The following is a 72,089-nucleotide window of genomic DNA, read 5'->3' as shown; positions in this document are numbered from 1 at the left end:
TAATGCCACTTGTGATTGGCTGTCTCAGGTCTGTTTCCACATGTCTACTTAAGCACATTAAAACTTTGAACATTTACCACAATATTGGTTTCTAAATTGCAAAAGAGTGTAAGCTCCTGTCACATTTTAAGAAGATCTGTGACTGAACATCTCTGTATCTATGGTATAGATCCAGCACAGTTTAATTTTCATGTTTTTATACTTTTACATGATGTATATGCTATGTAATAAGACATGAACAAAATGGCATATTGCAGTTTTCTAATTAAAGTACTTTTAATTTATTACTTCCTTTTGACTTCATGTCTTCTAGCAGACCTATACTTCTTCTAAATTAACTTCTAAGGCTCCTTTTGTGGTTGGGAGAGCTTTCTAAGGTGGTGTTTAGGTGAGTGTTCTATTACTATTTTGGCAAAAAAACATAGGTGATTTCTATTATGAACCACTACCGTGGTTTATGACACAGATAAAAGTGCATCTGCAGATACTAGAAATACTAGTGGACATAAAATCCCTAATTCAGTCTATACCATGACTGAATTAGGGAATAAATGTCCACTAGTATAGTTATTTGCAGGTGTAGGTGATCTTCCTTGTTTTGCTACCTTTTTATTAATAATCATTATCAAAACTTAAAATTCCTATTTTTCCTTTTACTTGTTTATATAACAGTAGTTAATTGCAAATGTCTAATATTCAGTGACATAATTACCTCCAATAAGCAAGCATGAAAATTTCCAAGTTAGGACTGATATGTTAACTTGATTACTTTTTTTTGAAAATTAGTTTTACAGAGCATTTTGCTAGGTGGTATATACTTGGCTAAAAACCACAGTTTGGAACGTGTTGACTGCAATCTCAGTTTACGTACCTACCATCAAGAAGAATCCCATTGACTACCTTTGGAATCACTTTAAAACTAATTATTTCTGATTCAGATAATGCTTGCACATACACACAATTATATGTTCCTCTAGCCATTTTAATATGTCCTTCAAATTTTGAAATATTACATGCTGTCTTAACAGTCATTTCTGTAACTAAGTAACATGCTCTAACCAGAGACTATGTAAAGGGTATTTTGGATGGAGAATTTTGGAAAGGATGTCTACTACGTACACTGTTATTCATGCCAAAGCATGCTAAAATGTATTATGTTACCCACTTTGTGAAAAGGTACCTTTTTCACACATTGTAATGCAGTAGCTTGCTATTATGATTAACTACTTTACTCAGGCCGCTGGCACAGGTTGCCAGTGGACTCTCAGAATACTATTACTTCTAACCTTGATTTATACTTGTATCATTATAAATTTGCAATTCTGTATGAATTTAATAATAAAACTCTTACTATATATATACATACATAAATATACGTACAGTAATACTACAGTTGTTACTATAATACAGGCATGGAATTACTATTGTACTGTAGGATATTGAAGGTCCAAGAGCAGTGGATAGTGACCAGCCTATTATTCCAGCATAATGTAGAGCACAATAGGCACCAGAAAGCGTCAACTAGCATAATAGGCTAAATAATATCAATTTCCAGCAAACTTTGTCTGTAGACCAGACACAGATGCATTTATTGCTCAATATACTCTGATACAATAGTCATTCATTCTAATAAAGCAATCTAGCACCTTCCTTAGTTAGGCTTATTAAATTTGTGTGCATAAACAAATTCGCAACCTACTAGCAACTGTAATTACCATTATTGAGTTATATAGCTTAAAAGTGTAGTATAATGACAATGTTACTAAGTTACTGTATACATCAGCGCAATGAAATAAAGTGAGCATATATAATATTGGGGAAAATTGAGCAGTGCAGCATAGAATAATAAAATGAACATAATAGGCTGGTCTCTAGTAGTGGATTAGAGCAATCTCTTGTAGAAATATTGATAGTCTTGCATGGTATTAGTATCCACAAATAGTTCCAATAAAATTGTGGAGCTAATTCTAAATCAGGTATGCATGTATGATTCAATTAGTCAAATAATTTTAATTATTTGTGACCAGGCCTGTGAAAATAGGGCATGTGGGGTACAAACTGCACCCCATCACACAATGGGTAATATCCCAGTAGTGAAATATATAGGATATATCTGCATTCTATAACTTGCGTTATACAGCCAATTAAATAAGTAATACGTGCTGAAAATTCCATGACCATAGTTTAATGGTATCAAAAGTTAGGGGCATTAAAAAGTTGAAAAATTAGACAAATTTTATGTGCTCACATGCCCTATTTTCGCAGGCCCGGTCACAATTATGAATGTTATTGGAAGACCAGTAGGTAACATCCCATACACAGCAAGGAACTAGTAAGGTCATAAAGTAATTTTCTGAAAAAATTAAATGCTTTTCGTGAACTAGTGTTGTACTGATTCCCACTTTTGGGGAAAAGCGATATCTGATATATTTTTATCCTGTTTTACTGATAGTTAACCAATACCTGATTGTAGGTCTCTACAAGTTATACTTGTGCATACTCCACTAAAAGTAGAGCTAGTAAAGCCAATGTTGTGAGATTTTACCTCAAAGTTCCTAGCCAGACAAGTGGACTAGGGCCTGAACCATCACTTTTTATTATTGTGGTTACCACAAAACATAAACAATTACCCAAGGATATACCAGAGCCTTAGACACCAGCCCTCCAGTGGTATTGCAGCTGCTGAAGCTGAATAAACTAATAATCTGCTGGCCACATCCCATTAGGACCAATTTTTAATTATGCCGATTACCAATCCGATTATCGGCACAACTCTAATGTGAATGTTTTGATTATTAGCTTATTCAAATAGTGTTTTCTATAGTTTTGATTATACAGTACAGTTTTGAATGTTATATAAGGGAAATCACTTATGCACTATAGCCACTAGCAATCCATGCTGCATGATGTTTCATAATATAGCAATCCAATGATTAATTTTGTTAGGCATGTGATACTCATAGGCAGGCATAAGTAAAGATCTGAGCAACATCCTTTAAGGGGTGCATCATACATTCAAGTTTTATCATGCTGCTACCATCCTCAGTGTGTGTTTCATAGGCTTGAGCCAATTGTGCTTTGAAAATAGTCTATATTATGCTTTTGAGCAATGCTCAAAAATCCAGCTTATGATGCTCAAAATTATGCTTTCAAAATCAAGATTATGTTCCTGCTTTATTAGAGTATGTCAGCCTTTCCTGAATGTATTAATGTAAGTATGGCAATAAAAAGATGGCAAGAAACAAGTATGGCAAGAAACAATAAAAATAATATAAGTATGGCATAAGTAAGTATGGCAAGAAACAATAAGTATGGCAAGAGTATGGCAAGAAACAATAAAAATAATATCATTGAACAGTTTACTGATAAGAAATGTAGTAATAAAGTGTAGTGTGTTCATGTTTTGTTGTATTTTTGGCACATGCATTGTGCGTATAATTATAAACCTTGGAAATTGTCCTATTATGCTGGCATACTGTTTGATGCCTTTGCTAGCCTATTATGCTCGAAATTATGCCACCATATAATTGGTGCAAACCTAATGTTTCATACTGATTTGGGCATATAACCAAGACATGCTTGTGAGCCACAGAGACATCAACTGCATGTCACTAGAAGTGTCTGGGCAGGTTGCATCCACTACATGATCTACAGCAGGTACATGCACTATATACATAATGGTACCACATGACCAGGTTCTGCCAATGATATTACACTGATAGTTTTACTGATAGGCTGTATATGCCTGAAATAGGAATCAAATGTGTTTTAGTATAGCAGCAGGTGTATACTAGTACACATTTAATGTGGTAATGTGTCTTATGGAAGTAAATATGTCTTGTTTTATTGCTTCTTTGTTTCTATGATCTCTGCTCAAACGTTGAAAAATGTTAATGTTTCATTCCATTTGCTATTAGTATCCATGAATCAATAGTGCCTTATAATTATGCATTTCACACACACACACACACACACATACACAGACATACACATACACACGCACACACACATGTACTGAGTCATCAATCTTGTCAATGAGGTGTGCATTATTTTTAAGTACTATAATACCAGCATCATGTAACTCAAATGTGGATGCACTGTATAGCATGAGGTAGTGGGTAGGAAGAGAACCAGGAATAATTAGGCATAAGACTTTGGGTGACCTGAAGTCATATAATTTGTAAAGTAGTGGTTTCCTGGCTGACAGTTATCTGGACAGAGTTGGTGATCCGACACCCATGCTCTGGGATGGGACAGTGAAACCAATGTTGCTGACGGAATTGAATTTGCATTGAATAGCTCTATTACGGCCTACTTTATTCCACGGACTGGACTGGACCTCAGACTGGACTCGCGGACTGGACTGGTGGACTGAGCTGGAAACAGCTTTAAACAATAATCCAGGCATTATCCATCTCTTGCAACACTGGAGACACTACTATCGAGCTATAACTGCTGGTACTGCTCTTCCTTACAAGTCAGATGACACTAGCACATGCACTAATCAATTAGAATACACTTACGATACACGTGCACTCGCAGTGATTGTATTGTATTGTATTGTATTGTATTGTATTGTATTGTATTGTATTGTATTGTATTAATGCTTTACAGTGACCAGCACTGAAGGTCTGCAGCAACATGTGCTGCAGCCTTAGGATTACCTAACCTAATTTCAAGGACTTAGACTTAGTGACTTATAGCTGAAAAGGTGTAACAGAAAAGGGGCCAAAGTAAGGAAAAAAATCCCTCCAACCCCAGGAATCGAACTGCAGGTCACCCAATGTCTAGTTGGGGCCACACTCAGTCTCCTCCAGGAGGGATGGATTTTCTTCCTTAATCCTAAAGTATTTATTGTATTAATGCTTTACAGTGACCGGCACTGAAGGTCTGCAGCAACATGTGCTGCAGCCTTAGGATTACCTAACCTAATTTCAAGGACTTAGACTTAGTGACTTATAGCTGAAAAGGTGTAACAGAAAATGGGCCAAAGTAAGTAAAAAAAATCCCTCCAACCCCAGGAATCGAACTGCAGGTCACCCAATGTCTAGTCGGGGCCACACTCAGTCTCCTCCAGGAGGGATGGATTTTCTTCCTTAATCCTAAAGTATTTATTGTATTAATGCTTTACAGTGACCAGCACTGAAGGTCTAAAGCGCGACAGAGACTATTGTTGTAGCGTACATGTTTTCCGTTGTTGCTTCAGTACTTAACACTAGCGTTGGGGTTGTAGTGATGAGCCAAATTATTTGCATAGCCCCATCACGGGTCTGTCATGCTACAACCGTTCTCCCCAAAATCGGTCCCCCCGGACCAGTTGCAGCAACCATACTTGGTCCCCCCGGACTACTTGCAGCACTGTAACTTGTCCCCCCCGGACAACTTACGCCGCCACAGTTGGTCCCCCTCTGCCATAAGTGGTCCCCCCACTAACTTTATCATAGACTAGATCACAGGTCTTTGAGAAGGCCTAGGGCTAGATACAAAGCGCTCCACTGTGCCGACCTGGTTTCTTTTATGACCGGGCCTTCCACTGTGGCTTACTATGCGTGTACGCCTCGGTGTACGTGTTATACAAGATCGAGATACTCTAATAAAGCAGTCGGTCAATACTCTAATAGAACAGTCAGCTAACATCTGCAGTTACATTGGTACATTTAGCCTGCTAAGGATATCTTGCAAATGAAATGCATGCGATCTTGTGTATCATACCATTCTTTAGGTCTATAATAATATATTTATAATGTACACTGCTTTTTATCTATCCCGATCTTCCATTGCCAAAGGCCATGGTGCAACAACTACTTTTATATACTGCAGCAAACAAATGTGTATCAGCTTCACAGAGAATATTTAGGGCCCAGAAATGCAGAGAGGGGCTTTCTCCAGATCTGAATTGATTCAAACTGTATTTATTAGTATATGCATAGATATGTTTATATTTCACACTTTGCCATGCCCACAACAGTATTTATTTAACATTTCTCTGTGGTTGCATGTAACCAAGGACACAATCACGTTTTTATTACATGCATAATATATGTACATTCTCTCATTGCTTCAGTGATGGTATCAATCCAATAATGATTATAGCTAAACTGTTCATGATTGGCACTTTAATGTCTCTATACAACTCTTGATCAGTGTAGTCCACATACAAGTAGTATGATTTAAACCACTCTACATCAACGTTTTTAGTCTTGCAAAAAGCTTTAGCTTCTGGGAGGCACAGATCCCCACTCCATAATTATACTGGTGCACTCCCTTTGTCAAACCCTGCACTATTAATATAGGGGCGGTCATAACACACCAGCACAGGTGTGATATTGCTGTCCAAACTGGCACATCTTTACAAGCGTAGTATGCACACCACATCAGTCACACTATTAGAGTGTGACCATAAGTTTACAACTGACAAAAAGCACTTAATGCATTTAGGAGTGGGAGACATGTCATGACAAGCTATTATCAAAGTCAACTACTAATCTCAGTATTATTTGTGAAATGCTGCATCATCTACAGTTTCGCAATTGGTGTTACAATCCTGGAATGTCAACAATCTACAAACAGTACACAACACTATGTGTCAGTCAGCAACTTACCTACTTTAACATCTCTACTTAAACATTGTTTTCAAAATGTATTTAAAACCTATATCACCAAGCATGGAGTTTCATTGTGGGTTTTAATTTCACTCAACCAAGGCTTACATGTTCTACAGTACGATATGTACTGGCCCCACTGATCATTAGTACATACTATTGTTATCCCTTTACTGTTGTTTACATTCTGATGTCTGATGACATAATTGAATTAGCAATGAGCTAATGGAAATTAATTTTGTTGATACAAACATATATACCAGCTTTGTGCATTGATCTGAACTGCCTGTGTGTAATGGCTTAGCATAAAATGATTTTATTGTCATAATTATATTTTAAACACATAAATTCTGAATCAATGAAATTGATACTTTGTGATCCTTCTTACAATCCCTCAATGATAAAGGATGCCACAAAATACCTCTTTTAAATACTAGAATCATCTATAATGGCAGAGAATAGCTTTTCATGTATAAATATTGGTGTCATACACACCAATGTACAGTCACACTTCTTGTCTTATGTGTAGGCACCGGCCGATTATGCTAGCATAATTTAAAGCATAATAGGTGACCAAAAGCATCAAGCATAATGCCAGCATAATAGGGACGATGTTTGAAAATTTAATTAAAATGCGCATTACGCGCGCCTGAAAGAAAGCAAATATTCACTGCCAATAGTATTATTAGTGCATTACATATTTAAAAACACGCAATATAACTTATTAAACCCTTTCTTTGTTGGTTATTCACACTTTGCAGAAATAAGATCGAGATACTCTAATAGAGCAGTCACTTACTCTAATACAGCAGTCAGAAAAGGCTGATACACTCTAATAAAACAGTCAGTTCTAGGGTGTGCTACTGCACCCCTAGGGTGTGCTGCTGTTTAAGTGTGCTGTGACCACCTGAGTTTTAACAGTGTGGATCAGGCGCTGTAAACATTAGGTGTAAAAACACTATAGCTAGCTAGTATACATATACAATTAAACTTGCAATGTAGCTTTATGCCGACAAGATAAATTACACATAATAACAAAACTTTGGCTCATACCACTATTAGTACCTAACTATTAGTGTTCACAGTATTGAAGTTGATTGGTACAATCCACTGGCAAAGCAAGAGGCTACTGGAGGTTTATAGGCTGTGATAACTGAGCATAATGTACCCACATCCACACATTACAGCTACAGTGCTATCTAAATGATGATGAAAAGTATAATGGCTTAATACATGAAATGTCAATGTAGTTATAAGAAGTTCTTGGAAAGGTTATCCTATGCCATTGACATGAAGCATGATTAAATTAGGAGCCGGATTTCCCTACAAGTACAGTAACACCTTCACTGATCTCTTGCACAACACTATGCAGTCCACAATGAGTTGATATCATAGTCATATATATAGTCACCAGGAAGGTCAATGCCATCTGAATCAATATGTAGCAGTTGTAAACTGCACTGTTAAAATGAAGAGTAACCACAACTCTCAAGGAGTTCCCAGTGTAGGGAGGATTTAACACCCCTAGAGAGTAACCATTACTCTAAAGGAGTAACTGGGGAGTAACACATGCTCTGAAGGTGGTGTCGCTTACTCTTCAGAGTAATGGTTATTCTCTTCAGAGTGTTGGTTAGTCTCCATGAGGTGTTAAATCCTCCCTACATTGGGAACTCTCAGAGTGGTGGTTACTCTTTATTTTTAACAGTGTGGAACTGCAGATTAACAATAGTAATTTCACCTGCTATAACTAAAGTACTTGAGCTCTTTACAGCTACTGACCATATCCTGCACAGGCAAGGAGTGTAATGCAAAAGAAGAGGATGTCATATATCAAGTACTACAGGATTCAAGAAATATAAAGCATGAAAGTATGTAGCACTGACTAATCATCACAATAGTTTGAAACTAAAATAAAATAAATTCCAGTACCACTTTTTTGTCCCAAAAATATCTTGTACTACTCAATCAGCTTGTCTTTATCAGTGACCTCAACTAGCTCCACATGCACACACAAGTCTACTGACAACTGCTAAGTAACATTACTGAGTATACAGTATCTGCTGTAATTGTACCTGATATTCTACATAAGTATAAGTCCTAAAATGTTAATCCTTAATTGTTGGTTGTCGCAATCAGTTGTTCCAAGTAACTGAAAAGCACATCAAAATCAAAGAATTAAAGTGAATAACAGATTCTAAATTGGAGAATCTACATAACTGAACAAAAGATTTCTAATTTTCAACCATATATTCAGTTGGTGAGTTAAGATTCATTCCAGCTATTAAAATGCAACTAAGCAGTATTGTCCATGCAGCTATTAAAATTACTGCACCATTTTGCACTGGATCGAAGGTGTTACATGGTTGTATAAGAAAGGTTTCACCATATTCACAACAATACTTTACAAAACACTGACACAAAATTCATTGTGAAGATTGTATTGGCCACTCAAGGTTGCAGAACTCTAAATTAAGTGTAAGTATATTAAGTAAGTTAGTTATTGATCTCATTAATAGATCAAGACAGTTTTGAAATCTTATATGCTCTTTAATTTAACAATTTTATCAGGCATGCAGGCTGTTCCATAATCTAGTGGTGGCCGGAAAGTAATTATGAACATTTATTCTTGAAAATGATATCTGGTATCTCGAGCATGCTGGTAGGTGGAGGTGGTAAATTGAGCATTACAAGTTACACCGAAGTTCCCATAAGCTTCATTTGTAGCCTCTTCCAGAGATGCATCTTGCATGTGGATGACTACGTGACACTAAGTCATGTCATCGCTCTTTGAATCGCAGTCCAACAATATCAAATATAGATCTGACCTACTCCGGGGCTCGCTTGGAGTCTAGTGGCCTTGTTTGATTGCTGGTCTTTCCAGCTGTCCAGTACTTTAACACCTAGTGCTGGGGGTAGTGGCAAGGGCAGTCAATCTATCCCGGCCGGGAAAAAGTAGCTAGTGACTGCTCTACTCATTTTAAGTATTTGATTGACTGCTATGTTTTGTTTGTATTTTTTTTTAAATGAAAGGGACACCTGCCCACAACGCGTTGCACGAGGAACGACGTGCAAAACAATGCAATGTTCAGAATTATATGTTTACTAATAGGTGGCATGCATTACTCAAATTTCGCTTCAGGACTCGTATTTCGTGGAGGGCAGTGAGTTTTGATCAAGACGTTGAACTGGGAAGTTGATGGTGGAGATTTCATTGGGGGGACCAGTTGCAGCAGGGCGGACCATCTGCAGCAACTTTACATGGTCCAGCCAGACTACTTGAGGTGCGGTAGTTGGTCCGGCCAGACCACTTGCGGCGGGGGACCATCTGCCGCGTGACAGGTCCCATCACCTTGCCTGGTGTTGCCACCTAGCTACCTACTAAGAATAATTACTGGCTCACCTCTACAGCTGTAACACTAGTGCTAAAACAACATATACGCTACAAGAATAGCCTTTATCACGCTGTATCACTGCTAGTACGGCATGTATCGTAAGTGTATTCTAATTAATTACCGCGTGCGCTAGTGTCTTGATTTGTAAGGAAGAGCCAGTAGCAGCAGTTGTAGCTTGATAGTGGTGTCTCCGGTGTGCAAGAGATGGATAATTCTTGGATTATTGTTTAAAAGCTGTTTCCAGCTCAGTCCACGAGTTCAGTCCAGTCCAGTCCAGTCCAGTCCAGTCCAGTCCAGTCCGTGGAATAAAATAGACCGAAAAGCTCAGAGATATAGATACAGTATGCTGGTGCAAGATTCATAATATGGTTTTGTAGGATGAGATACAAAAGGACAGTTTGTCATAGTATCCAGGTAGGATAAGCTAGTTCAGAAATCACATAAAATGCTTAGCTATAAGCACAGTTTATCCAAATGTAGCTGTAGTTATAACAGCTAGCTGCTATATATACAGTGTAAATGTATTGCTTACTTCTCAACAGTTTTGCAATAACAGGGAAATCATGCTGATAATGGAAATAAGAGCCTCTGGCTATAATTTGACAGTTGATTGCATGCTGTGGTTTCATCTTGGTATTAATTAAGAATCTCCAGATTGCTCAACTTGACAGCTCTCTGTACATATAGCCTTATTATGTAGTATGAGAAAAATGGCTAGATAAAGCCCATTCAGAATTTGATTTTAGTGATGTGTACTGACACTGTTAGTACAGTAGTGGCCATATCATGTTATAAAATATTTTGTGCTTTGAATGAAGACAGTTCAGTGCTATTTGTAGGGTTAGCTTTCTTATGCTATTGATGATATGAACAGTTACGTGATTTCAGTGCTAGCCCTATAGTTTTCTTGCCTTAAATCAATATCTCCATATATGTACAGCAGTATTAGGAAGGTTGTATACTGCTTCAAAGGTAAAGTACCTGGCATACCAGTGGTTGCCAATGTCTATTATTCATAGTCCACAAAATGGCACAACAATGATTCCAGGAAAATGAATAATACAATAGGCTTTTTCTTGGAACTATCCTTCAGACTATATTTGTACAGGTTGATAATGGTTGGAGCAGATGTAATAGTTGTGAATGCATTTATGACCTAAATACAACTTGTGTGTAACAAGAATAATGGTTGGTGTGTACTTTTTATACATACAATATGATTGCCTATGTGGCAATGTCACATATGTACAGAATGTGTAGCTTTTCATAGTGAAATACTGACTGATCTTCATTGAACAGAAGAATTTGGTTACACATTATATAAGTGTTGCAGTTTTGTCTCAGTCATAATCAATTTTGAGTCTGTTTTTCAGAGCTGTTGTCTCAGATCAAACTTTGACATTTTTTGTAGTTTAAACTTTGCACTGTATACAGTATTGCACAGGTTTTTCAAAACCATTTAAAGCCATATACTATAATTATACCTAACATTATTTAGTGTAGGAAAATATATTTTCTGTTCATTTATGTGTGATTCAGAATGATCATGAGTACTGGCACCATAATGAGTTCCAAGGATTGATCATTTGGCAGTGAACAAATTTATCCTGGTGTTGTTCAGCTTGGTTTGTCTCTTGTACAGTTTGATGTTCATGATAATGGACTCCACCTTGCTGTATACTATATACGCACCACCTTAGCGTGGGAATTCAAAGGCGCCACTCATGGTTTAACTCACATATTCACTGGGAAATATCTAGATATTACCTGGGTAATATCATGGGAACACGGTTTGCTCATGGCTTTGATTCCCAACCAGCTCAAAGATACAAAATGCTTTGACTCGTTTTATTGAGGGACACAGAGCATTTCATTGTGGGTTTCAGTTTACACAATAGGCAAGTCTCAGTGTAGTTGCCAAGTTCATTATTTGACAGTAACTAAACTACTGTAACATTCTAAGATAAATGATCTGTAAACCGATTACTTGACGATGTGAGGATGCATATTTCTACCCACTGTGTGGGGGAGTGTCAGCCATTGAGCAGACCATGAAACAAGAAGAATATGACAATTAGGTGAGTAGCTTATAGTCCTAAGTACTTAACTGAATGTATTAACTTAGTTACTTACTGCCACAATAGTGAAGTAGTATTCAAAAACTTTACGCGCTAAAATCAATCCCACAATTGAAAGTTCCTGGCATGTGTTGAAACAAAATGACGCTGGAATAACAGTCTGAGAGCTATTTTTCCATGCAACTGATACACAATCGATCGTCAGATGCTAGTGGGATTTTGTTGATAATATACATCCTTACCCCTTGGGTCTACCACCCTCGGGGTTCAGGTGTATAAATCAGCAAAATCCCTTGCAGCCATGGTATAACTATAAATGTACCATGAAACCACCTAACTTCAAAGCCAAATTCCAGGGTACATATCTTATAAACCCTGGCTGGCCGTGGTACATTTAAGTTAAACCATGGCTGGCTATGGTACATTTAAAATAAACCATTGCTGGCCATGATACATTTAAATGTACCATGGCCTTGATATATCTGATGAGGTAACGTTGTTTGTTTATATAAGAATACTGGCAGTATTCGATTGTGGGAGTTTATTATTACTCATGTGATGAAAACCATGAACCCGATTTTGCATTCTACAGCACTCATACGAAGGCGTTTCGACACCCTTACCACCCTATGAGTTGACAAATAGAAGTTTAAGGTGAGAACTAGTGTCATGGTTAATTTACAATCGCGTGTCCGCGTGTTTGATTATGTACCATGCCCACTTTTCGTATATCACGAGGTAACCACTCTACAGCGAAGCTTACCCCTCTGGATGTTTAAAAAACATTGTAAACAGTGGTTAAACGATGTAGCAACTTTGAAACAATTGTTAAATCGCAAAGTTGAGTGCTTCCGTGATATTCATAGGATTTTCCCATTTATGTTAACAAATGTAACTGCAACATTACTTGCCGCTGACCCATAATCAAATTTTACAAGACTCTCTATATAATAAATCCAGCGGGTTGCCTCGTATTGGCTTGGGTGATTAGTCACCCACCACAGTAGGTTATTAGCCTACATGGTACATATCAGTTGTATCACGTGCCCTCGTGTTTTGCCTGATATGTACACCCATGCTCTCGGGCCTAACGGCCCTCGAGTTTGGGTGTACATATCAGGCAAATCACTCGGGTACATGATACAACTATTACTTATATCATCAAAATATTGTAATTATACATATTATTTCGTTATTTATATAGATTAGCTGTTTGGTGTGCATCAACAGGCAAATATCTCAATGACTCAACCTCAAAGTTAACAGGTGAAATCCAAACAAGTGAAAATGTTTGCTATGCCATTTTATGTACATGTTAAGTTGAGCCTTCAAAAACAACTCAAGGATGGAATTTGACACATTTTGTAGTACTGTTTGATCTGCTAATAATATTTTTCATTGTGATGTCTGCATTTTAAACTATTACTAATCAAAGTTTTCGCCATTCATTTTTATATAGAAAAGCAATGGAGCCAAACCACACATGTCTGCTCTTCACACCTTCAATCATCTAGTTGGCTGCAATATTGAGGAAAACTTCTACATTTTAAAGCTGATTTTTCAGGGCTTACCTCAATGTGTACATACTAAGACAACATCGCTAAAAAATGCTGTTTGTACACCTTAATACTTAGCCTATATTTGACTGGTTTATTTGGGCATTGTGATATTGTATGAATCAACGGGTTCTCTAATTCTTTAGTTTAAAGATGGATGGCTCCACCACTGAGTTGCTGTGATCATTAATTAAACCAATATATTTAGAATTGTGATTGGCTCTAATGTGTACAGTAGATCAAGGGTGGTACACTTGATTCCTGAACACCCATTTTACTGACAAGGTTATCTGCAAAGGAAGTCAATAGTATTACTGGTGACCTATACACAAGAAAAATAGTAACAGTCTACCACAATAACAGGTAGTTATCCATATTCATGACCCAACAGTGGTTAACTGTAGGGGAAAGAATCCAAAAAAATGATTCTTGGAAAAGCAATTAAAGCATATATACTATAATGTACAGGTATTTAAGTGTTACAGTTTGCTATAAGGTGCTGGCCTACTATCCTAGCTGGCCAAGAGTTTACTAATGAAATAATTCTGGGACATAGAGGCTATAGTTTTTACCTGACAAATCTCCAACATTTAGGAAATTGATCAATAACATAGTTGCAAATGGGAAAATAAATCACACATGATTACTGGATACTAGTCTTAAATGTACACAGAATAATGGAGGCTGGGAAAGCATAGATGATAGTCAATTATGAATATGTAATACAATTACCTCCAATAAAGCAAGCATAAAATTCTAACTCAGGAGATTACTTTGTTTGTAAATTGATATTACAGAACATTTTGATAGGTGGTATACTAAGCTACTTCAAAAATTAATAATATTATTTCAGGCATGAAAATTACCACTGTAACAGGTTTAACAGATAGAATATTGAAGGTCCAGGAGTAGTGGATCAGATCAACCTATTTTCTCCTAGAGTTGACAGCTTAATGCTTGCATGGTGTTAGTAGCTATCTACTGATAGTTCCAATAAAATGGTAGAGCCAATCCTACTTTAGGTTTGTAAATAGATACTGTAAGAAGTGATTGGACAGATCAGTTCTGGCAGACTAGCAGGATAACTAAACAATAATTCAGTTAAATATCTATTGAGTAGGTGACATCCTACACACTGCTGGCAACTCATACAATAATCATCTGACAGAAAGTAAATGGTTTATGTGAAGCTTAGATTAGTAGTAACTGCAATACTATGTAAGGCATTTTAGTCAGGCACTATAGCCACACATCAATTGTTTCATGCATGTTTTACTATTCTCTCTCATATACACAAATGATTTGTTTGGCATATACATAGCAGGCAGCATAAGTTTAGTTGGTAAAGATTTGAGCAACATCCTTAACAGGCAATATCAATATCCTTAAAGGGATGCATTTCAAATAAACTGCTATCATCCTAAGTGAGTGTTGCATATGTATGTAGGCACAGCACCAACATCAAGTAGGCATGCTTGATGAGCCACAGAGACTGCATGTCACAAGAAGAGTTTGGAGTTGGTTGCATCCATTGCACAACACTTTAAGGCAGGAACATGCTTACACTATATACACAATGGTATCCTTGTATGACCAGGCTCTGCCAGCAATAATACACATGCACGGTGGTTTATTTATATTAATGCAAATACAACAATATTTCACTAGCTAGATCTGGAAATTACTGATGTAGTTCACAACAACAGACAGATGCAAACAGCATCGTGGGGCGAGCCTGAACATATTTAATGGGAGTATGCATAGCAGCAATAGGTAGTTGATGATGAGTGTATATTCAAGTGAACATGGTAGCACGATGTGATGAAACAGAGATAGCTCAAATGAGACCTTGCTACTGTTTGTAAGTGGTATAATATATACATGCTATATTAACTGCATTATAGCTATTGCAATTCTCTAGGTAGCCAGCTACTGATTGTCATGCAGTGTTCAACTGGATGGTGAACTCAGCAGATTTTTTTTAGCTATAAATAAGAGGAACTATAAATCCCTTTAATGTTATAGACATGATTGTACAGTGGTCAATTTATACGAAATGATCATCTACACCATCTACAGAAAGGTATAATAGTACCTTGGATATTAGCTATTAGTATAGCCAGGTGTAGTGTGAAGTACCGAGTTAGCCATAGGCTATCAAAACACACAAATAGCTAGTAACTAATAGCTATAATAGATACTTGGAATAATAATTATTAGTGTGCATGGGAATGCGCATGCGCTAGTTTGCAATAATCAAAAATCTTTCGCACATTTTGAACGTTGTTTCCTAACAATAACAGTATCCAAATTTGATGGTAGACGTGGTAATTGCATAACAAACGAGGGAACATCCTGGGGCAAATTTATGACATGGCCACTATACCCATACTGTCCATGCGGCAAACGATAAATGGACATCAGTGGTATCACTGGGGAAATTAGCATTTGTTCAACTTCTGACAATCCCTGCATAAACAGATAAAGGTTAAAAGGCCATTGATTAACAAGGTACGTTATTACTTACAGTAAGTTCCGGTGGAACTGATCCAGGGTCCAAATTATTAGCGGCAGCAAACAGCTTTGGTATATGGTTATCTTTGTGACAACGCGTACATGTGCCTGCGTCATTTACTGAAACGGTTGGGAACTTTTCATAACAGGTTGAACATCTGACTGGATCCAATGAAGCTAATTCAGCATGAAATTCCACAATCTTAGAAATAACAGCAGGGTCATTGTATGCTGGCAATTCGGCATCTTGTGATCCGTTGATGTTTACATCAGGATTTGTGTCTGTACCGAGATTCGAAGCACTATCAAAACAAATAAAATCAATGTTAGCATGGTACATATACAAATCTGATAACACAATGTAAAGCATAAGCAAGCAAACAAAATTATTATGTAGATAAATCAATGTTATTGTTGTGTGACTGATTCATTATTTTACATACTAATTCTGCCTTCTCTGCTGCAAGATTGTGTCCCTTTGCCGAGCATATCTTGTTATGGAGTATTCTCTGTTTCTCCTTCGTCTTTCTTCAGCTTCTTCTGGTGTTTCTTGGTCCCTTCTCAATCTGTACAGCTGTCTCCTTCTTCTAAGCCGTTCTTCTGCATTCATTTAGCCAACCTTAGGTGATTTTCATATTCACGCACTGATACACGTGTTTCATACGCTGTAATCTACGTCGTATATTTCTCCGTGATATGGTCGATGAGACGAACATATATGGAAGTGCTGTAATCTACGTCGTATATTTCTCCGTGGCATGGTCGATGAGACGAACATATATGGAAGTGCTGTAATCTACGTCGTATATTTCTCCGTGACATGGTCGATGAGACGAACATATATTATATGGAAGTGCTGTAATCTACATCGTATATTTCTCCGTGGCATGGTCGATGAGACGAACATATATGGAAGTGCTGTGATTTACGCCGTTTATTTCACGGTAAGTCCGTTTATTTCAGGGTCTCTTTCCGATTTCTTCTGTAGTTTTTTGGGCATGGTCGCTGAGACGAAAGTTACGTGGGCGACTCGTTAGTGCGGGGCTCGCTCAGGCTCGCCCCAACTACAAAGGTATAAGCATCATGAGATGTTTATTACCAATAGCCACATACTTCTGTGTGATGCTATGTAGGGAATTATGTGGACAAAGTGTTTATATATATAGTACTTGTACGATCTTCATGTCGACGTCTTTTCCATGGTGATGAACATCCTTTTTCACAACCCTCTCTGTTCTTGCAAGTATAAATCTAGTCACAAATGATGTTTTAGTTCCAGCAGTTTTGTTGTGGAATATATCCAACCCAACCCGGCTATTTTAATTCACATGGTCATTTGATATCAATTGGCTATTCTTAAGATCTCCTAAAAGACAGCATCAATTTATCTCCTCACAGATGCATTATAGAGTAATATTTACATACTTTAGTAGCATTTCAACTTAGCCCGAAAGGTGTATGCTGTAATTAAGGAGAGCTCAACTGTTCATGATCTGCATACCTGGATTGACAGTTACATATAAAGCTAGCTAGATTGGCAGTAGCTTTTATAGCAGTAAGCTGCACAATAGTGTAGGCTTTGAGCTAGCATGCTATATCATGTGATCTACAGGCTTGGGGTCAAATACATGAGTATTTGTATTTAGCTGTATTTAAATACTGTTTTTGAGTACTTGTATTTGCATTTGTAATTTGAAGTTTTGAATCGACATGTATTTGTATTTGTACTTAAAATACTTTGTGTAAAAATTAAAATACTTTGCTGGGGAAGATAATCTGTATGACCTAATCTGTAAAATTTATTTGATTGGAAGATGATCTCTTTGACTTATTGACACCTTAATCTGTAAAAATATATCAAATACTAATTATTTTCTTTCAATTTCTGAATGGGAAGAGTTATAAAGAACTTACTTTTCTTTGAAGTTGAATAGTATATAAGTACAAGCATTTAAACCCTGTAGCATAGTTCCGTAATGTCATCTAAAAAGAGTAAGAAGTCTATTCCATTATTGTTTTCTGGCATTATGATCTTTCACTTGTTTTTACCATACACTTGAAATTTTATTAGAACAATATTAAAACAGAGGTGTCTACTATTGGGTGGTTGTGTAACGTGTAGTTCAGATCAAAAGATCAAAGTACAGAAGTATTTTAAAAGTATTAAATGATTTTAAAAGTATTTGAAATACACCCTGGATATAAGCATTTGTGTTTGTATTTTATACCTTCAGAGTATTTGTATTTAAATATTTTCCAAAGTATTTGACCCCAAGCCTGGCTGTATCCTAGGAAAATCAGTTTAACTGCCTATCTAAGAGTATCGAGACATGCCAGTTTTAAGTATTCAGTGTGTTGTAGATTGCCAATGGTTGTAATACAGTATGTGCATTTAGACTACAACAAGTTTGATACTGAAATTTGATTGGCTGAAAACGTGGTCTCTAAATCTCATAGAGCCACGCTCATGTCCAATAGAGACCACGCTCTGAGGCGATATGAAACATGATAATTTCGCGCCTGTAACATTGGCAACGCATTGGCATTTAAAAACGGGTTTTTTTTATTTTCAAACGATCTGAGGTCCGGAAATGACGTAAAGCATACGACTGTAAGGCACTGCGCGTTTCTTACTACTTGCGCTCATTTGTTCTTTTTACAGTGTGGTTGTGTTATTGGCTATCTATGGCCCTGGCATCGAAAATCTATATAGTGGATCTGATGTTTTCACTTTGTGACAAGATGATCTGTTCACGTGAGTTTTATAGTTTAATAACATACCAGATCCAATCCCAATACAACCACTTGAGTTGGGGCTTGTGACATTGAAAATTACATTTCCCATTTACTGAGGCAGTAAAGCCAGTAATAATGGTGGTGTAAATCCATAAATCTCCACACATCCCAACAAATTGTACCATATATCAATGCATGTACTGATTGGGTTGTGATCAAAGTTGCTAAGTGGTGTGTTCAATTAATACAAAAGCAGTAGCACCCAAAAGGTAAAGGCAATTCTCTGGTAAAGACAAGTCCCGAGACTCGATCCCCACAGCTACCTCAAGGAAAGTTAGCAACAAGAGTTAATATATTATGTTCTCAGTAGGATACCCTACTCTTATATACCCTATAGAAAGTGTATTCATATACATGTATGACATAATGACAAGGTGTTGTGGTTTGTGGTGTACAAGAAGCTATAAAAATACTGGATTCTAAATATTGTCAGTGGTAATAACGTGCATATTCCCATTCGTGAATATGGCCTAGTGAAAATGCCTCTAAGCCATGATGGCATGTATTAGTTCATTGTGACAGTGATGCTTGAGTAGTTCAGTTTCTAGCTACATTGTTAGGTATGCTTACAATTGATGTTATGTTCGGGTGTTGTATGCATCACATTATGCCTTTCTATGGTTACGTATATACAGTAGTAGGGTATATGGGAGTCGGACATGAATGCCTGTTAGTGACACACTGTCTCCCATACTCAGCCAATATTGCACATAATTTTTTCTCCCATAGTCCAGTGATTTTAGCCTACCATTGATTAGCACTCTTGGCAATAAGGGTAAAACTAATACTCTAGGAAGCATTATGTGCAATGTTGGCTGAGTATAATATAAATCACTTGGGATAAATTGCATTGCAGTATATGCTTTATGTTAAAGTTTAGCATTTGAAAAATGGTTTGACGTAAAACTAAAGTAGCAGCAGAAGGTTTGAAATACTTATCAATAGCCAGGCACAGAAACATGTGATATAGCCTTGCAATCCATGCACCCAAGTGCGCAGGGTACTATAACTGGAGAATTTACAGGCACGGAAATATGTATTATAGACACTAGAGTTGAATCAGTACTTGTATGTGACAAAACCAGTCTTATAGCCTTCATGTTTTGACAAATGGTAACTTGTCCTGTGAAGTACTTTAAACCTGGGTCAGTTTATAGCCCTTGCATAATCTTTGGGCAGCTGGCCCATGCAACAAGAGTTACTAACAAGAAACGAGGACTCGGGTAAATGTGAATAGGCTGTAGCTATAAAAAGTAGTACATTTAAAGATTATTAATTTGAAAATGAAGTAGGGATCCAAGCGATAAAAAGTTGTGAAAAGGAGATGAATGATGGTATTGCAACAAAGCTCTGTGGGAAAATACCTACTTTGGCATTGAAGAAAATAATTGCTATATCATGGGATTTTCTCACAGAGCTATGTTGTAATACCATCATTGATCTCGTTTCACTACTTTTTATCGCTTGGATCCCTATATTAATTTTTGAGGTTTGGGTTTTTCTGGCCAACAATATCACCCAAAAACCAGCTTCACAATGCCATGCTAGTACGTAGGCAGTATTGATTAGCTATAACCAAGCCCAAAAGTGCCTTCAGTACTACCCTAAATGTCTCCAATACATTGTTATGAGATTTTAAAAAAAAAATCAATGGAATTTTGTACTGCCTGCCTGCTGCCTTCAGGCAAGCATAACTTGATAACAGCTAAGGCTATGAGCTTGATTTTCTCACTTTTCGGCATTGTTTCATCCTAAGACGTGCCTTTTGGCATACCACAGTACATACAATGCACGCATCATGGACTTACGTTTGTCCTCCTTTGTGTCCCATTTCTTTTTGCTGATGATAGTCCAAGGTGTCAATTCGCGATAGCATGGTGCATGGTTTCCCTACAGTACATTTGTAAGCAGGAATCATTAATATTTTCCATGGTGACTGGATTGATTGCAGAGGCACTTCTATATCAGATATCTCAATTCAGGTCTTCTTTCACTATTTACTGAAGCGAATAATTATACACAGAAATGTTTTGTTACACCCAACACATACACCACATAATATATATATATATATATACACCATAGGGTCATGTTTATCAAAATTTTGCAGCATAATTATTGTATTACATTAGTCACATATAGTGAATGGATACATGAATACGTAGGAGGTGGAATTTAAAAATGATGTCATGGATATGAAATTATTGTCTGTGAAGTTTTAAATCTACCTATTCTATCAGTTCTTAAATAGGTAATAGTCTAATGGCAGACTTTTTCATTATTCATTGAGAATATATACAAAAGTTTTAACAGGCTATGATTACAGTACACCGCATCATTTCATCTCAACATCAGTGGCTTTACTGAATATCTTAATTGCTGCAATGTCTTGACTTTGGAATGTTGAATTGGATGCCTTTAAATTTATGTGATGGAAATTTTCCACTTTAACAAGAAGTGCTAAGTTGCTTAGATGCATTCAATGCTTGCATTTAACGGAACAAAATCTATAGCTTGTGGTATCAACATCAAAGCAGTTGTATTTCTTTTTTCGCTGGCTGACTAAGGTAGTTGGAAATTGTGATAGTGAACATGTAATACCACATACTTCACTGCACGAAAAGTAAGATGTCCTGCTTGTGTCAGCATGCAGGAAATTTTTTTAATGATTTCCTTTAGAATTTCCTATTTGAGTTATCATGCAGGAAATGTTTTTGAACATTTTCTGTACAATTTCCTGTTAGTGTCACATTGCAGTAAATCGTTTTAACATTTACAAGAAATGTAGATAAAATCAGTATTAAGATTTTCACCACATTCATGACTAGTGAAAATGCAGCTGTAAACTGATCAAATGGATACTGCAGGTTTCTTGTGTTTAGTTCAGTGTAATACTGAGCCAAAACTTGATTCTCAACACAACATAGGCTTTCAACATCATATAACAGAGTGTCTCTACAACAATGTGTAACACTGTAACCCATATTATGCTGCTGCAATAACATTTTAGTGGTATATGAATTGTTATACTAAGGAGGCTCTATTTTACTTTTAAAATTAACTTTACGTGATGCCAGAATTGTATCTAAATCAACTACACCATATTTCTCAGTGACTTACCGTGCTACAGAAAAAAGAAGCTATATGGCATACAGTGATGATACTCAACCTTTTAGGGCTTTCAACATGACAATGTAAACAGTCAACACACGGAGCTAGATAGTTATGTACTGTATGCAAAGGTAAATATTACATGAATTTATGGCCTTAATTGTGTGTTACACTTTGTGTCTTTGTACAATATGGATGTTAGAGACAGCTGGGGAGTATGGTGTTGTGACAAGTGTTTATTTTAGTAAATATCTAGCGATGGCTTTACTTACTGTTTCAGTGGTTCACCATCTTCATGCTATGTACTTTAATGTATACTACAATGATATGCCTGGATTTGTGGAAAGGTACTGATTACTACAATAAAATAACCTGCACTTGGTTGCCAGGAGATAAAAAGAAATAGTGCATTTCATGAATATAATAATAAAGGAAATGTAAGTGGCTATGAATATTATACATGTACACCATAAAAATTTCCCTAGTGTATATATAAGCAATGGCTTTACAGTTATGTGGGTGATTATGTGTAACATAGCTACAGTGCAGTGACTAAGTTGATGCCATCCTAGCATTCCCGGTTATCGCTCGGGTGACATATTATTGTAATGTTGCTTTACATTAATTTTATAACTGAAGCAAGCTATCAACTTAGCTATGATGATATCACATCATTTTACATATAGCTAGTTTCTGTGTGCATTAGCTGCATCATACTGTCTACATTACCTGATACATGATGCACGCAAGTCTACATTGACAATATACAATATGGCAAATCTCAACTCTTTGGTCAGTCGTGGATGACGTTAACACAGTATACTGTAATGTTGTGACCTCCCCTAGTCTCTGTTGAGGCACCACAGCCAACTGTGGGATAGTCTCTCCCGCAATCCTATAGTGGATGGTTGTCAAACCAACAGGTGTTAGTCTTTGTGTCACTGCCACTGGGAACCTTCTGACAAGTGTATGTAATGTATAACAATAAATTACTGATTTTTGATTGTATATGTGTACTATCAATAGTTCATAATAAAGAGGTCTTATAGTATGGACTCTTGGTACAAGAGGTTATTGGTAGAACTTTATTACAGGAAAAAAAACACTAATGACACTTAGATGATTTATTAATTACAATGTTGGTTTACAGTTAAATGGCTTCTATCCATGCAAGAATTATTATGTTGTAAGAAATCAAAATGTTTGGATTACAACACTCTGTTTTTTTAGTTCAAAGATTTACTATACAGATTTGGAGACCTGTATGCCTTAATAACATTATGAGACCAACTAGATGTGATCATCATTCACATGTAACTAGTAGCTAGTAATGTGCAAGGACTTGCATGAGGAATAAAGTTCTCCTAAAATTAGCTATTTGCTAAGAAACTGCATGGGTGAGAAGGGTGGTGGCAGCTAATTGGTCATATTCATAGAATTGAAGAATTACACATAACTATATTCAAATGTTTTGGTAGACCTTTCGGTTAAATACATAAACTATAGCTACCTGCCCATTTCTTTGTTCTGTTGTAAATGAGTCTCTGGTCACCTCTTAGCAGCAATGTGTGAACAAAATTCTATCATGTCAGCAAGGTAAGAGTTTAATCTCAGAGGCTCGTAAGATGGAATGCAATCCATCTATGTACATGTGTCCTGCTTAACTATGTTACCTGATCCTGCATGGTGGTAGCTGCAGCTTTATGTGTTTAAAGTGTCAAGTGTTCACAATTTTTTCACAGCAATATGTGAAACACATTGCTCTTCAAAGCAAGCAGTGAAGTGTAGCTTAGTAATCTACTCTATGAATTTCCATACTGGGCATCCACCACAGTGCGTTAATGTTATTTCATTAGTGGTTATATCCATTTAGTGGCTTGAAGTAACAGCTGTTAGTGTCTTTGTGTCGCAGGGACTTATATACTTTGCTATTCATTCATGTAAGCATGGCCTATAGACATTTTGAATCACAAAAAAACTTCTATAGCTGCTAACGGTCTGTCACTATCAAATGCATGAATTTTAGTAGGCACAATCAAAGTTTGGTAATTGTAAGGTTCAGTGAGGGTTGATGCTCAGTTGCTGTTGTTGCTTCCTCGAGCAAGAAAGGTTACTCACATTGCTCTGGTTTACCCAGTTGTTAAATAGGGACCTTTCTTAAATGGTGACTTTTTTGGTAGCCTTACTTTTAAATGCCTTTGGTTGAATACATATTAACTATAACATTACTTTGTTCTGTTGTAAATGAATTTCTAGTCACCTGTTAGCAACTATTGTGTGCACTATAATACATATCTACATGTCAGGGACATGCATTAAGCATGTAGCAAAGTAAGTTTCAATCACAGAGGCTCTTAAGATGGAATGCAATCCATCTATGCACGTGTGTCCTGCTAATGGTGGTAGCTAGCTTTTTCTATATTAAAACTAACTTAAAAGTGCCAAGTGTTCACAATAATCTCCACAGTGATGTTTGAAGCATATTGAGCAAAAGCTCTTCGAAGCAGGCAGTGATGTGTAGTGCAAAAAATTCTATGAATTTGCATACTGGGAATCCACCACAGCACATTATTTCATTAGTGTTAATGGCTATATTCATTTTAGTGGCTTGAAGGAACAGCTGTTAGTCTGTGTGCCAATAGTTTGAAAGGACTTATACTTTGCTATTGCTTTTGACTCATGCATGCATGCAAGCACGGATATTATAAATCACAAAAAAATTCTGTAGCTGCTAACAGTCTGTCACTATCAAATCCATTACCTTTGGTAGGCACAATCAGTGCTTTGATACACGGAAAAATTTAATGTTGTGTAGTAGCTAGTGTGTGTGTGTGAGAGAGAGAGTAAATGAGGCAGTTAAGATAAGTGGTCTGAGTTTGGTAATTGAAAGGTTTCAGCCAGGTTTGATGCCCAGTACAGTTACCCAGGTGTTAAGTGGCAACCTAGTGACAACTGGGGAGGCAGACCATCCATAGCTCTGATATAACATATGTAGTGGGTGAAGGTACAGGTGATACTTAATTGGGCTGCCATGCCCACACATTCACATGAGATACTGTATGGTACACCTTTCTGTGAGTTACATATAATACTAATCCTGCCCTCGAAGGATTATGCTTACGATGACTCTTAGCATCAGCCTACATGAGTAGCTAGCACGCAGATGCAGTCAGGTAGGCAAGTGGTAGCTGAAGGTATTGTCTTTTGTGTGTGTGTTTGTATGTGTATGTTGGGCTTTGCTCTGTTAGTGTAGGCTAAGAAGTTGACAGGAATGCATTCAAGTACATGAATACTTTTACTAATCAGTGTGGACAATCTAATTAGCCACAGTGCATCCACTGCACTAGCTATATGGCTGCGCATGGATGAGGTCACTGTTCTATCATGCTCGTATATATATACCAACAGCATGCATGCATGCACACAATCACCTCAGGGGCGAAGCTAGCCAGGTGATGGAGGGGTAGGCATGCCCCCACGAAACACTCAAAATCATTCATAATTGCAAAAAAGGCTAATGACCCAATGGTGGGCTAGCCAACATACGGTGTTGTATTATTACAGCTTAAATAACTAGCTACGTAACTATTTCAGTACTGACTGCTACCAATCAAGGTAGCTATATTCGTCGAGCATCATCGCACGTGCCACAACTGTACTCCAACAAATTCATCCACAGTCCGGTAGAGCTAATACTTTAGTGCAAATATAGGTTACTTTACGTTAGCCACAGCCTGTGCTGCAGTCCTAGCACACTGCTGACAGGATGACGTATTCACTCACTTCACTCAGCGAAATTCAAATGCCATGTATTGCACGAAATCCCACCTGTCTTGCTAGCAGAACTTGTAAGCTTGACTGATCCACCTGACTGACTGACAAAGTAAAAAACAGACTGCACTGCCGTACGTACAAAGAAAGGTCCAGTGTGATCGACTCGATAAAATAAACTTGGTACATTTATTTAGCTAACACTTTATCACCTCGTAGACAGTAGGTTCGTAGCATCATCTGGTCTCCTTTGTCACTTGTGAGTTGTGACTCCTGCCGTGGAGAAGCGGGTCACTCTTTAGATTCAAAAATGTTCTATCACGCGAGTAATCTAGGCTAAATATAGAAGTATGTGTCTAATATTTTCGTTCGATGGATTCACGAGCGAGTTGAATGTTGTGTGTGCGCATTCACTAGCAACCCCTGGTGATACCGCGTAGTAGTGTACATAATTTACAGTCATTTGCGTGTCAGTTTAATACTGGTAAACTTGTGACGAAGGTTTAAAAAAAAATCATTTAGTGATGGGGGGGCAAATGCCCCCCCTTGCCCCCCCCTTAGCTACGCCTCCGAATCACCTTCGCTGCATGTTTCTTCCGATTGTTCTAGTCGCAGTTAATAACGAGGCTCTAGCAATGATGCAGCTTGTTGTCATCCAGAACTAGAACAGTGCTTGTGCTCCATGGCAGACTTACCTGCAGGTATAGCTATAAAGACTGTCACAGCATTTATGATCGTTCATATAGATATCGCCTCTTCCATCCTTTTCCGCCAGTTTCTAGCGACGCCACAATTGTATACCTTTGCTACAGTAGCTAGCTACAGTGCTACACGCATTTGGCAGCTACAAAATTGCATGTTGCTTGCTGGCAAAAGGAGTAGAGGATAACACCTCCTGGGTCGAGAGACAACTGGGTGCATTCCACAAGCACTCATCATCTCTAGTACAACTACCTGTCCTCACAGTGAATTGGTTAAGTCTACTTTATAGATGACTGCAAGTGCAAGCTACCCTGACATAGGGAACTTTGCAGAAAGACATATAGGAAGAGCTGCATTTGTAGCAACTGTGAGGTAAGAAGATGTGGCTAATTCATGATTCATTATTAATTTGTTGTCTATCATTGCATGGCAGTGGGATCTGCCATCAACATCACCTAGCTACGTAAAGTTGTCAAAGGAAGTTACAAAGTAGTTACTGATGCTTTCAAAACTTGGACTACTGATGATGTCTTGTGGTAGCACTGTAGATGAAATCACATAGTAAGTTCTGCTATGGTTCTTGGAAATGAGTATTTTGTAGTCTATTGAAGTTAGGCAGTGGAGAAACCTGTGATCATGGCTGGATCTTGTGAAAGCTATGAATGACACTGTACAAGGAATAGTATACATTAATTCAAGGTTTGTCACATAAAAAATTGTCATAGCAATATTTTTATTGTTACAACATTTTTACAGATGCTACCTATAAGAACTATATATAACTAGTGATGAAATAGATTAGGAGAAGAAAGCTGCACTCAACGGACAGAAGTAAAAGAGCAAATCTACATTAATTTTAGTGATGTAACATCCCTCAGAAAAAAAGAATCCTGAAGGTGTCAAGAACTTCAATTTGTGAACTGAAAATTATAGTTGCTGTACAAATGATGTGCTTTTTTACTTATTAATGAAATACGTATTGTGGGTAGTAAATACAACACAGGAGTGAGACATTGCTAGCTATATTACTAGCGCAGTATAGTATAAAGCAGATGCACAATATAGAAAATGTTGATTTCAGCTACAGGATTTTTTACATCCTGTATGCATCTCACAGTGTTAAAATGTACATTTCTTCACTGCCTCATTTCCAGCACCATTCTAGATGTAGTAAATCTTTCTCTATCCTCTGTATGAAACTACTGAAATCTACTAATGTTCTAAGTATGAAATGTGGCTGAAATGGCAAATTTCATGGCCATTTTATACTCATTACCTACAAGCGGACATGGAACTTTTCGCCCAGTGTAAAACGTGTGTAAAAGCACATGTTTTTTACCCAATGTATTTCAATGACATTTATCTCACAAACAAAACAAAACTATGCAAACAGGTTGGGATATCACTCAGCAGGTCATATATACTCTGCAGTACAATATCATGTGTTTTAATTTTTATTTTGTATATATTATGTAGCTGCAGGTCTCGTTTGTCATCTGATAATTTGTGTGGATGGTGTTTATATGATAAGAAGAGTACCTCATCCAGTGACCAGTGTAGAGTAGTCACCACAATAGTGTGGCTAAGTTTCAAGTAGATTCATTAAAGAGTTGGGAAGTTATGAGTTGTGAAAAGTTGTAAATCTGGAAAAGCTATAAGACTGGTATTGTCAGACAAAGTTACGTACATATTGGTATTCGTATTACAAAATTGTCAAGGATTAGTATTGGTCAATGTCTAGTCCATTAATGGGGCTCCTGGTCTGACGTTTTAATGAGGTACTATATTATAAGTCCTTGTAGCTCAGTAGACATAAGTATAGTGCACACAAGTATAATTGTTTGTGAGGTTCGTATACAACACTGTTCAGGGATTTTTTTGTCAATGTGTGTGTGTGGACTGCATGCCTGCTTGCAAGAGTTGTGAACTTTTATGATTTGTAAAAGTCTCCAGGGCTAAATCATTTACTTGTGAAGTTTTTGCACTGGTGATTGAAACATAGTTTTTATTATTTTACAGAAATCCCATCAAGTATTTTAAAAACACTACTGTGAAGATACGTATGATGTGTGTCAAAGATGGGCTTCGTACAAGAATAGAGTTAATATACATATGTACATACTATATTCCATGTATTGTATACAGCATTGATTGTCAATGTGTATTAAACAGCATCCATGTCATCCATTCTCCAATATGATTTTAAGTTACCCTAAAAAGTGTTTAACTTCATCACTATCTTGCTATTACTATAATAAAGATATCAACTTACTGCATTACAGTTGTATGTCTTAATCCCCAACATTTCATGCAAAGCGTACTATAGAGAAAACATAATAATAATGTCATATACATCATGTAACCAACTATTCACTTACTACACATAAAAATACACCACAGTCATGACTAGGGCTGGGCGGTTTCTCGGTATTATAGTAATACCGCGGTATTGCAATGAAATGATATCTGTATCGCGTAGATTTCGGTGAAACGATAATATCACGATATCGATATTATTACGATTTTTAGTGTTTGTGACAGCTTATTAAGCCCTTAAGGTTGTTATAATGTACCTCAAATAATCACGTGATACTACTGCAAACAAGGACCTAGTACTAGCTAGTCAATTTTTTTTACAAAGATCGAGATACTCTAATAGAACAGTCAGCTAGGATCGAGATACCCTAATAAAGCAGTCAGCTACTCTAATATAGCAGTCATCTTTTATAACCGCGATAAATAGTAATATCGTGATATATTTCTGCACGATATATCGTGAAGCGAAACTCCAATACCGCCCAGCCCTAGTCATGACCATTTTGCTGTCGTGGCACTACTAACAAACAGTTAAGTAAGTACCAGTGTTGGGAGTAACGCGTTACATATAAGTAACGCGTTATGTAATATTATTATTTTTGTGGTAACCAAGTAATATAACGAAATACATTATAAAGACAGGTAATATAACTCAAGTTACTTTACTTACAAATGTAACGCGTTACCTAAGTAATATAGTTACTGTAACGAGTCTAATATTATGTAATATTATTACTACAAGTAACGAAGTTACTAATCTCGTTAGTTCTCCTCTGAGTAACGCCTAGCCACAACAAAGTAATGAAGCCTGCTGAATGAAGCTTACTCACCAGCTTCTTGCTTATAACCTTGATTTGCACATTGCCTAACAACGCAATCATGTCACGTGATAAAGTGGTAGTTTCACACGTGACAACTTAAAGCTGTGGACACAAAGTAATATAATATGTAATATTATTATAGTTACTTTATTTTATGGGTAATATGTAACCGTAACTAAATAGTTCAGTTGCAAGTAATATGTAATATGTAACTAGTTACTTTTACAAAGTAACTTGTCCGACACTGGTATGTACTGTTATTGCAGTACAGTACTTTAACTTGAACTGAACCTTTTCAGGTACGTATCTAACATTCACATCATCCCATTCTGTTATTATTTCTTTCCTTTCCAAAATCCATCCTTTCAGTGCTTCTACACAGCTGTACTATGTACGACCAAGGGAATCGTACACTAAGAGCTCTTTGTCAGCAATATGCAAGGCCTATTTGATATTAAATCTTTGTTAATTGTATGTTATAGTGGTACTCTATAGGCATACCAGAAGTATCCAGTGATTATTGTGCACATGAACTGGAAACAAGCACACATTGTACTCCTGGAAAGTAACCTACAGCAAGTCATACAAAATGCATTAGAAGACCCTTAATTAAATTATTATCAAAAAATAAAATTAGTATACCTTTTGGTACCACCTTCTTGTTACTTCAGAATGTTGATTCAGGCTGTTGCATAAGAAGGTCGATGCGACAAATGTTCTTGTATCCTAAACAAGTGCTTCTAAATACCTTCAGTTGCATTTGTATACTAACATTTGAACACTTTTGCAAGGCAATTTGTAAAACATTGTGATCACCTGTGAGAATAAAAAAATAGTCACATACTGAAAACTAATATTTACAAACCTTGTCTGTGAGCCAGTGAGTTGAAAATAGTGACCAGGCATCATTTAATGAGAGCCCACTAGGTAGTACTGTCAGTGTTTTCTTCTTTGCATTGTTCCATGTCTTGTAAACCTTGTTCATACAGTAAGTACATAAATTATCATCCATCTGTTTACAATGGCAAACCTCTTCTTTCTGCTTCTTACTTAGTACATACCAATCTTGTTTCATAACATCCACCCACTATCCATATACGCAAAAACACAGATGTGTGTTTTTGCATAACATTAACATCACATACATTCTCAGTGTCTCCTACTGTATCATCCACATGATGTGCATCTGTCTCCTTCTTAACATTCTTATTGCTGGACAATATTCTCTGTGATAGTTGCTAGATTTCAGGTGTATAAAGTATGTACAATAATCTCTTACTAATTTAGTACCTGTCAAACAGTGGCGGCGCATGCAACACTGCTTTTTGATGCCAGGGTCACCAAATATCTTCTTATCTAAACAGTTGGTACACTCTCCACAATTTGTGGCCTGGCATCCATCACAGTCTCTGCACTGCTTTCTCTTCATTCCTGTTCTTGTTGCTGCATGAATGTATGTGTGTACACGTAGTCACCGTAAACACATGAGCATACCACTTGATATTAGTTTGGATGGTACACTTATATTGGGTACGTCTAAATGGTATAGTCATACATCAGTAATAGACAAGTTACATAAATTGTTTACCTTCCCCTTTGTTATCAACTTTCAACCTTAAGCTGTTGGTTGCATCCTTCAAAATCTGTTCAGCTGCAGCTGCCTAGAAGAAGAAAAATTATCAATACATATATGCGCCCAGTAGTGTCCAATTTGTCCCGAGGTAACATGCACTGTAACATGCATTTTAGCAAATTGAAACTCAAATGCTAAAACAGAAAAAAATGATAATAGAGATCTCCAGATCTCCAGCTGGCCTCAGAGTGGCCAGCCAGCAAATTCAGTATAATTATTATGACCCTGTAAGCTATTAGCTAGTTTATAAATGATTAAAGTACATGTTGACTGTAAGTTTGTAAATTATAAACAAGCTAGTAATTTGTAAGTTCTCCATTAGTTGTTACAATGAAGTGCATTGGAATTTGTCCTTGCATGTACAGAGGTTACTAACACACTTTTATGTTATAGCGGAAACCACCATGTGCATGATGTGCTACAGTATAATAATTAGTAGGTGTTTGTTATTTTAACAGTAATCAGGTTCCATACACTGTATATGCATTGGTGGAGTATTAGTAAGTACGTTTGCATTGAAAAAGCCCCAGTTGAAAAGCAGCAATGCAACAGATCCAATTTACCTTAAAACAAAACATGTACCTTTCTAAGACTGTCTGCCTTGATCCCAACTCTATTGCGATACCGCCAATCTTTTGCTGCTGGACCATGTCTACTCTGCAATGGTAGTTTTTGATATTTCTGGCATACTTTGAGTGCTTGCATTCTTGCTTGCTTCCTTACAGTGTTCCTTAGCTCTGACTTAATAATCAAACCTTCACAGCTGGGACGCTTCTCCTTTAAAAAAATGATTATATCTAGTATCTTATTTCCTACTTCATGTAAGTCATCTGGATTAACACAATAATATGTCAAAGTTTCCAGGGCTTTTAAACCAATTCTAGCAAGCTCTCCCTCTTGCTTTAGTAAATAGGAATAGGTCTGTAAATGATGCAGAATCCTAGTAAAATATATAACGAATTTTATATGATACATACCTTTTTTGCTGGTATCTCTTCATTATAACCATCCATTGGAGGAGGTAGTTCACTGATGTCATCATTGCTACCATCAACATTACTGTCGTGAAGTGCAGCTCTACACTGGGAGAAAAGTAGTTGTTCAGTGCGGCTTGGTTGGTGCTTAAGTATGTACTCTTGGTGTATCGGTCAGGTAGACGATCCCAATTCCACTGTGGATAAAGTTCAAATATGCAAAAGAAGTGCTTGCATGGTAAGTTCCATTCTGTCCAGTCATGACAAGTGCATGAAGGATCCTCAAAGAAAACAGTATGGTGTTTTTCACTGGAACCTTTAACTTCAAACTTGCCTGTTATTTCATCAAACACAGTTACATCTGAGGAAATATACTTTAAGGCTTTAGAGCGTCTTTCTAAGCAATGCATAATAACAGATCGAGGTCTTCCTTGTAGGTAACTGGGAAAAAAGCTTTTGTAAGTACGTTACATGTCACTTTGAATTGCTTGTAATTCAAGAATAGATTGATAGCTGTCAGGAAGAAACTACTGTAACAGTAGCAGACAATGTCATATTCTTGTTGTGAGGAAGGTAATTATATTTCAACACTTTGTTCAAAGCTTCAGTACCATTATTGGCATTAACAGCAGCATGGAAATCTCTATCACGATATGCTCTTGCCCATCGCTATGATTAAAGTACAATATAAGTACATGAGTATAAGAACACTGTTCTCCTAAACTCTGATTGTAGTATGAAGCGAATATGTATATACCTATGTATGTGTGTTTGTACATGTAAGTGTGTAGTATGTGTCCATGTGCATGTGCTTGTGTGCACCATACTACGTTTGTAGTGTTATATTCATGATTCATTTTACAAGTGTACTTACCTGTGGACATGACAACCATTTGTTCTCTAACCACTCCCGTAGCTGTAAATTATTCTTCCACACGTTTCCACTCTTCAGGCTGTCTACATGCTTTTGGTAATGGTAATCAACTGATAGGTCTGGGGATGTTGGTGATGGCGAGTTAGCTATGTCTCTGAGGAAACTCAACAAAGTATCTACCTCACTTGATGCAAGTCCATGCTTCCTATCCTTGACCCATCTCTCCACTGCTCTCTGTGGAAGTCACAGATACACACTTTGCAGCTTGGAAATACAGCTTCAATTGCACCAATTTCAGTATCTGAATAATCTGTCATAAAAAAGGTAGATTCCAATTTGGGTTCTAAGAAAGCAACAGATTGAGGGCTTCTGAAATGTTCTCCTTTGACTCTGATTGCACCACAAAGTCTGCCACTACACTATATCCTACATTTGTTTTAACAGTGACAAAAATAGTGCAATTTCACACTTCGTTGTTTTTTATGTAGCATCCTTCAAGGAAATTGTGTTTCCATACTTAGATAGCAAATCTTGCTGCCAAGCCTCCTGGTGAACAAAGAGCAAGGTCTGGTTGCTATTGTTCTCTGATGTGCTGCTGATGTCTTCAGAACCTATAAATGGCCGGTAGAAATGCAATGCAGTTGGGTTATCTTGTTTCCAGTGTTTAATTTTAAGCCTCAAATTTTCCTGGTCAAACTTAGACAGTTGGCATGCACGTTGCACAAGATAGACATGATTTCTGACATCACTAGTGTTAGGAAATAAGCTCTGTCTGAAAGATCTGGTCTTTGATGAACACACAGAACATGCAATACATAGTGCTTGAGATGATTTTTCACCTCTTGTATATTCGTAATACTTTCTGCAACCAGCTCATAGATTTTAGAGACAAGCTTTGGATGGATTCTTTGACCATATAAAGCTGGACCATCAATGTCATGACCTCCTCATTTGGCAAAACTACACTTTCTGAGGACACAGTTGATGTGGGTTCTGCTAGGTTACTCATGAGTTCCTGCAATTTATTTTGCTTAATGTCTTTCACCTTCTTCACTCCCGACATGCCATCAAAAAAGGACAGTTTATATTATGGAAACAGGGAAATCACATGGACTTCAATGTGAGCAGCACAACCTCTTTTCCGTGTCCCTGTAGACATGTTCTTTTGCCAGTGCTCTTGTCTTTGTAATAGTGGCTTCCAAACTGGCAGTGCATCTTTCTAATTTCAGACACATAAAATGGAGCATTCTCAAAGCATACTTTTGTCCATTGATAGTGTGTTCCCAAAATATTCATATGGATTCCTGTCAAAATAAATGTGATCCTATATAATTATTACAGAAACTATGAAAAGGTCAGTGATCAGAAGTATTATAATAATAATAATACCGTATAGAGGGAAACTTTGGCGGGGGAAAACTTTCACAAATTTGGCAATTTACTACAAATCTGCCAAAGTTTAACTCGCCAATTACTCAGATTAGCATTTTTATAGCTAAACATTGTGTCAAAGGTTATGTTGCCAAATGCAGCTATTCACCCCTGTCAAAGTTTCCCTCTATACAGTATACTGCAACCTGTTACTACACTTCTTCATTGCTTGAAATCGTACCAAAATTAATGCTAACTACAGTTGATTATTTAATTAGCTTCAGTTTATAACACACACATTAGTAACAGGGATCCATGCATCTGAAAAATCATCCGAGAAAGACTGTTGAGTGGTAAGTGGTGCATGTCTGTCAGACTGATTGCAATAATTAGTAGCATTGGTTGCAACAATGAAATTAACTGGCAACGAATTCACTAAAGGACATGGCTGTCTGTCTATGAATATACCCAAGGATTTCCCCTGTGTACATAGTGGTACATTCAATTAATAAAACAGTACTTGACCAATATATATATATGTATATTACTGATACAATTTTACGGTTTGATATAGCTAAATACTCCATGCAAAATATGTCCAGGAAATATCACACTGTGCATTTCATGGCTAGTTCTATTTGAAAGTGCACCATGCAGGGGTGTACCAAGGGGGGTTTCCAGAGGTTTCAGGAAACCCCTTTGGATTTTACACAGTACTTGAAACATTAAGAAATTGACACTTCAGGTTTCCAGAATCTGGAATCTGTCATGGAACAGGACACATTTCAAATTTTTATCTTAGTTAAATAATAGTTTCTAACATGATAGCAATGCTTATAGCATTGTTCTGATTATGATTTTGGTGAAAATATCGAGGTACTCTAATAGAGCAGTCAGGCAATATAAACTTTACTCTAATATAACAGTCACTTAGCTGTAGTTGAAACCCCTTTTCAAAATTCCTGCGTACGCCCCTGCCATGCATGCATGTTTTGAAACCATGACTTCCGTAAAGTAATGGCACACATTGGAGAAGCGAAGAAATAATTTGAGAGCCTCACTAATGTATAAAATAATTAATGACATGGTAGATATTAATGTGCACCAACAGTTTAGACCAAGCAACACCACAACTAGAGGTCACCATCAAAGATTTCTGCAGTTGCCAACAGGGGTAGATGCTTATATGAACTCCTTCTTTCCTTTTACAATAAAATTATAGAACCAACTAGATGATCATATTATCCAAGCTCCATCTCTTGATTTATTTAACAATTATATAAATTTGTAAATAAGTAGCTAACTACATATGTACGAATATACTCATGATTGAGTTTGTACATTAACAAATATATATAAAGACTTTGTCTGGCATACAGTTTTACTGACATTTCCAGTAGCTGTAGCTAGGCTTTGTCTAAATAATTTTTAACTACACTGGTTCAAGACACCTATGATACTGTGCATGGAAGGCTATACAATTTCTAGAAGAGACTACCACATATGCTGTACAGCTAATGAGATAATATAAGCACTAGATACAATAGCAAGAGCTAGCTATTTAAAATAAACCCACATCAAGTTTCTTGTTAACAGACGACTCGTATCAAAACAGTTCTTGGTCTGCTGCTTGTGAGCTTATTAATATTATTTTATTATTAGTGCTTTACAGTGACCAGCACTGAAGGTCTGACAGCAACATGTGCTGCAGCCTTAGGATTACCTAACCTACAAGGACTTAGACCTAGTGACTTGACTTAGTGACTTCCAGAGTCTCTTCTAGATTCGTTACAAATCCTGTGTAATAGTTAGGCCCAGAACTAACCAGACCATCACTCCACCGGTACATTTCTACGGATGAACTGAACCCGGCCGCACCAAGATTTGCGCCAAAACGGTGTTTGGAAGAACGCGCAGTGCTTTAATTTCTACGCATTACATCATTTCCGGACTTCAGATCGAGTAAATATGTGACCGGGCCTGCGAAAACAGGGAATGTGGGCACAAACGGTGGGGACTATTCTACGGAACGGAACGGAACGGAACGGAACGGAATGATGGACTAAACTGCGGAACGGAATGCTTTCTCAGATTGAAGCTTGCAGCTTACCATTGCTGTACAAGTTATCAGTGGCACTTCCAGCAGGTAATCAAACGTACCCCAAGAAAGATAAAATGAATTTAAGGATCGATTGTGGGTTCTTGTTGGTTGTCATTAGTAACGAAGTACTAATTGTGGGAATAGCTGACTCAGCGTGTTCATCTTCGGATATATCAAGTAGGGAACTTAATGTATGACTTTTTTTACTAGTATGTGAGTTATTTTTACTTACTTGACTTTAGAATGTACAGTCTGAGGCCCAGCCTTTCTAATCGGCATAAATCAGTATGTGTATAGCTACACTACAAAGGAAACAAGTATGGTGACAAGCTGAATCAACTCAGTCTAAGCAGAATCTAAAGGAATTTTGTGCAGTGTGTGAGGAGCAAATATTCAGATACCTCAAGGAGGCTATATTGTGTGAACATCAATGATTCATTAACAGAGTAGTGGACTATTGTCAGATATCTCAGCCTGAGTACTGAGTTGAATTCTGGATGGGGTCTATTTTACAGAATGGAATGCTTTCTGAATCAACTTGCAGCTTGGCTAGCTGCTATCATTGCTGAAATTGCATTTTATCAGTGGAACCTCCAGGAAAAATGGAATAGGATAATTATAAAACATTAATTAAGTGATTGTTTAGGTAATCATGACTTTATTCAGTCTAATAAACAATATATGGTTGATTGAGTGAGGTATCACTTTCAGAATGTTCAGACGACCAGTGATGAGATGCATGGATTCATCGAATTTTTGTTGTGGTTGGAGGCATTAAATATCCAAAAGCAAACTGACTGTATAATATTAATATTAATTCACTTTCTTTATATTTTCTCAATTTTGAGCCTGTATACAAATAATTGAATTTTCCTTGTCAATAGAAATCCTAGAAAAAGATGGGAGAGAAACTTATCTTTGTTTACCTATACTGTACAACCAAGAGTTCGTAATACTGATTTGTATGGGGGAGAGTGTCTAACTCTCGGTATGGCCTGTACAAACACCCTGCGTAAAGTTCACCTTTCATCAAATCAACATACTGGGGAATAGAAAACTTTTGATTAGTGTTGCTGAAGAAGGTAAAGCCTTTGTTCTGAAATAAGGCCGAGGTGTTACGTTAAGCAGGGTGTTTGGTGAATGCGTTCAAGTTAGACACTCTCCACCTTATTATGAACTCTTGGTACAACTTCAAAGGAAAATGAAGAAAACATACAGATGAATCAATAAAATCACTACAGTAAGGTGAATTACAGACTAGTGAGATCTTGGTTAATTAATGACAGTGGTTGGAGATTAAGTGTGGTAGCTTCTTGTTCTTGAATATGTTGCTAAGTGGAAGTACAAATCAAAATGGGATATCAATTTCATTATGAAAAATTTGTATACATAAATAATCTAGCATTACTATTTCATTTGTCCTCCACTTAAACATGCTACAACAGTACTAGTGTCAGTACATTGGCAGTGAGTCTACCTTGAAATCTCAACTCTAGAGTAGATCCAACACAGGACAGCCCGCACTGTAACAAATACATGTGATCCCATTGTAATTTCATGGACCAGCTGGACTGGGAATCACTTGAAAATAGACGAACAAATTTAACCTGATTTGTTTGAAGTGAAGCATGTAAAATGTTACACTTAAGAAATCCTAGGATTCTTAGGTGGCATGTAATTAATGTGAGTGTTCCATTTCAGGTCTGACTAGATACATTGAAATTACACACACATCCTGGTCCAAATCACGTTTGCCTGGTGGCTACGGGCATGGTTTCACATGCGGCTTATAATAGAGATTTGGCTGATCTTGGAGTTTTGGCATTTAGCCTGATTCAAGGCTAGCAGTCAGACACATCCTTGAATTGTGCAACAGATAAAATCAGCTCACTATTGAACACGGCATTAGTCCATTGCACCAGCTGTTAATATATAAATAACTCCATGCATACACTTCAGTGATGTTTGCAGAATATACCCTCCTTGCGGTCTGCCAAAATATTTGCTCCTCACACACTGCACAAAATTCTTCAAGTTTTAATTCAGCTGGCTCTTTCCTGTTACCAGTATCTTCCTGCTTGCTTTATTTATACACTGACGTATGACTTGAAAGACCGGCCCAAACTGTTTTCTAAAGTCTAAATAAGAAAAACAGCTCACATAAAGTTCCCTTCCGTATGGATGAACATCACTGATACAGCTCATCCCACAATAATACTTCGTTACTAATGACAACCAACAAAAACCCACAATCGATCCGTTAATTCTTTTTATCTTATGTTTAATCACCCACTGGAGATGCCACTGCTAACTTATAAGGGAAGTTTCAGCAATGGTAAGTTGCAAGCTTCAATTTGAGAAAGCGTTCCGTTCCGTGGTTTAGTCCATCATTCCGTTCCGTTCCGTTCCGTAGAATAGTCCCCACCGCACAAACTATACCCCATCACTCTACAGGTAATATCTCACTACTGGAAAAGTATATTACCATTCTGTAACTTGCATAATGATGCCAATTAAATGCTTTCTAAGAGCTGAAAATTGCAATACCATAGCATAATGGTACAAAAAGTTATGAGTGATGAAAGTGTGAAAAATTAAGCAAAAAATCATGTGCCCACATGCCCTATTATCGCAGGCCCAGTCACATATAGCGAACCCCATTTAAAAACCCTCAGGCTCTTAGTAGCGCCCGAGCGCAGCGAGGGCGCAACAGCCCAGGGCCTTCGAGTTTTCTAAATCACGTATAGAACCCTGGTTCTTGACGTCTAACTATACTAAGTTATGTAAATACAGTACGTGTACTAAATTTCACATGTTTTACACCAATTCCTTACTTTCCAGAACCAGGGCCGTAGCCAGACTTTTGTCTGGGTAGGTTCTCTTAGAAAAAAAAGTGGACCTTTTTTTATATGACATGATTCAGATTATAATTTATTATGGTGTGCGCACCCAGCATGGAAAGCATGCTGAAACTAGGGGGGTCTGGGGGCATGCCCCCCAGGAAATTTTTTGAAAATAAATGCTAAAAGGTTGAATTTAGTGGCATTTCAGGCAATAAAAATAACATTTTTTAGGCAAGCTGAAGACCAGCTGTATGGATGATATCTGGAAAAATATCTGCACTGCTACTGTAATTATACCATCTGCACATGCATGTGTCTAAATATAATATATAGGAATGTCACAGTGAATAAGCGTGGGAAAGATTGAGCACTCTCCCACGATCAACAGGGGCAGTGGAGCAGACTAAAGGGTGTCTTAAACAATGAAATTTACACATTGCATGGAGTTGAAGCATGGATGCTATTCATGGGCTCTGCATGGAGGGACTTGTCCATCATAATCTTATATTTTACTGAAAGCTCAGTTTAGACCGGCAATCTACATATAAATTAAGTAGCTTTTTAAAAAAATGTAATTGTGACTGTTCTATTAGAGTATCTCGATCTTGCATTGCATTTGATACAAGCACTGAATTAGTTACTCGGAGCACTTAATTTAGCTTCTTATTAGTGGTATCTAGTAAACTGTAGCTAATGGACTTTTGCTCCTGAAAATTGGGACTTGTATACTAAAATTGTGGACCTTTTTGCTAAAGTTGTGGACCTTTTTTCCAAGAGGGCGGTTCTTCAGAACACCCCGAACCCCCCTGGCTACGGGCCTGAGAACACCCACTATACAGGTAGCCAACAGCTATGTTTCCTACCAATTTAGATTGTATTTTTAAACTGAGGTTTGACTGTATCAGGTGAGCTCCAAAAGTGGTGGGTATAGAGGGAAGTGGGGGGGGGGGGGGGGGCTAGAGGCTGCTTTAAAAAGTTAAAGAGGAATGCATAGGGATCATGCAAGTTGGTCATTCAAGTCTTTAAAATGAAAGGATATTTACAGCACAGTTCTTTTTCAACAACACAAAACTGTGCTACCATGTACAACCATGGCCAGAACCACATTAAGGCCCCACAGATCACTACTCTACTTGGGAAAAGCATGCAGCCTGCAAAAACAGACCACCTAAGTTTAGCTGATCATGATTGCAAACTTGACAGTATATTTTGTGTTCTTGGTCAAAAATCAAGTCTGCTGTCAAGGGAAATAAGGCTGGTTTTCCCACACCCAGTCACATACGTATGTAAATGCACACATGAAGTTGCACATTTTATGTATGTGGATGCTACAACTGTGATATGCCAAATCGCACATTTAAATGATTATTCTTGACCCACTTTAGCGACTCCTCTATTTAAAAGCCTGGACCCACCCTTTTAGTTACTATAGTGACTTCCCTATCATCATGACGAATGAAAGAAGCCCATGACATGTCATAGTCTGACAGTGTGATACTGTACTATTTTCATATAGCACTAGTTTTTTTGCACAAAAATAAAAGCAAATTGCAGCATATAAAGGGTGCTCTGTACAGTTCATTTATGTGGCTTCCCACGAAATTTAATGTGTTGTATAACTTACAAATGGTTTTAGCAAATGTTTTGTACTTTTGTACTGGATACAAGCTACGTAACACTAGTACATAGTTTAGTGCAAACCCAACTGCTAAATTTGCTTTAGAACATGAGTTACAGTTTTTCCCTTTATACTAGAACTAGTCCTACAGTTTACGCACAAGAGCCTTGATACTTTTATGATACATTATGCTAAACAGCACAAACCATTGTGTGTTTTTATTTTTGTCTTTTAGCTTCTAAATCATCACATGTTTATCTTTCGGGATGACACTCCCAGAAATCATTTTCTTTACTTCCACATTATTCATCAGCTATTTCAAAATGGCAAACACTTCTCTTTGGCAAAATTACTAAAGAAGCTTGTGTGAAAATTTCATGTCTATTGGATTAAAATGATGGAGTAGTTCTAATTTAAGTAAGAGGGTGTAGAATAGCAAGATGCATGTGTTTGTTACTATGGGATACCTAATTTACAGGTACTGAAATGTGTCAACATGACACAGACTAATTAAGTGACCATAATATTTCTTTTATTGCAAAACAGATTATATCATGGGAGGATGCCTTGTACAAACTGTACAGACCACCCTCAAATGTAACTGGGTCTGTGAAAATAGGGCACGTGGGCATAAACTACGCCCTGCCACACAAACAGTCATATCTCAGTGTCAAGATACAACATTTGCATTCTGTAACTTGTATCATATACTTAATTACATATTTAATAAGGCTGAAAATTTCATGGTCATCCACAGCATGAAACCATTAAAATCTATGAGCTATGGAAGTTTGAAAAAGTAGTCAAATTTTATGTGCCCACGTAACCTATTTTAGCAGGCCTGGTCATAAATATCACCTATCACACCGGAAGACAGATGTAGGATAATTATGCTACTATCTTTACATATTTTGTGTGAAATATTTTCATATGACTTATGCTGAGTGAAATTATTTTATGTGAATTATGGCTCAATTAAAGTTCGCATAATTTTCATGTGATATTTTTGCACTTGAAAATTACTTTACAGCAAAATATGAATTACGGTTGTATGACACATAAACCATTACAAAGGTGTGAAACTTTATCAGAAAGCCACATGATCTACAAACTGTTGTGTAATAATGGGAAAGATCACATTTCTTATGTCCTGTCTGTATGATATTAGAAAATTTATGTAGTACGACACACAGACTATTACATGTGTAGGAAATACTATAGGAAGGTCAAATTTTCTGTGTGTTGAACAAAAAGAAGTCCAACCGAACATGTTTTACATCAGTCTTACAGTGTTGAAATTTCAAGGTCCGTCTAGATCTGAAACCATACTGATGCTAAGGATAGTATTCATAAAATCAGTAGGTTTCAAATCTAGGCACTTATGTGAAACACATGTACAACTACTAAATATCATTGATGACTTTGCTAAGGGGCTGTAAATGTCATAAAACAAGTTTACACCTGCAAGCTCAATTCTGAAAAGCCTTTGGCAAGGTACCCCATACAATGACTCCTGCATAAACCAATATATGGGGAGTGTCAAGGTGATTCATTACTACATATCATATGTTCTAAAGTTTTACAGATTTTTTAAGGATGCTGATGAGATAGGATGGTAATTTTGGTATTACTTCTTGATCCCACTTTGTATATTGGTGTAACTATACTGCTATTTTTGTGTATGCATGCTAGCCACACTAAAATATTTATCTCATTGTTTAGCAATGTTTTAATGGATTTAATTGTTCCAATTTATGTTACAGTGGTTTGTCTACACCTTAACCAGTACCCTATGAATGTCTAACACTAATTCCTAGAAATTTTTAACATATTCATTTTCCTTTGTCATGGAAATATATATAGTTTTAATGATGTTCAATTTACCTCTAGTAAACACATACCTTTATGTTTGTGCAAACCACTTTTATTAAATTCATAATTCCAAGAAAGATCTTGCCACTCAGAAAATTTAATTTCAAAGAAAGTCAATAAACCACAAAACTCTAATCATTATCTAGCAATAATACTACACTTTCCTGCAGATGTATATATAGCTATAGCCTTTACAATTAAATGATCCATGCAATGTTCTACAATACACCTGACTTCTAAGCAAAGATTGCAGAAAAAAACTAAGTCTAGCTTGACTTTCATAGAAAGGCAAATAGAGTATGTAGCTGTGACCACTAATTGACACAAAACGTTACCAAGTAGCTACACAATTACAATGCACAAATTTTAAAACACCTTCAAACCTTCTTAGTTTTCACAAAGGCCAGCAAGAAGTGGGTATGTAGGCACAAACTATACAGCTCACCATAATTATAAGTATGGCTCAGTACTAGAATATAAAGTAGTAGTTACTTGTAGCTCTTGCAGAGCCAGCTAAAGGTATTATTATGAGTACACTTGTAAAGATAATTATCTATAGCATAGGTCATCAAAGTTTGAAACAGTGTAGACAAATATAATTTCCCCAGATTCACAGGTTTTAATTTAACTGAAGAAGATAAACAAAGAATATTACAGAACAATTATTATATAGCTACTTCCACAAATTCACTGACGTAAAAATTAATAGTTATATACTACTTATAGCCATTAAATGTAGTTACATATTTTAAACATTAAACATGTGCACATATTACCTACAATTGCCATGCATCCGTTAATTTGTTACTGAGTGAAGTAGTGGATAAGGTATTATAAAGCTATAGTGTATATATAGCTACCTACATTGCTAGTAAAACTTTTCAAAGTAGAAAAGACCTTCACTATCTGGGAAAGCTAAATGCCATCAATGCTAAGCCTAGACCATTACTAGTTAAATTCCTATGTACCTTTGATGGAACATCAATTTTGTCTAACAGATCATTGGTACCTAAAGACATCATAATCAAACCCTACTTGTCGAGAGAGTTGAATCAGTGTATTTACAAACTAGATGGGAATTAGTTCAGAAAGGAACCAACAAAAAATGTGTCAAACTGAAAGGAAACAACATTTACATCAATAGTAAGCTATTTGGCAGAATCAACAGATCTAGTGGCTCTTCCTAAGTGATGACCTCAGCAACACCAGTACCTACGTACCATCCACACTTATAATGTACATACCTAAATAGTAAGTAATCTCAACTGTATTATCAATGGCGGATCCAGGATGGGGCATTTGAGGCGAATGCCCCGCCAGCCCCCTCCCCACCTTGTGAAGGAGCCATATTTCTGATTGAAATACTAAACTTTATGCCAGGCCAAGATCAGCTTATAAAACTCACAAGAATATGCACATTTTACTGGCAATTTATTATGAATTCACCTGAAACTGAAGCGAACCAAAGTAAAAGTAACTATGAAATTATCACCCAGCGTCTTCGTGCGTACTAAGCACCTCTAAAATAATTATCGTGTTCAAGATACTCAGAGCCTTTTAAACAGCTTTTAATTAATTAATTTATTGTTAATCAGCAGGACCCTCCAGGGGTATAATGCTGATGTGCAATTACATGTGTACAATTTCAATTAGTTACTAAACTATATAAGTATGTACAATTACGACAAGTTACTTAATTATATACATATGTACAATTACAATAATAAACTATAAAAATATATACAATTACGATAAGTTACTTAACTATATATACGTAGAAGGGGCTAATTTTTGCTTAAATTCTTCAACACAGTCAGTCTCAATAATCTCATCATCTAATCTATTCCATTCTGGTACAGTTCTTGGGAGGAAGGAATATTTATATACATCAATTCTTGGTTTGTAAGGTACTAGTTTTAAAGTTGTGTGAGTGTTGGGTCCATAATACAGTAGATTTAAATTTTAAAGACTTCACAACCATCTGCAAAAGCCAAAATGATAAAAATTAAAAGTGAGATAGTACTAAGAGGTGTATTATTTGCTGCTTCAAAAATGCAGCAACTAACAAGCGGATCTGGCTCTCCCTAACCATCTACAACTTGCTTAATTTGCTCCTCCCCTTGCCAGGTCCTGGATCCGCCCCTGATTATATGCATATAAATAAGTAGTGCATAATAATTATAGTGTAATGTAGGTAGTGGCTGTTGGTATCTGTTACCTTCAGACCCTTGGTGTGTTTACACCATAAAACTTTAAATAAATAAATAAAAATTCGTGTTAGCTAGCTAGCTAGAGACTTCGTAGACTCCTCGGCTCCGAAACCAGTTTAGAATTATTATTATTATTATTATTTATTACAGGTAATTTATAAGGCTAAACAGCCTGTTACACCTGATCAACAGGTAAAAAAAGTACAAGTAGACTAATTACATACATTTATACATAGTGTTAGATGAATATTGGTCAATCAATTTCTTAAAATCATCAACTGATGCTGCACATGCTACTTCTTGGGGTAAATTGCCATTAGATGTATAATACTGCCAATAGCTGCCTATAAACAATTCTCCTCTGAGTCTCACCATATATTTGGACATGTATAGCTTATACGTAGTTTTCTACCTATAAATTTAAGGCATCCACAGAGTTCTTCCACCTCCATGGCAACCGTAATATCCGCTCGTTTACATGTATTAATCTTGTATTTTTAGGCTCATAAACGAGCTTATAAGTGTTTAGTTATAAGCAGGATACGCCCTTGGGAACCGACCTGGATGTAGCCTGGCCCGAAGCGTTCAGGAATCACCCAGGTAGCTATCTTCAAATATGTCAATGAGTGGGGATTGAATTTCAGCAGTTTTAGCCGGGCTTGGTTTTAGCTACAACTTGAGCAGTGATCCTGCTTGTAACTAAACACTTACAAGTTTGCTTATGAGCTTACTAAAAGTACAAGACTAATACACGTAAACAACTGCCGGTCTTTTTTCCGACCAAATGAGAAAAAAATATGAAAATAGCTATACAGTCTGGTGATGTCATACCACAAATTATAACACACAATGGATAATGCATATCAATAATGCCTCACAGTAAATAGCTACTACATTAACAATTCATTAAGGTACTTTTCATCCTCCAGGAGTTGCTTTAGGGTATTTTTGTAACTCTGCAACCGTTCTTCTGTTTCTTTAGCCTTCTCCGGATTATTTTCACATTCCTTTTTATATCTCGCTTCAAAAGCTGGTAGTTTCTTTTCTATATAAATTCTTCGTTCTTTGGCACTCTGCGCATTGTTGTACTTTTTCAATCCAGCAAGCCCATGCTTTTGATAAACGTGAAACATTTTTAAAGGACGATTAAAGCGCTTTCCAATAAATTTAGGAGGTTCAAGTAGTATTTTTACAATCATATGCTGTTTCACTGGAATCTTGGATACCTCCAAAACAACTTTCGCAGCAGTATCAGCTTTAGAAGTCCCACTCATGATCTATCCAATTAGCTATAGATTAAATTCAGACAACAAGAAGAAGCATGTAAAGTACTAGCAACGTCACAACAGCTATAGACCTAGCGGGCATCAACCGATAATAAAGCAACGAATAGCTACTAGATCAGTTTTTGTTAGCTTTGCATGTACGCATGCAGCTTACATCATACAAGTTCACAATATGCAAAACTTTGTGCATGCATGCAACCAACTATAAAAGAGATCTACAACTAGCTATAGCTATTCGGCTTATTGAAGATAAAAGTAGCTACCTAGTTGTCACTATACCTTCAAAATGTCTTCCTTTGTGATTGATACGCTGTTGCCATATGGACTAGAAATACTACAGAATTTGTATAAAAATTTTGAAAATAGTTGCTCACTTGAAAGCGAATCCGATGAAGTTGCCAAACACATCGAGAAATTAGAGAGTATCTCAAGTAAAATTGCCTCGTCTAGCGACAAGGAGCACTTGAAACCTTTTAGAGATGCCATTGCTTCTGCCAAAGCTGAACTTTTGTCAGAAGAAAGCTCTGTAGAAAAAGTTAAGGCCAAATTAAATGACGCAGTTCAGTTATTTTCTACATATGCAAATATGTCCACATTGGAAATGGCAAAAACAACCAAAGATTTGCTTCAAAAAATGTCAGACAAAGAAAGCCAACCATCTGTGAAAGTATACAGCAAAAATAGTGAGGTGCAATGCCCAGGATGTCCAACTAACCTTGTCTATCATGAAGAAGATGGTTCCATAATTTTAGAGTGGAAAAATCCAGAAGGATGTGCAGATATTGACAACTTTGAAATTTGGTATGATCACACTAGCAAAAAGGCAACGAAGACAACAAAAGGAAGCGGAAATGGAGCCACCATAGATCACTTGGAGCTTGGGTGTTGGTACAAGATAAAGGTGAGAGCAATTAACAGTGGAGGAAGTGGGCCTTGGAGTGAACAGATAAGTGTAAGGCTTGAAAAGGTTTGTCCTTCCAAGCCTGAAATTCCACTTGTTACACCAAATGGACCCCCAACTCAGGTGAAAGTTCAAGTTAAGGTCCCAGACAACAGATTTGAAGGTGATTTGCCAATAGATGAAGTGGAGTTGATTTATAAAGAAAATATAACAGAAAGTAAGGAACATCCAATGAATAAGAGACCAAAGGGCTTGACTACATGCTTCATTGTGGATGAAATAGATAGTGAAGGTAAATACGTCTTCGCGGTCCGAGTTAGGAATAGTGTAGGCTGGAGTGTTTACAGTGACCAAGCTACCTATTGTCACAAGTCATTGATAAAGCCTTCTCCTCCTAAGCTAAAGGTCTCCAGCAAGACCTCCGATACTAGCCTGAGAGTCAAATGGAAAACGAAACATAGCCCTGAATCATCGCAAAAAAAAAATTCATCCCCACCAGAAAGAATTACTGGGTTTGAAATCCAAATGCACACAACTCATGATAAACAATGGAAAGATGTGCGACCAGAGCCAATTGATGGTCAGAAAAGATCATTAGTAGTTGATGACTTGCGCCCAAACAACACTTATTGTTTTCGAATTAGGGCACTAAATGACTCAATTGAGGGAGACTGGACCGATTATGTTACCGGAAAAACCCAATGGAGCAAAACTGCAAAGATTATGGCTTCACCAGCTGTGTTTCTTGGAGGTTTAATTGCAACACCCTTTATGAATGGGTCAGTTGCAGCTGTACAAACGAAAGCAAAGGTTAAGGGTAAACTAGGAACTGTTGCTGCGATACCTGCTGCAATTGGAGCTGGTGCAGTATCTGCTGTTGCTTCTCCACTTTTTAGTGCTGCTCATACCCATAATTTTGTGCACGGAGTGGATATGAGCTCTTCTAGTGAAGATGAAGAATGAAAAAGGACAGACGTAGCTATAGCTATATTCCTGTGTGTAGTAACTATAGCATTGTCTGATTGTCTGATTATACAATAAGTGTACATTGCTTAACGAAGAGTTGTAGTCGTTTAAAGATGCGCTCACAATGCTATGTCAACTTATCAAACAACAAGACCAGGAAAACTTGATTAATGTTTCTCATCTCCTCCCGAATTCCTTTTTACCCTACTGCCTCAAGTTTCATTAATTCTGCTATCATCATCATTATTATTATTATTACAGGAAAAAGGCATAAGCGTGCATGAGTCCTACTGATGCACAAAAAAATAATTAGAGATAATAATTATCAAATCAAATCTTATAGTCATTTAGGCCACTCCAAGAAAATTCATTATTTCCCATTTCCCGCCCACATGCAGATTCTCTTCCCGCATGGTCATTCATTATTGCTGTCAACTGAACATTTTATTCATTAGCTATTTATCCTGTGATTACACAGCAGTAGCTAACTAGTTTAGCAACAGAAAGCCCATTTAGCTAGCTTTTTACTGTTCAGGTTCTTAGTTTAAATATTCGAAGTTGCCATTGTTCCGGCAGCCGGAAATGTTTTGTCAGTGCGATTGTTCCGCGGTAGTCCACTAGATTTCTCACTATCGAGCACACTAGTTGTATGCTATGCCCGGAGTATTCGACTTTAGGGCACACGTCTAATAGGTCACTATGTTAAGACTCCCCCAATTGTGGAGCTGATTCGGGCAGAGTCTCAGTTTGCCGTGGACTAAGAAAGTCCCGGTTTGTCCAGCACAGGCCATTTATGTGCTGGGGGTGGTAGGCAAGGGCAGTCCATCAAGCCCGGGAAAAAAATTAAAAAAATAAATAAAAAAAGTAGGTTGCCCCGAGTATTCGACTTTAGGAAACACGTCTATATTCCCGAGCACTCAACTTTAGGGAACGCGTCTAGTAAGTTGCCCCGAGCATTCAACTTTATGGGACGCGAAAAGTAGTTATAGTGTTAGGGTTAGGGTCAGGTTCAACTTTAGTTTCTTCTTCACCTTCAATATATATCAGGGGCGGTGGAGTAGGCCAAAGAGTGAGGGGGCTAGGCCAGCTGTAAGTTGAAGACCAAAAAGGTCACAGCCTGCTGACAATAGCTGCTCTCCCCAATTATATCTCCTTATTTCTAACTACACATACATAGCTAATGGAATTTGCCACACTGCTTCTTTGAATATTGTGACTGCTCTATTAGAGTATCCAGATCCTGACTGTTCTATTAGAGTATCTCGATCTTTTCTTGCAGTGTCCCAAAAAGTGGGGGGGGGGGGGGGGGGGGGGGGGCGGCGTCTCCACCGCCTATGATATATATTATATAGAAGTTACTCCACTCGGAGACATATATATGGTAGAAACTAAGGGAGTTGGGTAGCTGAGAGCCACGTAGCACAATGGGTAGGACTCTGGGCTCAAGCACTGGAGGTCCCTGGTTTGATTCCCGCTCAAGGCATTTTGTGTTTTTCTTTTTTTTTCGTTTGAGGACCTTTTTGTTCAAGTTTTATTTTTATTCAGGTGACTACCGGAACAATAGCAACAGCCTTAAATATTTCTACTGTATTCTTACCTGTAATTTAGTTTTGAATTTCGAAAATTAGTGGAAATAACTATAATGAATAATGCAGGTAGTGAACCGCCATCCCGCATGTAATTTTGAGGTCAATGAAATGGGAAACAAGAAATTTACTTGGAGTGCCCTAATACTGAATCAGTTGACACTCAGGGGCGTAGCTACACCGGAGTCTACACGGGCACAGGCTCGGACAATAATTGCTGGTGCCCTGTAAACTAATAATATATTTGGTCCGGCCGGACCAAATATGTCTTGTGTAATTCTTGATTCAATAATTCATTAACAATCATATAAACAATCATACAACAATCACGACTTCACTTCTACGATCCCTATAATGTCAGTCTTTCTCTTGACACGAGGCCGCTTCCCGCGATTTCCGTTACTCTCCTCTCAGCTCCGTCCTGCTCTGGATACTACTATCATTAATCATCTTACAACTTCCCCCCTTTTTCAAAGCTGAGCCTGGGTGAAGTTTTCCATGTTCCCTGAATCTAGCAGGTAACCTAACCTGGCGTCCGCTCCTAGTAGTGGTAGTAGTAGAGGACTTGGAGTGTGTTAAATCAGTGGTAGTAGCCTCTGGTGAATCATCAACAGTTCCTTCCTGTTGTGTGGCTACTTTGGGCTCCCTTCTCCGCACTTGTCTTCTCTTATTAAGCCTGCCTGAGTGTCCAACCCAAGGGGTTGCCTCAGCCATCTCTCGTCTACACTTGGACAGTCGTTGTCGTGAAACATTCATCTCTTCAGCATTATCATCACTCTTTAACACAATAACTGCATTGGTTGATGTCAGTGACTTGATCTGAAATGGTCCCTTGTAGACTCGGTCCAAGCGAAACCTCGGCTCCACTTTCAACATCACAAGGTCTCCTACCTGTAGCTCTACATCTTTAACACCTCTGTCATAATGCTGTTTCTGTTCCCTTTGTGCAGATTGGATGTTCTTCCTTGCCAGCTCTCGAGCATACTTCAGTTCCTTAGCCAGCTCCTTCCCGAATTCAGTCTCTATCACGGGGTACTTAACTTGGGGCACACTAAAACTCAATGTACTTGGTAGATTTGGGTCTCTCCCATTAACCAGATAGAATGGAGTTTCACCTGACGATGAATGTGGCGTTGTGCGGTACGCAAACAACACGGGACCAAGCTTCTTGTCCCAATCCTTGCCACCCTTACTCACTAGCTTCCGCAGCATCTGTTTTAATGTCCTGTTGAACCGTTCAACTAGGCCGTCAGTCTGAGGGTGACCTCCTGACGTAGGCAATTGTTCTATGCCGATCAACTGTGCTGTCTCCTGTAGTACATTGGACAGAAATTCAGCTGCTCTATCATGGATTATCCGCCTTGGCACTCCATGTTTCCAGATCAGATCTAATAGGCACTGTGCTACAGTCTCAGCCTTCCTATTTGTCACTGCATACACCTCAGGCCACTTACTCAAATAGTCTTGAAAGACTAGAGCATACCTGTTCCCAGAAGAGCTGAGGTCAAACTCCACAAAATCCATGCCGACACATTCAAAGATACCCCCTACTGGAATGCTCACTAGTGGTGGTTTCCCTCTGAACCCTTGTCCTTTAACAGACGCACACACTACACATGAGGCACACTTCTTGTGTACTTGAGCATTCATGCCATCCCAATAAAAATACTGACTCACCCTTTGCTTCATCTTCTTGGCAGCAAAATGTCCAGCAAAACACGAGTCATGGTGCTCATCAAGAATCCTCTCTCTCAGATGGTTGGGGACTACTAAACGGCATCTCCCTGGCATGTCTGTACCCTCATAATACAGGATGTTATCAACAACATAGTATCCCTTCTTGCCTTGAACCGACACTCGCTGAGCTTCACTAGAATCCTCAGGCAGCGTTCCATCCCTCAGGTAGTCAATTAACTTGGCCAATACAGGGTCTTGTCTCTGTTCTTGTTGTACCTGCTCCATACCTGATCTATTATTGTCTGTCACATGTAACACTACATTATCTTGTCCAATTGTCTGTTGGCCAGTCAGCTGTCCTCCTGGTATTGGGGCTCTAGATAGGGCATCAGCAGCAGTGTTAACTGTACCAGGCTTGTGCTCCAGTCTCATCTTTGGTAAGAATCTTGCTAACCTTAGATACCACCGTGCAAGTAAACCCTTGGTTTGACTCTTCAAATGCACTAGGAACGCACTGACCAATGACTGGTGATCGGTGTACACAGTAAACTCATTGCCAAGCAAGTACACCTCAAAATGTTCCACAGAGTAAACCAACGCAGCCACCTCTAACTGTGTAGGTGCATACTTAGCTTCCGCTGGGTTAGTCTGCCTACTGGCATACGCAATAGGATGCCTCCGGCCTTGATCATCCAACTGTTCCAACACAGCACCAAAACCCAATAAGCTGGCATCAGTCCATACATAAAAAGGCTTTGACAAATCAGGTGGATGCAACACAGGTGCTGTTGCTAACCTCTCCTTGAGCTCCTGAAAAGCTCTCTCACAGCCATCACTCCAATTGAACTGTACTGTTCCTCCAGTAGCTGGGTCCTTCCTAGTCAAGGCAGTCAGTGGTCTAGCCACAGCTGCTAGATTGGGCACATGCCTCCTATAAAAATTCACAAGCCCCAGGAAACCCTTCACATCCTTACAACACTGGGGAGTAGGGAAGTTCCTCACAGCTTGGACCTTGTTATCATTAGGACTCACTCCACTGGCTGACAATGTGTGTCCCAGGTACTCCACCTTCTCTTGTGCAAACGCACACTTACTAGGTTTAAGTCTCAGCCCAGCCTCCTCTAGTCTCGTCAGTACCTTCTCCACATGTTCTAGGTACTCCTGGAAAGATCTGGACACAATTAACAGATCATCTAAATACACAAACACAAAGTTCCATATGTTACCACTGAAGAGTTGGTTCATCAGACGTTGAAATGTCGCAGGAGCATTGATTAGTCCGAATGGCATCCTCCGATACTGGTACAAACCCATATGACAAGTGAATGCCGTCTTACTCTTGGAATCAGGATCCATCCTTATCTGATGATACCCCTTCATCAAATCTAGGGTAGTGAACCACTGGCCCTTCTGCCTGCCCACTGTGTCGATCAAGTTGTCAATCCGGGGAATAGGGTAACAATCCGGAATGGTGTCCTTGTTGATACCTCTGTAGTCAACACAAACACGGAGACTACCATCTTTCTTCCTTACCAATACTAATCCCGAAGCATATGGGCTTGTGGATTGCTCAATACAACCTGTTGCCTCTAGCCTGGTCAACTCTGTCTCTAACTCTGCACGTAAAGCATATGGCAACCTACGAAGGGCTGCTCTGAAGGGAACCACTTCCTTCATCTCTATCTTGTGTTGTACCAGATCTGTTTCTCCGAGTTCACCATCAGATAGGGCGAACACTTAGTGTTTCGTCAATAAAAGCTGCAACAAGGTCTCTTTCTCATCTGTTGAGCAAGCATCTCGTAACAATAACTGGGAACGTAGTTCTGTCTGGCAATGTTCCATTTGTGATGTACACATTCTCACAACTGTGTCAGGTACTGGTGCCTCTTCCCACACAGGGTCGGCTTGGTCCACTGGACTTACTTCCTCAATGGTACCTACAACTGTACCCTCACCAATTACTACTGTACTACTGTTCCAATTAGTCACCATCACTCGTGGCTTAGCTTCTCCTTGCTGCCACAACTGTTCAGTGAAATCACATCCAAACTGTGCTATAGTGCACTCACTTGGTGACACAAGACCAACAGAGATTGACTCTTGGTTAGGGTCTACTTGAACACACACTGCTTTGGTCTGCCAGGGGCCCAGGCGGAGCTCTCTTCCAAGGGTAACCTGTAGTACACTAGCTCTACTTACTATGTGCTGTGACTCACCATTATCATACTGTGGATGTACTTCCATTCCATTGACATGGATGACTCTAAAACCAAGACCCACCAGAGCATTGGTGCCTAGGATTAAGCCACAATTGCGTAGCTCCCCTTTCCAAATTGGTTTATCAGATGCTAACACATGACATTGTACCTCCTTACAAACCCCAGTCTCCTCCACTTTAACTTGTAGAGAAACTAAACCAATAGTTCCTAGAGCAATACCAGCAGCACCTACTGGCTGTGTGCCCATCTCAAGGTTCCTCTTGTGACTCTCCTGTAGTGACCAATCATTGGCTTTCCTTATTGCTGGCAGTAGTTCTTTCCTCACTAAAGAAACTTGTGCCCCATTGTCCAAAAATCCTCTCGTTTTCACTCCATCTACAACAAGGTCTACTTTGTAAGTTGGCCCTCTCTGGTTACAGGACTGTTCTGGGGTGGCCTCAGCAATGTTTTCACCGACCGTCACTGTACGTATCCATGGGTCTTCCTGCACTTCACTACTCTCCTCTGGTGTCACCTGACTAGGCTGTCCTTCTGAACTGTGCTGTTCCTTCTCTATAGGCTCTATTTCTCTGGGTTCCTCTATTGTCATTCTGTGGGCTCCTTTCTTCTTTCCATGTGGACAGGATTTGGCTAGATGGCCCTTCTCCTGACAATTAAAACACTTCACATGCTTTAAACTCATTTCACTCCCTTGTCTGGCAGTGGTTGCTGGTTCTCTTAATTGGTCCTTCTGAGTTGCACTGGTCTTCACCATTGGAATTTTGCTTGGCCTGTTCCCAGGGATCACTCTTCGTGGTTGGCTGGTAGCTTCTCTCTCCTTGCTACGGCAGTCTCTCTTCTGCACAGTGGCCTCTGCTTTAAGTAACTTGTGCAAGAGTTCCTGGACCGACCCTACAGTTATTTCCTTAATTTCCTTCTGCAGTTCTAGGGGTGCCTTGTTCCACAATATGGACTCCAATGCCTCATCAGTGAGCTTGGTGATAATCTCGCATGGCATCAAGTAAACCCTGGGCTGACCCAAATTGAGAATACTGTAACTCATGGCATCTCTGATATGCCGTACGCGGGTCTAAGTGTACTCCATATTGACCATGATATACTTCTACAATTCTGCTCCAGGATTTCTTGTCTTCTGATGTCAGTGTCCTCTGCCAAGTTGACTTGGCGGGGCCAGCCAGAAACCATGCAAACCACCTTGCTCGCAGCTGATCATTCCAGCCACAGTCTGTCGTTGCTTCTTTAAAGTCTTCCACCCATACCTCAAAATCATTGTCACCAGTTCTACCACTGAACTTCTCAAGGCGTGTGCACAGTGCTCGAAAACCAGGGGGGTGGGGATCGAGATGCCTCCTACCATGCTGTGATGGTGGGTGACTAGTGGTTTCATTTGTTTCTGAAGTGCTCTCATTGTCTGAGGACTCGCTGGACTCTGGTGCTTCAATTTCTCCAATATCTGGCTGCACCACTGGAGTTGTAACAGTCAACCTCTCTACCTCCTCACGGAGCCTGGTTACTTCCCGATCAAGAGCAGCACACCGTGCACCCAACAACTGCTTATCACTACGCAGTTCATTAATCAACGAGTCACGTTCCGCTAATTGACGCGCGCTGGCCAGCCGCTCGTCATTCGCACGTGCACATTCAACCTCATATCGTAGCAATTTCTTTGCTACTGACCCTTCTCTTCGACATGCGGAGCACACATACATAATTTCTTTAGTACGACAACCAACTAGAGCATTATACAATGGTTCAGACAACTTATCACATTGCCTGATACACGCCACGTGCTCCCACCTGTCACAAAGGTCACACACCAGTGCCGCGTTGGACTCCTCCACTTCATGCCGGCACGTCACGCACGGGTATTCCACTGTACTGCTATCCATTATGTCTTGCAGGGTGATAGGACGAAATTTACTTCTGGTAGATTACTCAATCCGTCAATGTCGGCCTCAGGGATCTCGGTGGGACCTCCAAGTTGTAATGCTTGATTCAATAGTTCATTAACAATCATATAAACAATCATACAACAATCACGACTTCACTTCTACGATCCCTATATTGTCAGTCTTTCTCTTGACACGAGGCCGCTTCCCGCGCTTTCCGTGACTCTCCTCTCAGCTCCGTCCTGCTCCGGATACTACTATCATTAATCACCTTATAATAACGAAAGGTAATATAGCTGTTTTGCAGACAAAAATGTGTGCGTCTCGATCGATTATTCGGTGAAATAGTCTTTTTCTACTACTCTATTGCTAATTCCGTGGGCGTGACTTGATTGCTGACACCCGGGCCTGGGCTCGGGTAGAGCCGGCCGGGTTTAGTTACGCCACTGGTTATGATATGTGCTATGGGACTGTATTTTTGTATTTTCAATGTTTTTTTTGTTCAATTTTTGAGCATTGTCATGGCATAACTGTGGTATAATAGAGCAAGTAATGATAGGCAATTGGAAACAGTGGAAATGGAAACGGAAAACGGAAATGGTCAAATTGTTATATACATGTATTCTAGTATAAACACCTCACTTAGTGGTCATCTCTATAAGACCACCTTTTACAAATACCACCTCTGTACAACTAGACCACATTGTAACAATATTGGGTTTTAATCTAAACATAATTAAGGCATACTTGATGGTCTAATTGATTAAACCACTTCATTGTCACCTTTTACAAAGACCACTAGCTCTTTACCATGACCACCTCTTTACATGGTAAGCTTCAAACAAGTATTTCATAACTCATAGAAAGGGTCAGTGTCAACTCCCATATTTCGGTCCACACTTCACTCAATTCATATGGCTTCCTGTACCATCATTGCTTAGTTAATTCGTACCAGATAATGTGTCATACCATTAAAAATAGTCAATACAAGCAAAAATGTAGCTAATAGCTACCGGTACTCTATCATGCAAAGAAAAATGAGGTCTCATAAGGAGATGATGACCCCAAGAGCCTAGTCTTTTTAACTGACCTAGCTGTTCTGATATAATCATGAATAGATGTTTGGAACTTAGCTATTATTACAATGTGAACGTGTGGTCTTTATAAAAATTGACCATGATGTGGTCTTATAAATTAAAAGTCATTAAGTATGCCGTAGCCATCTATAGCGGTCTTGGTCTTTAAGACATGGACACTAAACAAGGGTGTTATTTTGGGTACATTTATTATGATGATTCGACCATTTCTGTTTTCCAAATGCACTTTCCATTTCTGGTTTCCATTTCCACTGTTTCCAATTGCCCACTAATGATAGTTGTGTTTGATTACATGAAATAAGAATGGTGTAGTCACTTTATTTGCCAGCTATGCATACCACATGCCTAGCTACTTGGATTACAGGTGAGTGCAAGATATTTAGAACAAACACAAAGATAACACACTTGGTTCTTCTTTGCTTATGCACAATGCTATAGTTAGTTAGTCCACAGTAAACACTCAATGTTTTACAGCATCCCTTTTCAAAGAGCAAAAGTATGCAAGTTCACTATGTGAGTATACCTGTGTGGGTTAACTAGTGCTTAATCAAAAGCAGACTTATTTTACCAACTATATATTACTAGCAATATAACTATACTTATTGTTTACCACTAGTACTCTTCCAGAAGGAGGCTGCAGGTGCTCTCTTTCATCAAGAATTCTTCAAGAATTGATTCAATTGTAGCGGGGTTGCATTCCATAGTTACAAAAATTGTAATCATTGCTTTTGTTTTATTGAGATAGCTAATTACAATTAGCAGTACTTTCTACTTTATGAGGTAATCTTAATCAAAGTTTAACTATTTAGCAGTGAATTATATGGTTTTAATATGTTAGTTGGCTTAATTCGGCTAGGTCTGCCACTGCATGATATCATACCAACTCAGTCAAAAGTGTAGTCTTGGTAGTCAACAGGTTGATAAGGTAGCCATACTGTATCCTAACTGATTAATTTAACTACCGTTGTCTACTAATGTTAAAATCTGTACACTGATATGACCCCATTGTGGCTTTGTAGGCCATGTAAGTTATTTGCAAAGCTGTCACAACAGCAATTTCAGAAAGCTCATATTTGCTTTAAAAAATAGGAATGGAGTGAAACATAATACTATAGCTAGCTACTGGTAGATAAGTAATCCATTACATGGGTCAGATTAGCAAGACGCAGTTACTATAGTTACGCTTTTGATGCTTGAGGCTAACAAAATGTCTGTCCAATCTTCAAAAGCACTAACATACCTTTTAACCATTCTTATTTATAGTTATACCTGTTTCCACCTCACAGATTAAATTATAACGATTCTGGTGTAACTATATCTAGCTAAATGCTTGGTATGTAGCTATTTAGGTCATGATGCTCATATTAGAATCGCTCCTAATAGTAAAATGACATTGAAAAACTGCTAATAATGCTCTAAAATTCAGATATAGAAAGCATAATTTTCCTTTTGGTTTGCCACCTAGGTTGAAAACATGCTAGTGTGAGCTATAGCGACCAATCTTCTAGTTAATTTTACTTTAAACAATAGACGAATCTTACTACTTTACCTAGTTAGGTCCCCAATCTCTTCCCTCCTTTCCTGCTATTCTCTCTCCCCTTCCTCACCCAGGTACTACACAATTGTTCAAGTGTCACCGATCTATCAGGAGAAACTGGAGAATCACATACCTGTATCACAAGAGGGTCTGCAGCTGATCTGTGTGGTGAGACTGGTGAAACTGCAGGACTGATCTGGAAACAGAATCAGGCCTAGACAATGCACATACAACCTTGCATACACTCAGTTATCCAGACCCCACTTATTCAGATTCTCAGTCAATTGATCTACGGAAGTGACTGCACAATTAGAGCAGTGACTGTTCTATTAGGGTAGTTGATATACTAATTTTTATCTTTATTGTTATTTACACACAGTTTCAGAGATACAGACTTTTCAGACTTATAGTCCCTAGGGGTTTGGATAACTGAGGTTCCACTGGATAGGAATTGCATGCAATACGCATTTTGACGTATTTAAAAAAATAAATAATGTTTAAAAAATCATGTAAAATGCTTAAGATTGTATCTTTCTCAGCTTTGAGCACACTATGATGGTCAATAACTGAATTTTGCTACAACATATTACTAATCTTGAGGGTTTTTTTTATTTTTTCTATAGACGATTTTAAATATGATGTGGGTTTTTATAGAAATTATTCAATGCCTAACCAAGCTATGTGTGATTTGAAGCCTCCATACCTACCACAATCTGCAACAGAATTATTTCTTCACAGTTTACTTACAAGAAGTACCTACATAAATCAACTGAAAATGCACCTTGTGGAAATAATGTGAAATTTGATGTGCGAAATTGATGACTGTTCTATTCCTGGTAATTTGAGTTTTGTCTTGTAACTCTTGTCAATGATCAGACAAAGATTATCTGGAATTACAAAAAGGCTCTGTGCCTGTACAAGGTAGTCCATGGCAATACAAAGCTATCTAATACGTACAATAAAAGTACAAGCTAGCTAAGGCACACATTTACAAGAAATACATAAAAGAGGATGCAAGCACAAATTAACTCTAAAAAAATTCACAAAGTTTTAACTATATAATTTATAAGCCGTGGTTGAGGATACAGGAAAAAATTCATGTGGTAGCTATATATTTGGTTCAAGAGGAAAGGAGTGTTTGCAAATAGTGGACTATAGCTAATTGTTCTGGATGTCAATGTAATTAGAAGATGTGGGAAGTCATGAATCATGTAAAACTAAAAATAACATCAATTTAGCATAATACTGATGATGATATTCTAGTATAAGCTATCTGAGCTTTTAGCACCAATCAATCTGTCCACAAAACAAGCAAAATTAAGTATGATTGCAATTGGTCTGACCACATTTTCAAAAGCCATGTACTCTTTGTCCTGCCAAAGCAGTGGCGCTGTGCTTGGCTATACTCTGAGAGTAACAATTTCTTGATTATCATCCAGTTCAAAAGTAAGACTTAACCACCTTGCTACAGAAGCAAATCTGGAGAGAAGGAGGTCATGATTTTGTTATCTTCTATTCTATTTCACATAATCACAAACTGAGGTAGAGGAAGTAATAAAAATGTGAAGGGGTCTTCAAAGATACTCTGCTTCAAGACACAAACATGTTTTTCAATTTAATAAAGTAAGTCGCACAGCTGGAATGGGGAGGGGAGTAGGGGGTAGGGAATTCTCCCAGGAAAGTTTTGATTTTCATGACTGCTATATTAGCATATAATATTATGATTATTCTCTAAGAATGCTCTTGATTTTCTGGTATTATTGTACATTTAGGTGCATGTTTAATACGTTGATTTGAATAAAATGTTCTGGTGCAATAATTTTGCGATGGGTCTGTCCCTATATTGGCTAGACTATAATGGGACCCAAGCCATATCTGCTGTTTTATCAACGTGAATGCATTTAATGCTCTATATATGTGACTGGATTTGCAAAAATGGATCTTCCACACACAGTCAATTACAAACTTTGACAACTCATAATTTGAGATTGAAAAATGTTATTGACTTGAACTTTGGTCACTAGTGAGCAGCAACAGGGAGTAATGGGTGGAGAAACTTTCAGTGTTGTATCTTTCTTAGACAAGTTATGGTCTTCCAAGTTCATAGATTTGGATGCGCGTGGAAGACCCCTTTTCACAAATCCAGTCACATACTGCTATATAATCTTCTTGGTATAAAAACCTGTGAACTACTCAACAGCTATGTAGCTTTATATATACATGACTAATTATACAACATCTGCAAGAACGATTCATTGATAAAAAACATTATTCTTGTAATTATCAAATTGTGGGCAAGTTATATACTTTCTTCCTATAACCTTTGTGCTCATGTATGCGTATAATTATGACTGGATTTGTAAAAAGCTACCTTTTCCACACATTTTACATGTAAGTAAACAAAATGTTATAGCAGTTGACTCCTTGCGTCAAACTGTAGCTAGATATTTAACTGTGGTGTCAGTCATGGAAAATTTCAGACAGTTATTCTATGACATGTAGTTTCAAAGTTTAAAAAAATTGGTCAAATTTTGTGTGCAAAAAAGGTACCTTTTCGCAAATCCGGTCATAATATAGCTATATAGCCATTTACTTTAATTTTGATGATCACAGTTTCCCACTTATTACATGGAAGCAAACATTTACCTACAGCTAGTAAAGTGTTGAAGCATAAGTGCATGAATTTTTATTTAATAAGTATATAATAAGAACAAATTCAATATAATGAAAATGAGCAGATATAGACTAGTGTGTTTGTCTGTGCAAGCATTATAATAGCCCATGCTACTTGTAATGGACATTTCAACACTAACTTTGATAGACACAAAATTTAAATAGTTAAATAGTAGCCAATATCCTCAGGGTTGGGTGCATGTTTGGATTCTGCCAATGGAATATGTAAGCTTGTAACACCATACTAACTACTAGTACTTTGCTCACTTATGCACTGCACAAAAAGACATTAAAAAGGAGTTAACACTTAACAGTAATATTGAGGCAACTGCAGTGGTAACAAGAGATCTACAGAGAACAGGCTGCACTCAAGATCTCCTGCTATCAAGACCAATACTCTATAAGTTATTGTGGTCAAAAACTTACTTTACCACTAACTGAGCTAAATGTTCTTCTGTGTCTGTGTAGCTAGAAATACATTAATAATATGAAGTCATGTATGGATTTTCATATAAAGCATTTACAGTGTCATTACTAAGGTTGAAGTTGTATACTGGCTTCTTTGATCATCTTGACACCAAACAAAAACAACCCAGCCATGGCTGTTGACAATGCAGAGTTATGGTAATTATTATTATTTACCACTTCAGCACTTCATCATAGTGTTACCCTATTAGCTAACCTTATTCAAGTGATAGACAGTCTCACTAGTTGTCCTGATAATGGCTGTTACATTCTTGGAGGGAGTTGGACAGCGCAACTTGTACACTGTCAGAGCGTCATCCCAAAAGCTACTGTACATCGATTTGGTTGATCAATTCCCATGACTAACAGGAAACCATGAGTGTATATTGACTATATATATATACAGCTGGTACACAATTGTGTCTTATAAAATAGGTATAGCATATACATTATACTTGCTCTTTTGGAATTCTAGATATTTTGTGAACAGATTAGTAGCAAAGTCATCTTTTTAAAAGAACATAACATTTTCAGTGTTAATAAGAATAATAATACGCATCAATATGAAACTACCAAAGGTAAACAATTTTCTTCATATTTTAGAGGTTTGATCTGTGTAGTTGGTTGTATGTGACATATGACGATACCATAACATTTTTAAATGTTTGAAGGCTATACAAGGAAATAGAAGAATTGCAGGTGATTTAGCACATAAAAATCAGCCGTACCATCATAATCATTAGCTTTACATCACCATTAGCTAGAATTGAGGTGTATGAGTTTCAGTTTCTAATATAGACAGAAGATTCACTTCCAAGAAACTACTGTATTTTAAAAGATTATCAGTAACTATTTATAGTAGGACATAGCACCTTGTAAAATATAATTGCTGTCTTATTGATTTTGTTATAAGATGTTCTGCAAATCTGATCTGTTGTGTTCTGCAATCGTGTCTGTCTCTAGCAATTTGTATTGCACATATAAACCAGGACTGTGTTTCTTTTAACGTGTAACTCAGCTAGACTGTGAATACTTTCAATTATTTCTTGCATTCATACGGAAATATAATATATAATTTCATTAGTGTCAACTTATTAATTACTACTGACAGTTACATTGTCCATTACTAGTCACTCTAGTAACTATGTGGTGTCTGTTGAGGTGCTGTCCAGTAAAGAACAACTCCACTGGATCAAGAGGATAGTGGCATTATTGTGTGCCCTCAACTACTAATATTATGTAAAGTCTTAATTGTACACAGTTTAACTAGTAATGCATGTTGCTGTATTGCAATGATACAGGTATATGATTTATCAGATCTACGTACATACATGCATGCAACTTTTACATAATATTACAGTCCCTTATATAATTTTGTTGCACTCTCCATTTAGTTTTCCTCTTCTGTGTTTTTGGAATTTATGTGTGAGCACAGTAGTAATTTAATTCTGTAGAACCTTATGTTTTGATGTCTAACTATTACTTATAGAAGTCTGTACTTTAAAAATAGATAAATAAATTGCAACTCCACACAAAAAGTAAAATTGAATACACTGGAATCTATAAAACACACATTTTACACACCTGTATAAGTCATATAGTAAGCAGTTACTACATTTCGTTGTACTCCCTCAAGTCTTCAATGTCATTCATTACTTCCATAAATGACTCTTGGTAACGTGCAGTTGCATAATCTGAATTACAGCTACGTGAACTGTAGATACAAAAGTGGTTATAATTAATATAGCAACTCCTATCAATATTGATATATACGTACAGAAAATATTGTATATATACATCACCGGAGTTGCAAAAGGGATCTTCCACACACTCATTTTGCCAACTTTAGTGATTCATAACTTCAGATTGGAAAAAAATCTATTGACTTGAGATCTGATCAGCAGTGAACAACAACATACTAAATAGTTTAATGCTTTCAGCAATTTTCAGGTTTGTAGGTTGCTTGAAAATAAAGTTATGATCTTCTAGCTGGATGTGTGTGGAAGATCCCTTTTGCAAATCTGGTCACATCTAATAGAGTAGCTAGAAAAAAAAATTAATAGAAATGGTTAATATACTGTACATCTTACAACAAAGTAATACAACAAAAAGGTCTAGTGCACATTACAACCATTTGTGGCAAATCCCAGTGATGGTCGCCAGTCAGTGACCTTATCATGAATGGACACATAGTGGTGAAACAGGGGGTGCAGAAATAACATATAGTACTAGAAAAATAATGACAGTGAAAGAGGATGGAAGGCACAGGTCCAAACACAATGCAGCCTTTATGATGTCATAATATAGCCAGTAAAACAGTTGATATGCCACTTATTAACAAATTCAAAGTTGTTCTAGCTATTCCCACCCCACTAGGATCACCAGGAATTGTCATGAAATGTAGTGTCAGTCACTAGTTCATTTTTACTAAGGTCTGTCTAACACTACAGTATCTGTATGGGAGCATTAGGAACACATAGTTGTAGTGCATTGTCCAAATTGCTTACTAATACTAGCTACATCTGTAAAAATTGATGCATAAATAACCATACAGTTATTGTTGATTGACATTAATGGCTGATTAATTGTGAAACAGATATCATGCTTGTTTGCTGTTTGAAAGCAGGTTGTGTAATTGCTGTAGCTGCTACGTATGACAATTTTAATACAATAATTGTAACCTTTATTGTAACTGTTGTTTAGTAAAACAGGTCCTAATAACTAACTATGAAGTAATTTTAGTTGTGGGAATACTGAGCCAAATCTGTGTTAATGGATTTACCTACTGATGGTAAGCTACATGCAATGTGGATGCGATATGAAGCAGAAAGCATCAGTAATTATAATGATGTACAACTAGTAGTACACTTACACTTGAAGCAAAAAAGCATTTTCCCTCATAGCATCATCCACAATCAAGTCAATATCATTTGTAGGCAGATAGTTGTTGTCATTATTTGTGTTGGCTCTGTGTCTACAACAAGTGACACACTTAGTCTTACATAAGTACAACTCCATAATGGTAAGAGTGATTAGTGGTAGAAAGAGGTAAGTAAAAAAGTGATTCCTAGCAAAATATCTGTGTTGAAGGAGTCAAAAAATGGAATAAATGAAACAAAAAACATCAATTTCAGAATTAGTCCATCAAAATCATTACGAACATCACTAGCATATGGTCGGACTACTTCATGTACAAAGTCCATTGTGATAGTTGCTGTGAATAATAAAAATTGGATGGTTCTGTTAGTTGAATCAGCAATGATTATCACAATTATCACCAGTCGACATATCATGTAATAAGCTGCAAAACTACGATACTTATCTTTGTAGCATCCTTGAAACTGATCAAGCAATGGTTTTATCTTTGTAAAGTTGATTTTCCTATTAAGAAATGGCTCACATAGAAGCAGAAGTGGTAGACCAATCAGTGCAATCACAATCACTAGTGTACATAATATTGCTATGATTCCATACAGTAAATGACGACCTTGAAAATACTCTATTTCAGGTGACATGTAAGTGTAAACCTTATCGATATTATGAAATTTTAATGGTCTCAGTAGTAGTAAAGAAGTTGTTGCCACAGATGTGTATGAAAGTAGTAAAAGAAAACAAGCAGCAGGAATAATTCCTCTACTCACAAACATGAACACTTGGATCCCGAAGTGTTATAGTGAAAACCAAGATGGCAAGGTGATAGTTCAGTTGTCAAATTTACAATGACTGATTTCCGATTAGACTCTTCACCAGAATGCAATTCAATGCCCACAGTAACGTTAATTTTATTGGAAACATTTTTCCTATTATTTTTATTCCTTCCAGCCTGTCAGATATTGAAATAAACTTTGGACTATCACTAATACTATAAGTAGAATTTTTTATTGTCACAAAAAACTGTTCACCATTAGCTGGTCTATCATAATAGTCCAGTATACTGGCATCACTGATAATTTCTTGACCAAGCATTATGTTTTTAATAACATATTTATTAGAGCTTTTACAGTTGCAGTTTGTTTTATTGTCACCACAAATTGGAATTGCTGTTGAATTACATAATGCACGTTTACTAGGAGAAGTTCTGATTTGGCTTTTAAGTTTTGCTTCTAAATCTGTAACATCATTGACCACAACAATTTGATGAAACACTGTTCATCACAAGATTTTGATACATCAGAATAAATATGTGGGCCTACAATGGCAGAGTTGTCTTTCAACATAGTATTGTTTGTATTAAATGCAATCTTACTTCGAAAATACTTATCTTGTGTCAGAACACCATAGATAGCTCCACTATAATATTGAATTGCAGTATTATCATTAAAAGTGATTTTGGAACTTTTATCAAATGACACATTGAACGTACACTGGAGATTTATAGCCCCACCACCAGCCTGAGCTGTATTGCTGATGAACCTAGTTGAGGACAGCAACAGCAGGGTGGATTGTGAGATAAATATTGCCCCACCATGTCCAGCTTTGTTTTCTGCAAATACTAAATCCTTTCCTTTATGTGAGATACTAGAATCAATGTCACAGTATATGGCTCCACCATACCAGTCAACTTTGTTGTGAGTGATGTTTGTTATAGAATTATGTTTGATAGTAATATTTGAGTTAGTAATAATATATATAGCCCTTCCTTTCCATTTGGCTGTGTTATTATATAACATGACAAAAGTGTTTGCTAACATTTCGACACTGCATGGTTTCATCATTCAAACACATCGCTCCTCCAGAAAAGTTGCCATAAGTGTCAGAGAACAATATATTGGACTGTTCCTCAAGATGAAATTTGCATTTAGTAACTGAATAAACAGCTCCGTCACATAGGCTAGCATGGTTGTTATGAAATGTTATATCACAATGTCCACTGAATGAGGAAAATGAATGGCTGGAAAAATATAAAGCTCCACTGTGACCATATTGCTTTGCTGTATTGTTTTGGAATTTTACAATAAAGTTTCCTGTGATGTTAATAAGAGAGTGTTCAGATGAATAAACAGCTACTCCGTGTACAGCTCCGTTATGTTTAATGTTATAGTTGAGTTACTGCTGATTGACAGATTTGAGTAACCACTGCAATACACAACTCCACCCATTTGTGCTTTATTAGCAGCAAAGGTTACTGTCGAGTTCCCCTCAAATGTAGTTAGTTTGAAATAATAAAGCTCCTCCAATTGTTGATGCACTATTTACATTAAATGTAATGTTTGAGTTTCCACTAAAAGAAACATTTGAAAAGTCATGTAAGTAAACAGCTCCTCCAATGGAGCCAGCATTATTACCATTGACAATAATTGTAGTGTTCCCATCAAATGAAATGTTTGAGTAGGTAAAAGACAAGATAGCTCCTCCATATGTTGCTGTATTGTTAAAAAAAGTTGTTACATTTCCACACAATAAAATACTATAATAGTCAGTGGAAGTCAGAACTCCTCAAAAGGTGGCTTGATTGTTACTGAAGTTTAGCATTGTGGTTTAATTGAACATTACATTAGAATGGTCCGTAGAATAAATGACTCCACCACTTTGCTTAGCTTTGTTGTTGGTAGATGCCACCATTGTATTTCCATCAAATGTTATATTTGATCATTGACTGGAATACATGGCTGCTCCATTATCTGCAGTGTTTTTAATAAATGTTATATTTGAGTTCTTATCATATAAGATGTCAGACTTTATATTGCAGAATATGGTTCCTCCACTATTGGCTGTATTGTTAGCAAACACTACCTTTGATCCTGCATAAAATGATACGACTTACTATAAGAGTGTATAGCTCCTCCTCTCCTTGTAGCTCTATTGCCATTGAATGTTGCTTCAGTGTATCCATGAAAATGAGAATTACCACTGAAATATAGAGCATTATTACTGAAAAATTTGACTGTGGCACTCCTACTCATTGAAACGTTAGAATTGCAAAGGGAAGTTATACTACCTCCATAACGAGATATGCTATTATTGAAGGTTACTTTACAGTATTGATTAAATACCACAGTACAATTTGACTGTGAATAAATGACTCCACGACTTAATGTAGCATTGTTATTATCAAAAATTACTGATGATTCTTCATTAAATGAGATCTGAGAAAGCGAAAAAGAGAAAATTGCTCCTCCATATTGTGCATGATTTTTAGTAAAGTGTATTGTGGAGTATTGAAATCCATTATATTAGACAGTAGAATAACTACTACACAGTATAGCACCTCCCCTATCAGCAGAGTTATTACTGAAATTCACACTTGACATTCCATTAAATGACACATTACAATGGTCATCTACAAGTATAGCTCCTCCATTTGGCTTAGCAGAGTTACCAGTAAAAATTACTACTGAATGGTCACTAAATGACAATCCACTGTTTTTGTAAGCTTTGATTGCTCCTCCATCTTCGTTTGCATGATTAGTAGCAAACGTCACTGTTATGTTTCCCTCAAATAATATTCTGCAATTGTCCTCAGAATATATAGCACCTCCTGAACGGATGGCAGTGTTGTACACAAATGATACATTTGATTCACTACTAAATGAAATATTGTAGTGATTATTGGAGTACAAAACTCCTCCATCCTGGCTGGAATTATTACTTTGGAATGTTACTGATGCATTCCCACTAAAGCTGATCTCAGATCTACTGTCAACAAAGACTGCTCCTCCATTGCATTTTGCATTGTTTTTGGTAAAGTTTGTAACAGAATCATCTCCAAATTGTAATTTGCAATAACTCAAGAAAATAGCTCCACCATTCCATTGAGCTGAGTTGTATTAAAACTCTATGATAGACTGGTGATCAAAGTTAACAACTGAATTTGTACTAAAGATTCCTCCGCCTTGATCTGCTACATTATGTTTAAAATGTACTGTACCAATGATATGAAGGTTATTATTTGAGATGTAGATTGGCACTCCTTTGTTTCCAAGAAATATAGAATTTTGCAGTGACAGAAGGGCACGCAAACTCTTGTTAGTCCTAGCAAAAAAGACTATACTTTTAGCTGCACTGTTGAAAGAAAAATTACAACTGTTGATCATCGGTTCAAATTGAATATGGTTTTCAGACATCAAGACACACGATAGTGTGTCGTGCGGCCCAAGAAGCCGGCGCGCCACACCTTGAGTATATTGACAGGAAGAACGAAAACGTCATTTTCACACCTTTGTATCTCGGTGATCACTTATCTGATTGGAACCAAATTTGCTACGCAGTTGCTCGCCAGCCAAGGGAGTCTACATTCCAAATTTGAAAGAAATCGCTACCGCCATTTCCGAGATACGAACTGCCAAAGTTTCGTTTTTTTTTCTTCGTTTTTTTTTCTTCTTCTTCTTCGTCTTTTCGCACACTTTCAAAAATTGCTATAACAAGCAAACGCGTACTCCGATCGCCTTGAAATTTGGCACATAGAAAGGGAGTCCAAAGGCGAATCCTAGCATCCAATTTGGTACAAATCCGATGAATGGTTTAGGAGTTATGATCGATTATTCGCGTAAAACAAGATCGATTTGTTGTCACGCCTACAGGGTAAACCGCTTCATGGAATGAGTGGAAAATTGCTATGTAGATGGAGTAACCATCGTAGGAGTGCCTTTTGGTGGTTTGAAAGGAATCGAGATAAAGACCACGGAGATATGACACAAAACCCAACCTGTGTCACAATTACGCGATCGATTTTTATGAATAAAAAAGTATTAGTTTTCACGCCTACTAGGAAAACCGCTTAGAGCAATGAGCTGAAAATCGGTGTATAGCTGGAATAATCTTCATAGAAAGTCCTTGCAGTAGTACAGAAGAATCGGATTACAAACCACTGAGTTATGATTCGAAAGCCAACTCCGTGTAGCAAATGCGAGATCGAGATACTCTAATAGAACAGTCACCCTAATAGAGCATTCGGCTAATTTATTTACTCCATTATAGAATTTTATTACATCACAAGTTATTCTGTAGGGAGTTCAGCTGCAAACAGTTAATCTTATAGACAGTTCAGCAAGAAGACAGTCACCATGTGGAGAGTTAAGCAAATATATCACTATAGAGATTCAGAACATTACAAGTCACACTGAAGAAAGTTCAGCTATAAACAAGTCATGCACTGTGTAGAGAATTCAGCTACAATTAAGTCACTCTCTAGAGAATTCAGTTACACAGAATTCAGCTACACACAAGTCACTGTGGAGAGAGTTCAGCTACAAACAAATTACCCTTTAGAGTGATCAGCTACAAACAAATTACCCTTTAGAGTGATCAGCTACAAACAAAACACTTTGCAGGGTGTTCAGCTGCAACAAATCAACCTTTAGAGCGATCAGCAATGAACAAATCAACACAAATCTACCTGTAGAGAGATCAGCTAGAAACAAATCACCCTGAAGAGAGTTCAGCTACAAAAAATCACCCTGTAGAGACATCAGCTAGAAACTAGACACAATGTAAGGAGTTCAGCTACAAGCAATCACCCTGTAGAGAGTTCAGCTAAAACAAATCAACCTGCAGAGAGATCAGCTACAAACAAATCACCTTATAGAGAGTTCAGCTACAAACAGATTACCTGTAGATAGATCGGCTACAAACAAATCAACCTGCAGAGAGATCAGCTACACACAAATCACCCTGTAGAGAGATCAGCTAGAAACTACACACAATGTAAGGAGTTCAGCTACAAACAAATCACCCTGTAGAGAGATCAGCTACAAACTAGACACAAAGTAAGGAGTTCAGCTACAAGTAAATTACCTTGTAGAGAGTTCATCTACAAACAAATCAACCTGTAGAGCAATCAGCTAGAAACAAATCACCCTGAAGAGAGGTCAGCTACAAAAAATCACCCTGTAGAGAGATCAGCTAGAAACAAATCACCCTGAAGAGAGGTCAGCTACAAAAAAATCACCCTGTAGAGAGATCAGCTACAAACAAATTGCCCTGTAGAGAGATCAGCTACAAGCAAAACAACCTGTAGAGAGTTCAGCAACAAAGAAACCACCATGTAGAGAGTTCAGCTACAAACAAATTACCCTGTAGAGAGATCAGCTGCAAACAAATCAGCCTGTAGAGAGCTCAGCTAAAACAAATCAACCTGCAGAGAGATCAACTACAAACAAATCACCTTATAGAGAGTTCAGCTACAAACAAATTACCCTATAGAGAGATCGGCTACAAACAAATCAACCTGCAGAGATCAGCTACACACAAATCAACTTATAGAGAGATCAACTACAAACAAATCACCCTGTAGAGAGATCAGCTAGAAACTAGACACAATGTAAGGAGTTCAGCTACAAGCAAATCACCGTGTAGAGAGTTCAGCTATAAACAAACCAACCTGTAGAGCGATCAGCTAGAAACAAATCACCCTGAAGAGAGGTCAGCTACAAAAAATTACCCTGTAGAGATATCAGCTAGAAACAAATCACCCTGAAGAGCAGTCAGCTACAAAAAATCATCCTGTAGAGAGATCAGCTAGAAACAAATTACCCTATAGAGAGATCGGCTACAAACAAATCAACCTGCAGAGAGATCAGCTACACACAAATCAACTTATAGAGAGATCAACTACAAACAAATCACCCTGTAGAGAGATAAGCTAGAAACAAATCACCCTGTAGAGAGTTCAGCAACAAAGAAACCACCATGTAGACAGTTCAGCTGCAAACAAATCACCTTATAGAGAGTTCAGCTACAAACAAATCACCCTGTAGAGAGATCAGCTAGAAACTAGACACAATGTAAGGAGTTCAGCTACAAGCAAATCACCCTTTAGTGAGTTCAGCTACAAACAAATCACCCTGTAGAGAGTTCAGCTAAAACAAATCAACCTGCAGAGAGATCAGCTACAAACAAATCACCTTTTAGACAGTTCAGCTACAAATAAATTACCTTGTGGAGAGATCGGCTACAAACAAATCAACCTGCAGAGAGATTAGCTACACACAATTCAACTTGTAGAGAGATCAGCTACAAACAAATCACCCTGTAGAGAGATCAGCTAGAAACTAGACACAATGTAAGGAGTTCAGCTACAAGCAAATCACCGTGTAGAGAGTTCAGCTACAAACAAACCAACCTGTAGAGCGATCAGCTAGAAACAAATCACCCTGAAGAGAGGTCAGCTACAAAAAATCACCCTGTAGAGATATCAGCTAGAAACGAATCACCCTGAAGAGAGGTCAGCTACAAAAAAATCACCCTGTAGAGAGATCAGCTAGAAACAAATCACCCTGAAGAGAGGTCAGCTACAAACAAAACACTTTGCAGAGAATTCAGCTACAAACAAATCAGCTTGTAGAGAGATCAGTTACACACAAATCAACCTGTAGAGAGATAAGCTAGAAACAAATCACCCTGTAGAGAGTAGCTACAAGCAAAACACCCTGTAGAGAGTTCAGCAACAAGAAACCACCATGTAGACAGTTCAGCTGCAAACAAATCACCTTATAGAGAGTTCAGCTACAAACAAATCACCCTGTAGAGAGATCAGCTAGAAACTGGACACAATGTAAGGAGTTCAGCTACAAGCAAATCACCCTTTAGTGAGTTCAGCTACAAACAAATCAACCTGCAGTGAGATCACCTACAAAAAAGCACCTTGTACAGAGTTCAGCTACAAACAAATTACCCTGTAGAGAGATCGGCTACAAACAA

General features: G+C 37.6%; 2 protein-coding genes and 4 long non-coding RNA genes across 9 annotated transcripts; 3 read left to right on the top strand and 3 right to left on the bottom strand.

The window, feature by feature from the left end:
* The first annotated feature begins 10,129 nt into the window (after window positions 1–10,129).
* On the top strand, window positions 10,130–13,515 carry LOC136245790 (uncharacterized). Of its 2 annotated transcripts, none has more exons than XR_010696127.1 (3): window positions 10,130–12,726; window positions 13,277–13,338; window positions 13,393–13,515. It is a non-coding gene; the product is annotated as an uncharacterized lncRNA (long non-coding RNA). The 2 variants fall into 2 exon arrangements; XR_010696124.1 differs by having other exon boundaries at window positions 10,130–10,408; window positions 11,534–12,726; window positions 13,277–13,509.
* A 2,322-nt stretch (window positions 13,516–15,837) lies between these two features.
* Window positions 15,838–17,158, bottom strand: LOC136245785 (uncharacterized). The gene is made up of 3 exons (XM_066037263.1): window positions 16,586–17,158; window positions 16,156–16,444; window positions 15,838–16,097 (listed from the first exon to the last, which is right to left on the bottom strand). The coding sequence occupies exons 1-3, from the start codon at window positions 16,750–16,752 to the stop codon at window positions 15,885–15,887; spliced, it is 669 nt and encodes a 222-aa protein (XP_065893335.1). The 5' UTR covers window positions 16,753–17,158; the 3' UTR covers window positions 15,838–15,884.
* Window positions 17,159–20,508: 3,350 nt separating this feature from the next.
* Window positions 20,509–27,504, top strand: LOC136247451 (uncharacterized). 3 transcript variants are annotated; one of them, XR_010697559.1, is made up of 6 exons: window positions 20,509–22,180; window positions 22,252–26,521; window positions 26,567–26,894; window positions 26,956–27,083; window positions 27,134–27,221; window positions 27,279–27,504. It is a non-coding gene; the product is annotated as an uncharacterized lncRNA (long non-coding RNA). The 3 variants fall into 3 exon arrangements; XR_010697561.1 differs by lacking the exon at window positions 20,509–22,180 and having other exon boundaries at window positions 22,569–26,521; window positions 27,138–27,221; XR_010697560.1 differs by lacking the exon at window positions 20,509–22,180 and having other exon boundaries at window positions 22,570–26,521; window positions 27,124–27,221.
* A 2,408-nt stretch (window positions 27,505–29,912) lies between these two features.
* Window positions 29,913–30,400, bottom strand: LOC136245777 (uncharacterized). Its single transcript, XR_010696122.1, has 3 exons — window positions 30,302–30,400; window positions 30,161–30,229; window positions 29,913–30,103 (listed from the first exon to the last, which is right to left on the bottom strand). It is a non-coding gene; the product is annotated as an uncharacterized lncRNA (long non-coding RNA).
* Window positions 30,401–30,678: 278 nt separating this feature from the next.
* LOC136245767 (F-box/LRR-repeat protein 19-like) lies at window positions 30,679–31,998 on the bottom strand. Its single transcript, XM_066037247.1, has 6 exons — window positions 31,875–31,998; window positions 31,248–31,320; window positions 31,154–31,195; window positions 30,950–31,102; window positions 30,805–30,897; window positions 30,679–30,746 (listed from the first exon to the last, which is right to left on the bottom strand). The coding sequence occupies exons 1-5, from the start codon at window positions 31,995–31,997 to the stop codon at window positions 30,866–30,868; spliced, it is 423 nt and encodes a 140-aa protein (XP_065893319.1). The 5' UTR covers window position 31,998; the 3' UTR covers window positions 30,679–30,746; window positions 30,805–30,865.
* A 4,528-nt stretch (window positions 31,999–36,526) lies between these two features.
* Window positions 36,527–37,499, top strand: LOC136245759 (uncharacterized). The gene is made up of 2 exons (XR_010696116.1): window positions 36,527–36,789; window positions 36,855–37,499. It is a non-coding gene; the product is annotated as an uncharacterized lncRNA (long non-coding RNA).
* The last annotated feature ends 34,590 nt before the right edge of the window (window positions 37,500–72,089 follow it).

The sequence above is a fragment of the Dysidea avara genome, chromosome 2 (genome assembly GCF_963678975.1).
Source record: "Dysidea avara chromosome 2, odDysAvar1.4, whole genome shotgun sequence".
Taxonomy (NCBI): domain Eukaryota; kingdom Metazoa; phylum Porifera; class Demospongiae; order Dictyoceratida; family Dysideidae; genus Dysidea; species Dysidea avara.
This window is presented reverse-complemented; position numbering and strand designations above follow the sequence as displayed.

What these genes read in the sequence shown, in the direction of transcription:
- LOC136245767 (XM_066037247.1), bottom strand. Translation starts at nt 31,997, where the DNA reads ATGCAAGCACTCAAAGTATGCCAGAAATATCAAAAACTACCATTGCAG. An exon ending in AGGCAGACAGTCTTAGAAAG is followed by an intron (nt 31,321 to 31,874) that starts GTACATGTTTTG and finishes TTCTTCTTCTAG; the next exon opens with GCAGCTGCAGCTGAACAGAT. An exon ending in AGTTGATAACAAAGGGGAAG is followed by an intron (nt 31,196 to 31,247) that starts GTAAACAATTTA and finishes TATACCATTTAG; the next exon opens with ACGTACCCAATATAAGTGTA.
- LOC136245785 (XM_066037263.1), bottom strand. Translation starts at nt 16,752, where the DNA reads ATGAATGCAGAAGAACGGCTTAGAAGAAGGAGACAGCTGTACAGATTG. An exon ending in CAGCAGAGAAGGCAGAATTA is followed by an intron (nt 16,445 to 16,585) that starts GTATGTAAAATA and finishes TTGTTTTGATAG; the next exon opens with TGCTTCGAATCTCGGTACAG. An exon ending in CAGTTCCACCGGAACTTACT is followed by an intron (nt 16,098 to 16,155) that starts GTAAGTAATAAC and finishes CTGTTTATGCAG; the next exon opens with GGATTGTCAGAAGTTGAACA.